Source organism: Rhipicephalus sanguineus, chromosome 4 (assembly GCF_013339695.2).
Source record: "Rhipicephalus sanguineus isolate Rsan-2018 chromosome 4, BIME_Rsan_1.4, whole genome shotgun sequence".
Taxonomy (NCBI): domain Eukaryota; kingdom Metazoa; phylum Arthropoda; class Arachnida; order Ixodida; family Ixodidae; genus Rhipicephalus; species Rhipicephalus sanguineus.
The window spans coordinates 145116643-145188731 of record NC_051179.1 but is presented as its reverse complement, the minus strand read 5'-3'; the positions used below and the strand labels follow the sequence as shown (position 1 = coordinate 145188731).

General features: G+C 48.0%; 2 protein-coding genes across 2 annotated transcripts; one reads left to right on the top strand and one right to left on the bottom strand.

Moving 5' to 3' along the window:
• The first annotated feature begins 17561 nt into the window (after positions 1 to 17561).
• LOC119389043 (uncharacterized) lies at positions 17562 to 31488 on the top strand. The gene is made up of 4 exons (XM_037656331.2): positions 17562 to 17685; positions 21419 to 21523; positions 25129 to 25348; positions 31227 to 31488. Exons 1-4 carry the CDS (start codon positions 17615 to 17617, stop codon positions 31290 to 31292), a joined length of 462 nt encoding a protein of 153 aa, XP_037512259.2. The 5' UTR covers positions 17562 to 17614; the 3' UTR covers positions 31293 to 31488.
• Positions 31489 to 46787: 15299 nt separating this feature from the next.
• LOC119391681 (uncharacterized) lies at positions 46788 to 48236 on the bottom strand. Its single transcript, XM_037659343.2, has one exon. The coding sequence runs from the start codon at positions 48186 to 48188 to the stop codon at positions 46788 to 46790; it is 1401 nt and encodes a 466-aa protein (XP_037515271.2). The 5' UTR covers positions 48189 to 48236.
• Between the last annotated feature and the right edge of the window lie 23853 nt (positions 48237 to 72089).

The following is a 72089-nucleotide window of genomic DNA, read 5'->3' as shown; positions in this document are numbered from 1 at the left end:
TATAACACGAAAGTGAAACGTGTCTTCACAGACGTAGTTGAGCGTTTGTTGCGCATTCTTTCGCCCCAAGGGCGAAGGAATGAATGCTACAGCAACAAATTGTAATGTCACGCGAAGAACGGCAAGCAGCTCGAAACTTGCAACGCGCTGCTCAAGCAGAAAGGACGCACGGAACGAACATACACAGGAAGAGAGCGAACTAACTTTCACATTTGTAACTTATTTCTGCGTGAGCACTGCGCTCCTTTCGCAAAAGCGGCCGCTGCAGAGAGCCAAGTGACCTTCGTGCTCTCAACGCGAGACGTACAAACCACCTCGATCACGAGATAAGCGCACGCACGAGCGACCACGCCCTGTAGACGCGGGCGCTCGTCGCAACGGCGACGACCTTTCAAGCGCGCTCTTCGAGCCCTTCGCGCCATCTCGCTAGTGATAACGAAAACACACTGTAACACAGATCTCTGGAGTACAGCCACCGGCAAATGGTGTATATAAATAGCTCGGCTTAGCATTACGAATACGTGCCGTCCGTGGCTGAATCGCTTCGCGCTGCGCGCTGGGGATCGAGAGGTCGTAAGTTTCGATTCTCGTGTGAGCGGAACTTTTTCTCCTTTTTTCTTTGCCCACTGTTAGTCTTTATATTTTACAACGTCATATCCGTGACGGAATACGTCAGTGGAGCCGTGGTGGACCCCCGGCATAAAACACTTTCGTGTTAAAAAAACGTTCTGTGGGAAACTGGAGGAACGTGATATGTAGTGAAGGCCGCCACGCAGTTTTTACTGTAACGTCGCCTAAATTATTTCCCCTGCACGGCTTATACGATACCGCCACCCGCATAAGCTGGACGAGTATTTCCTCAGGCCATGGATGGAAAGACTGCCTGCCCACAGCGCTGCTTGTGAAAGTGTATGTCGGCACAGGAAAATATAGTATTAAAAGAGAGATAGAGATAGAAGCCCCTGTGAAGATAATGCTACCCGAGCATGGAAACTAGAAACTACCGAACATGAGCTTACTTCTCTAAGGCGAAAGGCCCGCCACGCGCGGTTTTTTTTCTCCGCCTTTATTTTTACCATCTTGGAAAATATATTGGGCGTTCCTTGCGAAAGCTAAGCAGAATCGTCGGTGCAAGTGGAGAAATGGGGGTGCCGGGGTGGGAGAAACGGTTGCAAAGGCTCGGGAGACGCAGTATGTTCTCGAAATCGCGAGCAGCTCGCAGAAGAATCTAGAAATAGAAGAGACGTCGTCGGAAGGCTTGCTTCCTTTGTGATCTTAATGGAGTATTGTAAGAGGCGGCCGGCGTTCAGGTCGTTAGGTGACACCCAGCTTCAGGTTTCCCAGTCCCTGTCTGCTGCAGTCAGGATTGCATTTCTCACAGTTTCCTTGCTGCTGGTGAGTGAACTCGACGCAGAACCTGCCGCGATGGCTCAGTGGCCACGTGGTGTGTCTGCTGCTGAGCACGACGTCGCAGGTTCGATTCCGGGACGCAGTGGCCTCATTTCAGCGAGGCTAAATTCATAAACGCTAGTTTGCTTAGGTTTAAGTGACCATTAACGAATACATGGTGGTAAAAGGTTAATTAGAACGTATGCGTCTCAGCTAGCTACATTCACTATCCCCTTAATTCCGTTTAAATTCAGACATACCACAACTTTTCTATCTTTGGCCGCTCGCTTTTTCTGGCCTGTAAACACTTTCTCTGGACCGTGCGCGAGCGCAATCTTCGTTCACATTTTATTTGATCATCGCGTCTGGTTTTTTTTTTTTTGTCTCAACTGGTTGAAGTGTAATGCGCAGCTTGAATTAATGAAAATTAGTAACGGGAATGACACATGACTTCAACCTCCCCTTCACACACATATCATAAAAACAATAAGGAAGACCGAGCCAATCACGTTTGTTCAATGATTTAACATTTTTTTTTTGCCAGTGACCTGTACCTATAATTAACTAGATTTAACAATATTTCAGCGTGATGCCTGGAGAGCTATGAAGCTCAAATTAAAAGCCGCGAACATGCCAGAATTCTCGCCCAGTTAAGTTTCTATAATTTTTTTACTTGCATATAAACTTACTGCGCTCTTACTAATTCCTGCAAACGTCTCGCTATGATATTAAAAATAAGCTCTCCCACCACGAATATGCGAACACACGTTATTTAAAAACGCAATATGTATGTTTAATTTCACACGCCGCAATTTTTATTCGCTCCTATGTAGGTTCACTGAACGCAACACGTCGCAAATCAATCGTCCTGTTTAACATCGAATTCCCATTTATTTTACTCTTAACTCGAAGCAATAGAGAACCAATAAGCTCGTTTTATTGGCGTTAAACTGTTGCTCCCGCATTAGCCGGTGCCCGCAATAAAAGTTCCTCCGGTCAACGTGATTTGTCAGGAAGAGGAAGATATAGTCCTCCTCTCGCTTTTTCATAGAGTCACCTAACGGCGTAAAAAATCGGCAGATCCTACGCAATGTGGGAATCGATGTAATGCGAAGCAGCCAGCAAAGAGCTGCATACATCATCTTGTTTGTCATTGAGGCTAATGAAGTCATTCATGTCGTGACATCTAGTTCGCTATATATCGCGAGATTGTCATACATGCATGAGTGTACAATCTGGTATATGCCATGCTAATGAAACATATATACCCAGATATATACCCAGTTAACAAAATCGGCGCGAGTGCACCATGAGCGTGGCGTCTAAATCATACCCTGCATGACATGCATGTCATGATTTTCGTGTTACCACCTGTTATTTATGTTCGTCACACAGTCACGTCGCGCAATACCAATTTTGGTGTATATCAAGCTAGCGAAACGGCCGCCAGCGCTCCATGAGCATGGCACTTAAGTCATGCTGTACATGACATACGTATCATGATTTTCATGTCAACTCCTGTTATTTATTTTCGTCAGACAGTCTGTCCGCGCAAGGACCAATGTTTGGTGTATATCAAGCAGCGAAAACGGCCGGCCCAGCGCTTCCATGAGCGTGGCACGTAAGTCATGCTTTACATGGGACACTGCACGTCATGAGTTTTCGTGTTGCCACCGTGTTATTTATGTTCGTCACACAGTCATGTCGCGCAAGACCAGGATTTTTGGTGTATATCAAGCCAGCGAAACGGCCGCCAGACGCGTCCCATGAGCGTGGCACGTAAGTCATGCTTTACATGACATGCGTGTCCATGATTTTTATGTTACCACTGTTATTTGTGGTCGTCCAGCACAGTCACGTACGGCCGAGATACCCAATTTTGGTTAGTATCAAACTAACGAAACGGCCGCAACAGCACAAAACAGTGGCATGTAAATCATGTCGTTCAGGACATGGGTTATCATGGTTTTCATGTTATGACCTGTCATTTATGTTCGTCATAAGTCATGTTACGCCTACTCATTTTGGTGTACATCCTGTTAACGAAACGGCCAGGAGAGCACAAAGTCGTAGGCGGCTAGATAGATAGATAGACAGATAATACGCTCGAAGTCGCAGAAGTTCGCTAAGAAATGCTTCGCATTTAAAACTTCCAGACCACCTTCTCTACATAAGCAATAAATCGTCTGTTCCAGTTCCTCGAGCGAGTAACAGTGTTTTCTTCAAACGCCAGACAGTTCGACATTTATTAACCGGCTCACCAAATTAATCGTCTCGTACACGGTCAGAACAAGTAGGCGCAATAAATTTTACACCACTGGCGTACTCCATGTTTCGTGTACTTTGCTTCTGATTGTCCTGCTGGTAAAAATACCTGGTACATGTCCCGTCACAGTTCGTAGGCTGTTTGATTTCCTGCTTAATATATTGCTTCGTACGGACTGTCAGGCACGGATGATGTGCGAACGACAAAATTAGGTCAAAAGAGCAATACTGGCTACTGTACATACGGTGTACATTATTGTGTGTTTATGCAGTTGGTGACATGGGTAGGCTAATATAAATGCATAAAATAACCTCATTTCATGTCGTGCACGTATTTAAAAGGTCATATTCGTGTTTCATTTCAAGAAAAGCGCATAAGGGGTATGAATATAATACTTCTCGCGTTCCGACCTCCTTCAGCAGTTTATATATATATATATATATATATATATATATATATATATATATATATATATATATATATATATATATATATATATATAATAGGGGATTCTTTGAACTTCAATCACGCTGGACTCATCAGATGCAAGGAAGGGCCGACGAAACCTTTTGGAGAAGCGTATTTACTTAACGTTTACGGCTGGTGGATCAGCCGGAAACGTTCAGCAAATACGCTTTCCCGGAAAGTTTCGTCGGCCCTTCCTTGCATCTGATACGTCGAGTCCAGCGTGATTGAAGTTCAAAGAATCCACTATAATATACAGGGTGTATATAGAGGGTGTTTTTTTTTAGACAATATACAGATTTTTAATGAAAAAGCGATGACAATCAGGTCCCTGTCATCTCCGCAAACCAACTCTACGCCGAGGCGGAAAATCATTGCCGCACCTAAAGTTACATTCGAATGAGTATTAACAAAAACTCCTTAATTGACTGTTTAATTGTTAACTTGAGGGCCTTTGTTTATGTGGAAGAGTGGTAGGACGTGACAATTTATGACATGTCCATACATTTTTTTAAAAATCGCAAGAAGCGCACGTATTTTGAGGTAATAACAAACGAAATTCAAGGCCCCCATCTCGGCGATACCGAAACTGAGCGCACCGGGCGCGCGGGACACCCGTAAGCTGTGTTGCGTCAGACCGGAAGCTCACGTGACGACCTTTGAAAAGAGGCGCGTCGCAGCAGAACATGGTCAAGAAAAACGGCAAGTCGTCCCAAATACCCAAGTGGACCTCTTATTCTTTGCGTTTGGCGTGTAGTGCTTATCTGTTTCTTTCGCGATGCAGTACCCAAGAAACCGCAGTATAAACTTTTCTTTCGCTGTACAGCTTACAACAAGGCCTAAGCCACTGCGGCGCTACTTCTCGCAGACAAGCGAACGAGTTTTTACAGCGAAAGCTGTTATGAGATCATTTCAGCGGCCGTTTTTGGCGCCGTAGTTGTCCGCCGCCGCCGCCTTTGCCGTAACCACTATCGCGCGAAATAAGAAAAAAAAAGCGAAATAAAGAAACAATTTCCAGGATGGAACAGGGTTCGAACCAGGGCCCTCTGCGTGGGAGCCCAGTATTCTGCCTCAGAGCCATGCCGGTGCTTGAAACTGCTTTGCAAAAAGACACTATACAGCCTTCATGTCGGGAAGGAACCATATTACTGCGTGTAACATAGCGTGATAGAAGAGTAAATAACAAGCAGGCTTCACACGACGTGAATTCGGTAACCAGTCGTCACACAATGCGAATTGCGCAACGGGTAGGCTGTTGAATGCTTCCTAACCCATTACAAAGGACACTTCCATAATTCTTCATCGTCATCAGCACAGCATCAACAAAGTGCGCATAATGACTTACATGTGTTTAGCGGTACCACGGCTCTCCGTAGAATGACGAAAAATGGCGTAGTAGCTACTTTCCTTCTTCACAAACATTACGATGATTTAAAGCGTAGCGGGTTCCTATGCAAGTGCACTTGTATTGGTTGCCAAGGGAGCCCATGACCGATTTCTCAGGATCTCAAAGTCTCACCTCCCCCCCCTCTCTCTCTTTCTCACGTCAACGTGTGTTATATAATGTTGGGAGAGTGAAATAGGGACCGGGCGTCACCCAATGCGAATTACGCAGCTGGTGGGCCGTTTGAAGCTTCCAACCAGTCAGTCTGAGGCATGCAGAGTCGGCGTGTTGTTGTGTGGTTCAGTGTACAAACTGCGCAGCGCAGAGAGATTCCCGCGTGTCGGCGCCGCAAAGAGCAGACGCGGAAGGCCCCGCTCTGGGAAAGAAAGGCGACTCTGTGGTGACGCCGTCAAAGCGCAGGGCCGCCAAAGCCGCCTCCTTGCTTGTAACAAAAGGGAGGAGATAGGAGCTGAACGGGAAGACCGTCGCGCCGGTGGGACGACCGCGACACACGGCCGCCTGGTTTCAGTTATTGTTTAGCATCCGCATGCACCCCTTTGAGCGTTTACCTGCGCTGCCGTTCCGAGAACCTGCTGCTAACAAGAAACACGTGTCGGCGCCGCAAAAGGGAACGCGAGGAATTGGTCTTGCGACCGCTTGGCCGGATGCGACCGGGGGATGTCTTTGTGTACAATCGCTGTCTGGTCGTAATTACGGAACTCGGAGCGTTCAGGTGAACCGGCCCCCAGCTGCATGTAATGACCGAGTGTCATTAGACTGGCGAGCAACGCACTATCGCGTACACATTTCACCAGTGGCCAGGGCCTGGGGAATTTCTGGCTGCTTGTGTGGCGGCTTCTTGAAAGAGACGTTGGTACGCGGGCCGGTTGAGCCCGAGCCGAGCTTTCGGCGCTGGCGGACGTCAGGGGCATGCTCAGACTATAACGTAGGGGAGAGTGAGATGACACGTGTTGCGCAGTGAACCTATCCCCTCGCGTGTTGTAGATTGTGTCGTACGTTAGACCAATGCCGTGTCTGTCATGAAAGTGTTTGTGCCATTGGTTGTGGTGATGCCAACCCCCAAGTGTGATTGGTTTGTTGAGGGACTCTTTGTCTAACTGAACGTTGAAAAGAGGCTGTTTTGGATGTGAGAGGAGAGCGGAGGTTCGGGCTTGGACCCGGGCAGACGCCTGAGTGTGGCAATAAAGCGTCTCTTCGCTGGACAACGGCTCTTCCTTCGCGCTGCCATCGTGCACTCGAGTCATCGAGGGGCGCCGATTCGAACCTCAAACACCTTCCCTCCTTAGCTAGTGTTGAAGCTAGCAGAGGATAGTAGGGAAAGGAAATTAACTGGCGCAGTCGACCCTAGGATCGGAGAGCCCGCAGTGAGGAAGGTGCTGAAGCCCGGCGAAGCTGTCAAGACGCTCGCTGCTATTGGGACCTGCTGGTGAGCTGCCTGAAGCAGTACTGACATTCCAAGCCTGCCGGTCAACTTTGGAGCCAGGAGTCGAGCGACACGTGAGCGCTAGGTGTCAGCGAACAAGGGCGAAGCCGAACGACTTCGTTGAGCGACTGACGAGGCGCTGCGGTGTCCTGCATCGGGAGGAGAGCGGCAAGAGACGTCGACGTGAGGGACTGACGCAACGGCGATGGTGGTCCGGTGGAGCACCGCGAGCATCGAGCGACTTCGTAACGACAAGCGTCAGAGACGGGACGGACGCAGCTGCAACTGACAGCGACACCAGGCGACGCATCACGGCAAGGTGAGGCTCGCTTTGTGCTCTCTCGGAGCCCTTTTTACTGAATGCACTTGCGTTCAGGCACACTCTGGGAGATGTCGGATTCAGAGGGAAATGTTATGGAAGGTGACAGTGTAAATGGATCGGATCGCACGCGCGAGTTGATGCTTGAGATAGAAGCATTAAAGCTCAAGCTTGAGCTGGAGAAGATGAGGTCGTCGCGTGCCTCTTCAGAGGAGCCGGAAATCCGTAACCGGCATAGCGGTATTGCATGGTGCGCGAAAGAGTTGAAAGCAGTCCTTGCGCCCATGTCCACTAATGAGCCAATGATTCCCGCCTGGTTCAAGAATGTGGACGCTCTTTTTGCGGCGTTGAGCATACCTGAGGAAGTGCAGGGCACAGTTATATTGCCATTCTTAAGTGACAAGATGCGGACATTCGTTGCCAATCAATCGGAGGCTGGGGTAATGGCGTACCCAGATCTAAAATCTAAAGTTTTAAAGGAACTGCGGATGACTCCAAGTGAGTACCGCCGAATGTTTCTAGAAATTAAAAAAGAGGCAGACGAGTCTTGGAGCCAAGTGACGGCACGCCTGGAGACAATGTTCACATACTACCTCAGAAGTAGAGAGGTGCAGTCATTTGAGAGCCTACAGGAATTGCTGATAGCTGATAGGCTGAAGCAGTTAATGTCAAATGATCTCCGCTCACTGGTCACTCAGCAGGAAGTAAAGGGCTGGTTGAAGCCCAAGGATATAGCGGAGTTAGCCGCAAATTTTGAAGAAAGCCTCGACGGCAGCAGGCAGAGCAATTACCGCGGCACTGCAGTAAGAAATCAGAATTATAGGCCGCACCCCAAACAATCCACTGGTCCAAACTTCAGCCCTAACTCGGGAGTATGTTTTGGATGCGGACAAAGGGGCCACTTTCAAAGGGATTGCGAGTCTTCACGAGACACTGCCGCTAAGAAAGCAGAGGTTGCGTGCGTAGCTCCCCAGAAGGAAAGGTCATTTGAGAGACCAGCCACACCGTCGCGGTACCCTGCCTTTATGAACAATTCACTGATGGGAGATCCGAGGATCGAAATTTTCGTCGGAGACAAGCCCTGTTTCGCGCGCATTGACTCAGGTGCGGATATAACAGTGATACGGGCGAAGGAGGTAACTGCCGAGATTTTGGGTCAGAGTAGTGGCATAATAAAGCTAACTGGTGCTTTCGGTCAGGGCGTTACAGCGCGCCTAATGTATGTGCCCCTCGGCCTTCCACACTCGTCAGGGAGCGCTACTCAGCGTGTGACTTTACTTTGCGCCGTAACTGATCAGTTGAGTACCAGTGCGTCCGTACTACTTACTCCGGAAGATTACGAATGCCTTCGTCCCTGCCGTCAAGAGTTAATGAGTGACCTGAAGGAGTATGATATGGGAATCAGCTGCACTACACAGGAGATGGCACCGGAGCAGCATTTACCATTGAGAGACCAAGAGCAGGTGTCTCAAGGCTCTAACCCTAGTGCTAACGCCGTGCAGCGCACATTAGAGGAACCACCAAGCAGTGAGCAACAGGTACCTAACACCGAGGGTGAGGCAAACACCTCGTTAGAAGATAAAGGAGAGGAGGAGCAGGACGCACAGGCGTTGGAACCGCAGGCGTCTAATTTCACGTCAGGTTTGGAGCAGGGGCAGGTTGAAAGTCAGAATTCTGTAGGAGAAGATATTATTGAGGACAGCGAGCGGCTTGGGCCGGTCACTGAGAGTTCTTTCGCAGAGGAGCAAAAACGAGATGAGTCACTGGCCGATGCGTGGCGCCAGGCAAAACACGGGTCGCACGGCATGGTAATTGACGGTCAGTTGCTCTATCATAGGGAGCAGTTAGACGGGAAACAGTGCCTCCAGTTAGTAGTACCAAAGTCGCGCCGAGCCGAAGTGCTAGAGTTAGCACACGACAGCCCTTGCGGTGGTCACTTCTCAGAAAAGAAAACGAAAAAGCGCATTAAAGCGTCCTTTTATTGGCCATCATTGGGATCGGATGTAAAGCAACATTGTCAGAGCTGTCATGGGTGTCAGGTTCACGCGCGTAGGCTTAAGACCGATCGGGTGCCTATAACGCCTTTGAACAGACCGCAGACACCTTTTGAGGTAATTTATCTTGACTGCATAGGCCCCCTTGAGCCAGCTTCCTCGCGGGGTCATAAGTATGCTTTAAGTGTTGTTGACCTGTGTACACGGTGGGCAGAAGTGATTCCACTGCGGGCATTGACAGCCAAGGCAACATGTCAAGCTCTAATAGATGTGTTTAGTCACTGCGGAACGCCTGAGCTGATATGTAGCGACCAAGGGACAAATTTCACGGCTAAACTAACGGTGGAGCTCATGGATAGGTTAGGTGTAAAAATGAGGTTCGCGACGCCCGATCACCCGCAGAGTAACGGCATCGTGGAACGCTGGAATGGGACGTTCAAAGGTATGCTGCGCCACGTAATCGACACGCACGGGAGAGATTGGGACCGCTACGTGCCTTGCTTGCTGTGGGCGTATCCCGAAGTGGCGCATGACATTACGGGGAAGTCACCGTTCGAACTTATGTATGGTCGCGCACCACATGGGCCCCTCAGCATTCTCCGTAAATCGTGGACTGGTGAGTGGACTCCTCCGATTGGGCTAAGCAAACCAGCGGCAGTCTATTTGAAAGAGCTGAGACAACAAATGAGTGAGGTCGCAAAAGTTGTGGATGAGCGCAGCAGCGAAATCCAGAAGCTTTATACACAGAAGTATAACCTTCGCTCCACCCGGAAGGAGTTTTCAGTGGGGGATCAAGTCCTCGTCATGCAAAGTGAGGGCGGCAGCAAATTGCAACCGAAGTGGCAAGGACCAGTGGCCGTAAAAGAGAGAACGCGGGCCGACAGTTACGTTGTAGTGGACGCAACGGGTGCTGAGAGGCTAGTTCATGCTAATAAGCTCCGACCGTATCATGCGCGGGCTAACAATGTAGGGGTGGTATTCGATACCGACGCAGAGTTCGGGAACATCGAGATGGCACCGCATGCTGTAAAGTCGTGCGGCCAAGTTTCTGTGGCTGCCCAAGCAACTGATTTAAGTTCTAGCCAAAGGGAGGAACTCAGTGCGGTTCTTCATGAGTATAGAGAGGTGATGTCGGACCGGCCTGGCCGAAGTAAGTTTGGTGAGCACAAAATCACATTGTCACCCGGTGCTAAGCAGACACGACCACATATGTATAGAGTACCAATGGCCTCAAGGGCAGAAACTGAACGGCCAGTTGCATTCCTTAGTAAGAAATTGAGCCCGTTGCAACAAAAGTGGTCCACAATTGAACGGGAGGCGTTTGCAATTGTGGGGGCGCTAGAGTCTTTGGGTACGTGGCTATTTGGCACAAAGGTCAAAATAAAGACTGACCCTGACCCGCTGACTTTCCTGACTCGCGCGGCTCCCTCAAGTGCTAGGCTAACGCGGTGGGCAGTGGCGATCCAAAAATATGACATAGAAATTGTTCATATTAAAGGCGCGCTGAACAAGGCTGCTGATGCTCTCTCGCGTCTCGGATGATCATTTGGGTTGTGTTCATACAACCGTTATGTCAGTAGACTGTTATAAATGTTATGTAAGTAGCCTGTTATGTTTGAAGCAGACTGTTTATTACTTTATCGGTAGCCATTGAACTAGTTACTCTGGATCGAATGAATGAGCAAGTTTTCTTTTTGCATTTCGGATATAAGTGTCAAGTGTTTGTAACGTAGCTCAGAAAGACGAACATTTGTGTATATATGAAAATGTCTTGTTATCGTAGGCATTCCTTTTGTTATTGCAGTGTAGACTTACCCTTAAGTCATAGAACTGTGTGTATAGGTGTACAGGTGTATCAGATTTGTTTTGTAGGGCCAGTGTTGCTATGTAACGAAGCGATGTTTTGGGGAATGTGTTGATTCTTTTTCGAACCGGGTGCGATCCTTTGAGCCTAAGATATAGCTGACGCGGAGTCCGTCGCCTCCTTTGAGTGTGTTCTGCGGGGCCTGAAGGGCGCACAAAGTGAGTCTCACGTGTTGGGACAATGATGGTGCGGTGAATGTGAGAGACACTATGCAACAGGACTCCGGAAAGTTTGCGTGCCTTGTGTCAAGCTACCATGAGCTCATTAATACTGTTGATTTCATTCAGAGTGTGTCATAATTGTTGGTCGTCGCACGGATTTTGTTTGTTTCTTCTCCGCAGTATGTCGAGAAAGTTGTTATTTTGAGTGTGAAATGGAAATTGGTCCAGCACTTGCGTGCGTGAAGAGTTTCGTATTTATTTTGTGCGGTGTTTTTTTGTTTTTTTTTATCGTGTTACGTGGACATCGAGTGTCCAGTAACACTCTTGAGGGGGGAGGAGTCAGTCTGAGGCATGCAGAGTCGGCGTGTTGTTGTGTGGTTCAGTGTACAAACTGCGCAGCGCAGAGAGATTCCCGCGTGTCGGCGCCGCAAAGAGCAGACACGGAAGGCCCCGCTCTGGGAAAGAAAGGCGACTCTGTGGTGACGCCGTCAAAGCGCAGGGCCGCCAAAGCCGCCTCCTTGCTTGTAACAAAAGGGAGGAGATAGGAGCTGAACGGGAAGACCGTCACGCCGGTGGGACGACCGCGACACACGGCCGCCTGGTTTCAGTTATTGTTTAGCATCCGCATGCACCCCTTTGAGCGTTTACCTGCGCTGCCGTTCCGAGAACCTGCTGCTAACAAGAAACACGTGTCGGCGCCGCAAAAGGGAACGCGAGGAATTGGTCTTGCGACCGCTTGGCCGGATGCGACCGGGGGATGTCTTTGTGTACAATCGCTGTCTGGTCGTAATTACGGAACTCGGAGCGTTCAGGTGAACCGGCCCCCAGCTGCATGTAATGACCGAGTGTCATTAGACTGGCGAGCAACGCACTATCGCGTACACATTTCACCAGTGGCCAGGGCCTGGGGAATTTCTGGCTGCTTGTGTGGCGGCTTCTTGAAAGAGACGTTGGTACGCGGGCCGGTTGAGCCCGAGCCGAGCTTTCGGCGCTGGCGGACGTCAGGGGCATGCTCAGACTATAACGTAGGGGAGAGTGAGATGACACGTGTTGCGCAGTGAACCTATCCCCTCGCGTGTTGTAGATTGTGTCGTACGTTAGACCAATGCCGTGTCTGTCATGAAAGTGTTTGTGCCATTGGTTGTGGTGATGCCAACCCCCAAGTGTGATTGGTTTGTTGAGGGACTCTTTGTCTAACTGAACGTTGAAAAGAGGCTGTTTTGGATGTGAGAGGAGAGCGGAGGTTCGGGCTTGGACCCGGGCAGACGCCTGAGTGTGGCAATAAAGCGTCTCTTCGCTGGACAACGGCTCTTCCTTCGCGCTGCCATCGTGCACTCGAGTCATCGAGGGGCGCCGATTCGAACCTCAAACACCTTCCCTCCTTAGCTAGTGTTGAAGCTAGCAGAGGATAGTAGGGAAAGGAAATTAACTGCCATCTCACATCTTTTCAAGTTCCTCGGAGGGAAAACGTGGGGTACATCGGTGCACGCTATGTTGCAATTATATCAGACTCTATTTCTCGGGTATATGCGATACAGTCTACCGGTGCTGACGAACACCTGTAAAAGCAACATACGTGCAATCGAAAATGCTCAGGGTCAGGCACTGAGAGTTTTTCTCGGACTGCCACGCTGCGCATCAACAGCGGAGACCATTGCCATCGCAAAGGATCACCCTGCTAGCGTTCACATAACCTTGGAAGTGCTTAGGGCACACATCAGACACATTGCTCGCGCCCCTGCCCACCACCTAGCCTCACTTCCAGAAGACCGGCCCGGTGCCTCCTTTTGCAAGAGGATTTCGACTTTCCGAGAGTGCCTTCCAACAGGCTATACACCTCCTGAAAGAATCATGACACCCCCTTGGTGCCTGGAACAGCGTAAACTTCGTTTGACAGTGCCGGGGATTCGGAAGAAGGCGGATCTCTCGTCGCCAGCTTTAAAGCAACTGTCTCTGCTGATGCTACACGAATAATACGCAGACCACGTTAAACTGTACACGGATGGCTCTACAAATGCTAGGGGATCTGCAGGAGCTGTTATCTTCCCTGCGAAAGCCGAAACCTATAATTTTAGAGCGTCTCATATGACTACGTCAACTGCTGTGGAGCTTGCGGCACTCCGCAGTGCACTTCGAAGGATTCAGTTAGAGTCGCCATTGAAATGGGGCATATTTACAGACTCGAAGTCAGCCCTGCAGTGTCTGTCATCAGCTTTACGTCGTGGTGCACAAGACCAATTAGTATTGGAAATAAGACAAACCTATCAGCAATGACATAACTTTTCAGTGGCTTCCAGGCCACTGTGGCATCGACGGCAACGAACATGCCGATAATTCTGCAAAGAATGCTCATGAAGATGGCGTGCAGGAAGACATTCCATTATCACGAACCGATGCAGCATCAAAGATTCGCTCTCTGGCACGTGATCTAACGCATTCAATGTGGAATACGTCCGGTTTTCTGCATACCCGCCTTCACCGTCTGGATCCATCACTTCAACTTCAAATTCCGTCCGGACTATCCCGATCCGAAACAACAGTCCTCTGCCGCCCGTGGCTTGGAGTATCTTTCACGAACAGCTTTGCTTACCGAATCGGAATGGCAGACAGTGCTGCATGCGCTCACTGTGGCAGCGAGGAAACCATTGCGCACGTCTTGTGTCATTGTCCTCACTACAGCTCCCAAAGACAACAGCTCTCAGCAAGGCTAGCACGCCTCGATGACCAGCCGCTTTCTGAACAATCAATTTTGGAGTGCCAGAACGTTCTATAGCTTCCAACCAGAAAGCGGCGAAGGCGCTGCTGAAGTTTCTCCGCTCAACCGACCTCGCTAAACGACTATGATGCTCCCGTGCTTGAGTGTGTGTCCGTTTTTTCTTTCTTTAATGTTTTTACTCTTTTAGGGGCGAAGCTCCTTAAGGCGGCACCCGTTCGTCCCTCGTAGTCGTCGTCGTCGTAGTAGTAGCAGTAGTAGTAGTCGTAGTCCGTAACAAGTCTTACGCTTTGACCTCCAAGGTGGTGCCGGTGGGAGATTTTTCCTGTGCGTTGTTGAACAATAAAAAATTCGCAGCGTGCGCGTTAACTAAAAGCCGAATTCTTCTGTCTCTCATTCCCCATTAGCAGCCATTGGCATGTTCCAGTAGGAAACGTTAGTAGAAGTAGAAGTGTAAGTGTTAGCTAAAAGCCGACTTCTTCTGTCTCTCATTCCCATTAGCAGCCATTGTTTACCTCCAAGGTAGTGCCTGGTGAGATTTCTCCTGTGCGTGATTAAACAATAAAAATTTCGTTCAAAACGCCGTTGATTGATGAAATAAACCAACGAAAGGCGCCAGATGTTTCTAAAGCAAAACGAAAAGACGCCAGCTGCTTAACGAAAGACGGCAGATTTTTCTAAAGCAATGGTTTTCTAAACAATGAAAATTCACAGCGTACATGTAAAATTAAAGTGAGCTGCAAGTCGTCATAACTCATCGAACCTTTAGTATAAACGCGCCCGATCTCACGTCGGTTGGGCAGAATTCACGGAAGATTCACGGTTTACCGATGAACCTCCGCAGCTTCGCCCACTCATCATCATTCACTCCGTGGATATGCTGTGATTTCTTTTTTCCTTCCTTACCTTTCTATCCCCCCTTACCCCTTCCCCAGTGCAGGGTAGCGAACCGAGAAACTTCTTGTTAACCTCCCTGCCTTTCACTTAACCTTTCTCTCTCTCTCTTGTAAATGCGAATAAATGCCGGCGTCGTACTGAGGTGCCGCACGCTGAACCAACAAGCTCTTCAACGTCGAACCTCTCAGCCTCTTTAGCGTCCTTCGAGGACAATCGCGTCTAGGTTGACAGCGGGTATGCTCTAATGGACATGAATAATATATGTCATGCAATTAGACAGAATTCTGCGTGCAAACTGTGCGGTGGAAGTGTTGGGCTAATCGGAATTGCGCCGCAGAGTCTCTGCTGCGAGGCTCAAAAGTGAAAAAAATGACTTTTGAAGTGGGTACAAAGCTCGTAGCTACTACATAAAATAGCTGAACGACATTCGGTGCTAAAGGTGTTCGCTTTTCAGCTGTTTGCTTACTTAAAACTTGATTGTCTCAAAAACATGTTTTTTATAACTTAGGTACCACTATTTCCTGTGAATTCCAATATAACCGATTCGTCATTTTCCGTTGCATCCTGCATAAGTGGATACAACTACTCTGCCAGAATTGAAATTGGGCACTTCACAGTTTTCGTCTTACAAATTTCGAAAGATACAAATTAACTCAAAACTTAGGTTCTAGTGGTAAAAAATTCACCTAAATAGTAATATTAGTCAGATTTTAATGAAACTGGTTCAGTTAAGACTGTCTGTTCAGAATGTGCGCACAACGCGTGTACTCGTCGAGTTTATTCTGGACCTAATGCGAGCATCAGCGACAACGCTGGAATGTTCGGTCCCTCTGGTGTAAATGACGACGTGTTCCACCATCGATCAGTTTTATCCACGGCCGATGATTGTGCGCGACGCTGTAATGCACTGTGAGTGTTAATTCTTTCTTTTCTGGGCACAGGTTCAACCTGTAAGGTGTGTCGTCTTTACGCGCTTTAGTTCACGTTTTTCACCGTCACACACACGCGCCAGTATTGACAGAGCTACTTTAGAAGCAATTCGCGCTCTTCGAGGGTCGTTCGCGAGTTATCGTTCAATGTCTACAGTAATAATGCATAATAAACGCTGGGATTTTGCGTCCCAAAACCACGATATAGTTATGAGAGATGCCGTAGTGAAGGGCTCCGGAAATTTCGACCACCTGTAATTTTTTTACGTGCACCTAAATGTAAGCACTCGAGCCTGTAGCATTTCGCCTCCATCGAAAGTCGGCCGCCGCTGCCGGGATTCAATCCCGTGACCTTCGCGTCAGCATTCAAGCACCATAACCACTAGCCCACCGGGGTAAGTGTACGTCTGCAGGAAGGCGCTTATCCTCACTCGTAAACCATTGCTCTTTGCGCCCATAAACTGCACGGTATAGAATATGCGCCTCTGAAGACTCCATGGTTGGTTCCCGAGGTTTGACACCGAACTTGAAGCGAGAAAGTGGTGCTCAAGTCGTGAAACACAGATGCCCGCTTATAATGCTAATATGGAGGCGAACCGCCCAATCCCTGACCTTCCGCCCCTTTCGCCTTCGAAAGAGTCCGGCATGCTTCATGATGCTCCCTTTCGTGCCTTTATCTGCATTGTGGTTTCACTGCGCTGGGGGCAAAAAGTACCAAGTTACACGACACTAACTTTGTGTCGGCTACTTATCAACCTACCCCCCCCCCCCCCTAACGGTGCTCTAATGGTTACGGGGCTCGACTGCTGACTCGAAGGTCGCGGGATCGAATCCCGGCCGCGGCGACCGCATTTTCGATGAAGGCAAATATGTTTCAGGCCCGTGTACTTGGGTTTACGTGCACCTTAAATAACCCCAGGCAGTCGAAATTCGCGAAGCCCTCCACTACGACGTCCCTCAGAATTATATCATGGTTTCGGGACGTTAAACCCCAACAATTATTATAAATCTGATATTGGTTAATTTCGCGTTCCACTCAGCTCTTTGCGTATGTAACAGGTCAGCACTTCTTTTTTAGTTTAGTGACGTGTACGGGCACCAAACGTCGGGTAAGTGTGTTCTCTAAGAGCAGCAAAAAGTTGAGTGCGGGAATTGCTTATAGGAACACCCCTGTTAAGTACAGTTTTCAGGTTGTCTCTAAGCGACGAATTTAGGAAGACAGGAATTCTAAGCCTCTGTATTTGAGCCGCTGCAGCTTGCGTCAAAATCGCGTTAACACCACTCTTCGCTATCATGTGCATTAAAAACTTCGCAAAAATTTTCAGCAGAATTACTGTGCATACCAAAATAACTGGAGGAAAGCCCCTTTTACTCATAAAATTTTTCAGTATATAGTTTAGCACATGCTGTTTATAAAGTGCGGCGGGCAATTATCGGATGAACAACGGTATCTTATCGGAAAATGCCATAGAAAAGCATCTCATTTCGTTATATTTTGTTTAGAGGGGCGGGGGGAGGCAAAATACCTTTATTGCAAAATTTCGCTACCGGGATTTCTTGTTTCCAGTTAGCGCAACTGGTGATTTCTGCAGTGCAAGGCTACCACTCAATTCGCTTCATGGTTGACAACTGTGAAAGAAGGCTAGTCACACTTCGTTCATGCGTTCTATTGGTCTATTTATCTCTTGTACTCGGTGTTCACCCAGTGGCCGTTACTGTGGTCTTATGTCCTTATTTTCAAAGGAACCGAGTCAGGAGCCTTGGCCTGCAACTCAGAAACTGTGGTCCGATGGAGCTACTTCCAAGAGAGTTCCAGATCAAGCTCGCTGCTCTAGAAGTCGCCACTACGAGAGAAACAAGGTGCGTTTTCGTTAATGTATTCCTCCGGGGTCGAGCAATGCTTCAATATAGCTGCTGAATCATAGGAATACAAACGTAATGCTTATTAGACAGCTATTAAGCGGAACCAACACTGGAACTACCGACGTTAATCTGATATGACGCCTGTATCGTAGGAGTATACACATCGTATCATGTCGTGTTTATTGCTTTCTTGTAAATTAGATAACCAGCACCACAACCACAATTGACGTTGCACCGATATTACGTGCGTAGGCTGTTTTTTCCAAACCAGTTTATAGCCTGCAGCGTCGTGGCTCAGTGTATTTAAGGTAGCAAAAGAGTCCTGATTGCCACGCAGAATGCTTGGTCGATTCCTGCTGGAAGGTCCTAATTTTGATTCGTACCATTCGTTCAGTCAACGCTACCGATGTTAAAGGTTTGTCCTTAACGCTCTAGGTGTTTTATTTAGGTTCTGTCCAATGTCTATTACGCCCTTGTGCACCGCCGTTCCTGCGGATCTATGTCAAAGCTGAGGCACGCCGCCGCCTCGCCGGACACGGGATATGCCTCGACCCTAAGGTGCTTCGACCCTAAAAAAAAAAAAACCGAAACGGTTAGGCTTCAGTGGACACTAAGCTCGCAACTGTAGCTCTTGTTTTATTTTACCCGCCGTCTGCATGGACGCGTAGTCTCGGTAATCATCTTTAAGCGAAAGTCTTCGTTATGCAGATTATGTTTCTGCAGTGGTACTTAGCTATTATGTCCGCATCCTCCTAGATGTACTGATATTGAGCGTAGGAATGACTAAGCGCTTTGCCAGGCTTTATGTCGTGGTCGCTCCCATAGACTGCAATACAGAGATCCTGCCTCTCTGCCACATTTTCCCTCTTGTTGTTGTGCTATAGGTGATATTTACCGCAGATGAGAGCGTTACACAAATAAAAAAACATGGTTGATCTCTCCGTCAAAGGAATCGGTATAACACGAAAGTGAATCGCGTCTTCACAGGAGTAGTTGATTTTTCATTGTACATTGATGTATGAGAGCTTCCACAACGTCTATTGGTGTTCGGTATCTATAGCACCGTTGGACGCGGATGCACCCACGTTGACGCCTAGTGGCACATCTCCATCCCGACGACGAACGCCCATGACCTTGACCTAATCCATGTGGTAGCTGAAGTAGTTAGCATATACCTGGACGCGAAAGGCGAATTACGCAACTGCGTTGTCACCGAATGGAATCACCGTTGACGCTGCATTTCACCGACCATATAGTTCCCTACAGTATTGCAGCGACGGCCTCCACCGCGCTGAGACTACCGAAACGCCCGCAGTCGGCGCTCGTTAGTGTCGTGAAGCGTTACTCGTGGCCTCCGAGATTCACTAGTTACTCGTGGCCTTCGAGATTCGCGCCGTTGCTAGTGTTACCCAGGCCGTTGCATTCTCACGGGAGAGCGTAATCAGAAAAAGCGGTGAGACAGCCGGAAGAGCGTCATTGAGTGCACGCTGAGCTTTGACTAAAGTTGCCATCCTGCGGAATGTTAAAGAGTTAACAGGAAACCACACACGGCCGGGGCTAGAAATGCGACGGGAAACACAACGCGTGTTGTGTCTGCCCTCTAGTCTGGCTGTGATTTCTCGCGGTTCGAGTGGGGAGCGCATTGTGACAGCCAGGCGAGCGCCACAGAGCTCTTTTTTAAATGCGGAGCATTTCTTAGTCGCACCTGCGGCGTCGGCAGCGCCGTCCACACCCCCACGTTGCATGCTCGGCTCGTCTCGTGCCGGTAGCAGACCTGGGAGAGGTTCTTTGCAGTCCGTTCCACATGGGTTTCCTTTGCGCATGCGTGGTCGTCGCCTAGCAACGGAGACACGCGCCTTGCGAGCGCGGCCAGATGTTCTCTGGCGCGGCCGAGCACAGGCATGTCGGGCGTGTGGTAGTGCGGTAGTACGGTCCCTAGAATATACTGAGCGTAGGGGTAGTGCCGCTTTGCCGCTGCTGCGACTACGCTCAGCACTTGTTGAGAGCAGATTCCGTGCCACTTTTCCTGCGGCGCGGGTCACTGTGGAGCCTGCAGTGGCGACAGCACCTGAAGAAGATGTAAGGCACCTGCGGGACTTTTTAGTAGCGACTGACATTTGCTTGCGGTAGATGTTGCCGTACTTATGGCGTTTACCGTGCGGAGGTGCTAAGATGCCCCAATGAAATGGCCTTTACTGAGGTACGGTAAAAACTCAGGGTCCCTTATGCATTTGCCTGAGACGACTGGAAGGTGTAAGCCATCAAGATGATGTTCTAGATGAATTACCAACCCGTTCGAACGCTCACGTTAATAGGCCTAGTTGCTGCATAATTTCGCAGGTAAGAACTTCAGCACAAACGAGGACAAATTACAAAGAGATGAGACGAGCCCTGGCGTAGTGCGCGTGTTCTGTCCTATTAGCGCTGAAGATTTCACCTTCAATATGTACTGAAGTAACATCTGTATCGGATGCAGGGTCGTAGCCAGAGGGGGGGGGGGAGTTGGAGGGTTTAACCCCCCCCCCCCCCCGAAATTTTTCAGTTTTGCTTGCGTATATATACACGCGCACATACAAACGCACGCATGAACATACATAAAGTATGGTTGACCCCCCCCCCCCCGAAAAAAACTTCTGGCTACGCCCCTGATCGGATGGAATGGAGTAGCACAAGCACAGACCCTTAATATTTTCATGAAGCTAGATGCATGGGTCGCGGGCCGCTGCGGATGCCTGCGTGCTGCGCATATAATCGCCCATTGTAGCAGCTGCACGCCCAATACTTCTTTCAAATGTGCCCGCGTGGGAGCCTTCGGCCCTTTTTTGCTTATTCTTCCAAGCTTGATTTCGGCTGTTGTAAGCGACATTTTTAGTTGGGTCCTCATAACTGTCGGCATGCGGCGTCTGCTAGCGCGCGCTGCGCATATTTTCCAAGGCGTGGCGTTTGCGTGAGGCGGGTGCCAGTAAAGTCGAAAGAACAGGGAAAAATCTAGGGACTTTAGGTGCCAGCGCGCGCTGCCCATGGTTGCCAGGCGTGGCCACGCATGCGCAAAGGAGACCCATGTGGAATGTGCTGCAAAGAACCTCTCCCAGCAGGCCTCTCCTCTCCCTCCCTCTGCTCCTCCCCCCTCTCTAGAAGAAGAAAGTTCCGTTAAGAAAGTTCCGTTTACGGAACTTTCTTCTTCTAGTTCTTTTTATTTGCCGTCCGATCGTGTGCATTTTGCTGACATATTTCCGACATGAAAAACTTGGTGGACCCCAGCATAGAACACTTTCTTGTTAAAAATGCAATGCACCCGGCTTAATTGAACGTCTGGCTCACGCAATCTGCGCCCTTCGTTTTCATGTGTCAGCCACAAGTCAGTGCGTTTGCGGGGAAGTGAGTTTGAAGTGCTTCGCCGCCGTAACATGTAGCATATCTCTGGATGGTTTCGCTTTTTGACGTGTGCGCAGGCGCGCTTGTGACAGAGTGATTGTATGTTTCCCTCATTTTTTTTCATAATAAACCAGTTGGTAGTGAGCGCCGTACCGTCTTCTTGTCTCTCTTGTCTTTTTTGCGCTCTGCTTTTATTTCAAGACAATGCACTAACTCATCCAGCAAAGCATTCTATTTTGCTTACTAACTTACCAGAAAAAACAATGCGCGCTTCGTGCGCAGCTTCCGCGTAGAAAAACGAACCTCTGCTGAGGTGCTCGCACTTTTTTTTTCTTTATTTCCTCTCTCACTGCAGGACGCAAAAGCAAGCGACGTTTTACATCGATGGCAGCAAGAGTCAGATGCTGCGAATGGCACGGGACCTAACTGAGGCTGTCAATGCGGGCGTCCTACATCAAGAGTGAGTTAAGAAATTGGCATAACTGTGTCTATACGCTCTGTTATGTCCAACGCGCACTGTTAAACAAATTTCGTTCACACAGGAAGAAGCCAAAAAGGTCCCGCCTCATCATTAGAGGTAAATGACGGCGTTCAATTAAGACAAAGGTGTGAGGCAAAAACTCTTCAAACCAACGACTGTCGAGGAATATTATGCTGGAATGATAAATTACGCTAACCGAACGGACTAGACCTTGTGAAACCTGTAGTAAAAGCAAAACGGGGCTAATTAATCTAAGGGGAACTGTTATGTTAGCCATGAACCGGAAGCACTGTCCACTGGTAACCGACAATAGCCAACAGTTTGCCAACGTTTTATTTATTGTTTCCCAGGGCCTCAGCAACGTCGCAGACAGCCCTGAACAATTGCCTTAAAGCTTGTAGACGTCAGCGACGATGCTCGCACTCGTATTTATAGGGCGCGTGCACGCGTGTGTAATTACGGGACACAATGTGCTACGTCCGGTAAACGCTCGTAGCCCCGTATGAAAGCACTTTACGCCCCGTGGGCCCCAATACAGCAGCTGTTTGGTAGGCGTTAGGGATGGTAAAATCGATGAACGATTAATCGATTAAAAGAGCACCGTTAATCGATTAATTGCAATCGATTTCCGCCTTTTAATTAATCGAATTATTCGATTAAAGCTCTCCGGATAATCGATTACCGTAACCCGCCCACCCCCACACCGTCCCTCGGCCGGTGCGCATGAGTGTGAGGCGAGCGATGCCGAGACGCAGAAGTCGAGCGCGGCTACTCTTTTTCACTACAGCGCGTATTTGTACACCGGGCCCGTGCCCCCTCCAAAAAAAAAAATTTTTTTTTGCCATGGCATACAGAGATCAAAATGACATTCGATCGCATCTGCCTGCCCGACCCCCAATTCAGAGCAAAGAGGTGCCTCCTCACCCACCCCCCCACCCTCCGAAAAAAATTTCTGGCTACACCCCTGCTAGAGGCCCGCGTACTGTGCATTGTAGTGCACGTTAAAGAACACCAGATTCTCAAAATTTCTGGAGCCCTTCATTTCGGCATCCCTCATAATCACATCGTGGTTTTGGGACGTAAAACCCCACATATTATTATTATGTAACTCTCAGGTTTTATTTCTTGTTCTATTTTTCTTGTTTAACTGCACTATACAGTGGTCCAAGAGGTGTGACATTGTAATATGCGTTGCTTATTTCTTGACTTGTTCTGATTGCCGTTATATTTTACTGCTGAGCAAATAAAATAATATTGTTTACGAATGAATGAAAGAGAGAAAATATACTAGAATTCAGGGAGGGTGGCCTGAGCTAGTACGCCCGGGCCGCCTACACTGCGCAGGGGAGAACGCAACAGGGGAAAAATGGCGATGAAGTATGATGATGGTGCCAGAAAGAAGTGATCCTTATATATATATATATTGTACCGGTGCGCATCGGCGCCAGCTCTGTGCCAGCGAGAGTGAAGACGATGACGTTCGTGTGTTGCGCGCTCGGTCTGTTTTTATGCTGACGCTGTCTCGCATTCGTGACCCTTGTGCCAGGTGCCGTGCCGTACCTCTTGAGAAGAACCCACCTGTTGCATTTGGTGCAGGTGCTGGGTATCGATGCCAGTAGCTCTCGCTTGTACCGGTACAATATGCGTGTATATATATATATATATATATATATATATATATATATATATATATATATATATATATATATATATATATATATATAAACACGCAGAATAGACAAACCCCAGCACGTGCAACTGCGACCTCGTCTCCACTTGAAGCACAAGAGTGTTCGGCGAATATGCAGCGCAAATAAGTGCGCTCGCGGATTATGGAAATAGTCTAACAGACCCTGGAGAAAGGCAGCTTTCAACTAATGCTTGCACTCCCACGTCAGCCATCCTATAGAGGCCCGCGTCCGCTGCTGTTGCGCGAAAGGAGGACAGTCGCGAAATACAATATGATCTAATGAGAACTAACAGACAAAAAAGCCAAGGAAATTATAGCGGATGTTATTTGTAGTAATTATGATGCAAATGTGCAGAAAGTAAAGTGGACGAAAAGGTAACTTGCCGCTGGCAGAGACCGAACCTGCGACCTTCGAATAACACGTTGTTCGATGCTCTACCAACTGAGCTACAGCGGCGGTCATCCCCCGGTCCACTTTATGGGGTATATATGTTTTTCTTTGTGCTAAAAAAAAACGAGCCCTTAAAAATCTGCTTTTTTTTTTTTCGCTTTTACGTTCTAATGTCTGATACATTAGCCACGCTGACAGTTCGGGCTCCTCGGTGGTCTAGTGTTTACGGTGCTCGACTGCTGACCCGAAGGTCGCGAATCGTGGCTGCGGCGGCCGCTTTTTCGGTGGAAGCGAAAATGCTTGAGGGGCGTGTACTTAGATTTAAGTGCACATTGCAGAACCCTAGGTGGTCGAAGTTTCCGGAGCCCTCCAATACGGCGTCTCTCATAATCATATCGTGGTTTTGGACGTAAGACACTAGATAATCATAATAATAATAATAATAATAATAATAATAATAATAATAATAATAATAATAATAATAATAATATAATAATAATTGGTCTGTTTGACGACAATATGTTGCTGCCAGTATGTTGCTGTGCAATCTCGCATGGGTTACCTCAAAAAAGAGATCACGTCAGTCTGCAATTAGAGTATTATCGAGGGCTTCCACAATGTCTAACGTACAAACGGAGGAAAGATGGCGTCCCTACGAGTGCGAGCGTCTTATTTACTTCCTTTTCCTCCTCGTCTCTGCTTTGCCTTTTGCGGGATTTCGCCACGCTGCATGTTCCCGGTCCGTCTTTTCGACCAGTGTGGCAGCCGACAATGCCTCCGATTTCGGTGCGCTCGAGAAGGCAGGCTTCCAGGCAATATGGCCCGCGGACGAATCGTCCATGGATGATGGCCACAGATCCTTCAATCCGTCACATCACCCAAAGACGAAGGGCCCCTGTAACCATTGGGCGAAGGTGCAAATTCTCACGAAGGCGCAAATGCGCACATGTGATTTCTAGCGCGTCTGGTAGAAAGACTACGGTCGAGATCAAACACAAACAGTGTCTCTCAAACAATGACATATCTTTTTTAAAGCCCCCATCAAAAATGTCGATTAATCGATTAAAACATCACATAGAAAGCAATTAATCGATGAAAGGCTAAATCGACGAACGATGAACAATTAATCGATTAAAATTTTAATCGACCATCCCTAGTAGGCGTGTGCTGAAGTACGACGCGTAAAAACATCGTTAGTCTGTTTAGCCACAGCGAGTTCCTCATTAACATTAAAGGTAATGAAGACGCCGAACCGTTACAAACGTGCCACAAAAGGGTGGTTTGTATAACGATGCCATAAGGTTGTCAATTATCCCTTGCCCTTCCGCCACAGAGCGGGATTCCGCAGAACTGATATGCGATCAATTTTCTTCTCAACCTTGCTATTTGTATGTATTTTAATGAAGCAATCAAACACCATTTAGGCGCTTTTATAAAAATTCTTAAACAATGCGCCAACTCCTTTGGAACAATCCTATCGCAAGCTTTGTCGGCTTTACGCAGAGACCTCACGGCTAACCTCATCGACGAATACTTGTCCCTGGTCGAGTGCCCGGACGTTGACATGTTGATGCGGTGCGCTGGTGCTAAGTTCAGTGACTTCGCCGTCCCGCAGTGTAACTATACCTACCTGAACATGGTGCCCACGTTTTGGGAGGAACAAGGCTTTTGGGACTGGATTTGGGCGTTTATTGAGTACCAGCTGTATTGGCCTGCCATCAAGGTAAGAACCTCGTCTACGTTTCGTTTTCTCAATGTCGCCGCAGCGTTGGACAACACGTGGAATATCACGCGATAACTCAACACGCCGAGTAGGCGGCGCACAATTATGTGGGCCACATCAGGTTCAGTGGCAGCGGGTCAGTGGATAGCGTTCTTAGTGCTAGGTGAATTGATAGATAGGCAAAATGACAGGCCGTCAGTAAAATAAAAAAAAATTCTGTGTTTCATTTTGTAGAACATGAAATGATGTCTACTGCTGAACTATTCGGCACACGGTGGTCTCCACTCTTACAGTGGAGATCTGTTTCAACGTACGGTTGAGCGTACAGCTGAGGAAGACATATATTAAAGTCGGGCCAAATCAACCAGAGCTGCGTTCTGAACAACTATAGCACCTTGCTACACGCTGCACCAGTAACACTGTTCCGCCTCGGCAATATCAGAAGCATCAGGGTCCGGCATATAAATATCTAAATTTAAGAGATCGTCAAAACACCTACCTGCATTGTTCCCATGGCCCGCAAACTCGTAGTGAGATTATTCTCGCGTCTCATGGCTTTTCTTGCAAGCACAATTGACAAGTAAACAGCTAAGCAATAAATCACATCACTCAAGTAATCACATATCACGTGTTAAACATGATATAGTTATTCCAGTTGCGATTAACACATCATAAAAAGCTATGTTATATTATCAGCTCACTAATTCAGAATGTAAGGGCATATCCACATGATATCTATGTGGCTCAGAACGACTGCGGAGAATGGGCAGTTTATCTTGCTAAGCCTTCAAAGCTGCATCGAAAAAATGCATACAACCGGCAAAACAAAGCGCTTACTACAAATATAACATTTGCTGAACAAGCTAGGCATGTACGTATATACAAAAAAGTCACAGTTTCGCCGCAAGGCCGAAGCAATGAATGCGATAACAAGAAAAAGCGGCCCGTGATGGACGCGCTGCAACTACCGCGCGTCCATCACTACCCGGCAGCTACTAGACAGTTTTAATTTCACGTACGTAGGGACTTCACGTACGCAAACGCGAAAAGTATACGTACGTTACGGGCGCGACATCTGAAACGCTTTTAGCTACACGTATGCGACGCGCGGTGAGAGCTACCACGTAGCTCCATCTGCTGGGAATCATGAACACTGCGGTAGTTTGTTCACGGCCGGTCTGGAGGCGCTCGCTCGCTCCTCTCTAGACCGGCCGTGGCTTGTTCGATCGCCCGCGCGAGCAGACAGCGGAAGGGCAAGGTTCTCCCTACGAGCGTCTCTTTTCTCACAGAATCCATCCGGGTAACTTGGATCTGGGGACATTTCCCCCGTTTGCTTCTTGAAGATCTCACTATGTCTGGGTACTACCTAGGAACACGTGCAATGCTCTTTTTTATCCCTAGGAGAGCTTGCTGGCAATGCTCTTTTTATCCCTAGGAGAGCTTGCTGCTCGCCGTTTGCGGGTTGGCGCGCGTGGTTTGTGTGCATTTCAGGAAAGGAAGTGTCTAGCGTTACGTCTAGACGTAACCATAGGAGTCGGTGCAGTTACGTCTGGACGTAAGAATAACAAATCTTAAAGTTACGTCCAGCGTCACAATACAAATGTAGCCCGTTATACCTATAGAACCAATTGGCCGTAGTGGCGCAGCGGTTAACGTGTCGTGCTCGGAACTGCGAGGACGTTGGTTTTCGAACCTCACTGCTGTCTTGTTTTGTTTCCCCGGAAGGGTTTTGTTTGGTGTCGCATTATTCTGTTGCCAAAGTGACAAGCGCGAAGCAGCTCGTGGTTTACGTGCGGCCTAGTGACACGGGGGAGGCGCGCGGGCTAAACAGCGCGTGGCCGCGACAGCGGCCAGTAGCGCGTGACGGAGACCGTGCCAACCGGCCATTGAGCGTTAGCGAGCCGCACTCGCGAAGCGACGGCGAAGCCACGATTAGTTTTCCGCGCCCGAAGGGCGCAGAGGGCCTTCACTGAGCAACAGGAAAATTTCTTCGCGCTCCTCAGTCTGGCAACAGACTACTGCGACACCAAACAGAACCCTGCCGTGAGTTACGGACGTAACGATAGCGAGGACTACAGTTACGTCTGGTCGTAAACCTAGCCACAGCCCCATCGGCGGGCGCACAGACTTCGTATTCGTAGACAAGTTTAACACACGCCATCAACAAGCAGCTGGGCCTCTTAGGGATAAACAATCGCCAAGGAGTATCCAGACGTAGAGGGATTTTCAAGGAGCAAGCGGACGAAAAGTCCCCAGATCTCAAGTTACCCGGATGGATTCTGTGAGAAAAGAGACGCTCGTGGTTCTCCCTGCACAAATATTAGAAGAAGCGAGGGAGCTGGCCGACGCCTTTAAGTGCGCCCGTCGCGCTCCTAGCGCCATCTCGCTGGCAATGAAGAAAGGCTTATAAGCGCCTGCCGTCTCGGAGGACTGCAAACGGTAAAGGGTGTGTATATAACGCTTGCCGTTAGGTACCTGAAGGGTCTGCGCTTTGTGGAGTAGTGCTTAGCGCACCGCGCTGCGAAGTGAGAGGTCGCTGGTTCGATTCCGCGCTTCGGAAGCATTTTTCTGGTTTATTTTTCTTTGGGACAGGGCTGGGCAGTATCGCGATACAAGAGTATCGCGATAGTATTTCAGAGATACTTTTGAGTATTTGTATTTCTGTATCGAGATACATGTGAAAAATGTATTTGTATCTCAGTAGTGAAATACATTTACGATGTATCGCCTGTATCGCGATACTATGCAGGACACTGGTATCTCGTTACATTGTTTTTTGTGTCGGAAATGAGTTGAGGCGTGTTTCCAATGGGGAAATGACGTTTTTTTTTTCTTTTTTGTGCCAAGACAAGCAAAGGAGCGCCGCCGGTCGCCGACAGATAGGGCGGCGGTGGTTTCCCCTCAAGCACAGAATGGTCTATGTGGTAAAGCGCGCAACAACGCAGACGGCAGAATCGCGGGGGCAGTGTTGTCGGCCTCTGCCGACGAAAGTCGCTGTCTCTCAAGGTCAGTGCAGCACGCCTAATTTTTTTCGGGTGGCAAGCCATTACTTCGCGACCCCCGGCGCGGATACCGCCGTGGAACAGGCTTTGCAATGCTTCGCGGGCGTTCAGTTCTCAAAGCGGCGACACTTCCAAAAGCAGTTCTTGTAGTCGCGGCCGAAGTGACTAGAAGATGGCTATTTTTGACGCGCTTTCAGCCACCTCTCCAATGTCAGGGTGCGTTCCTAATTGATGACATGCGTGAAACGGTCTTTTGTGGTAGCAGGCTCCCCCACCGCCGGAGCCGACTTCGCCTGTTGCGGCTTTCTGAAATGGGTGCTGGTAGCGTCGGTGGTGGTGACAGCTTCATTGAAGCCGACAGGGTCAGACGGCTGAGGATTCCGAAGATGGGGACCGACTTCGGATTCTGAACAGTCAGAACAACCCAAGTGAGGGCGAAAGTGTTTCGGTATCTAGATGACTCGAGAAGAGATATCGCAACGCTGCAGGGCAATCCGGCTATGAAGGCGGTATTTATTCACTATAACACGAATTTGTGCTCGCCTTCAGCGGTAGACACACTTTTTTTCTTTCGTGAGTCTTGTGCTGAGTCTGAACCGACGCTGTTAGAAGACAGCCTATTTGAGAAGCCTACACAGCCTTCTTAGCAAAGCAGATCTTCAAAATAAATGTGTGCTTTTCTCAATTCACTGAGGTTCATTAGTGCACGAGAAGAAATTCTTCAGTGATTCGAGTGATTTGCTTAAAGTGTGCTATTTCTAGTATAGCTTAGTTTGTTCGCCAAGTATGTCGACTTCAATGTCCAATCCTTGTTACTGTTGCTGTGAAATAGTATATTTTTATTGCAATTGATACTTGTAATTATGTCATTATTACTAATTATGTACTTTGTCCGCCCCCCTCCCCTGCAATGTCTTAATGGCGCTGAGGGTACTGTAATAAATAAATAAATGATCTGAACGTTTCGATGCGCTGTAACTTTAATTACATCATGCTGCACTAATAAGTGTCTTTGCGTAGTATGAGCATCCTTGAAATGAAAAAAGTATTACAGCATCTGTATCGCTGTAACTGTATTCCGGAATACTTTTTTCGTCTTATTACAAAAGTATCTCCGAAATATCCCGTTACGTTAAAGGCAAATGTATCTCAGTATCTGTATTTTAGGCTTCCAGTCCATGCATTTCGATATCTGTATTCCGGAATACTTTTCTGAGTATCCCTGCCCAGCCCTGCTTTGGGATATATATATATATATATATATATATATATATATATATATATATATATATATATATATATATATATATATATATTATATATATATACATACATATACATACACGCAGCACGACGGCGGCGACGGCGACGGCAAAAACCAGCCGTATATATAATTGCTATCGCAATAAAAGGTTGTACGCAAATGCGGAGCTAAGCAGATGATGCAAAGCAAACGCATAATAGATATCTCATCTTAACTTTTTAAGGTGTTCACGCCCTGTGCATGCAAGCGTGCCCACTTTTTATGTATATATATATATATATATATATATATATATATATATATATATATATATATATATATATATATATATATATATATATATATATATATATATATATATATATATATATATATGTGTGTGTCAAAGCTCTTCCATCAATGTTTCAACTTCAAACACGCGTCTTGATTTGTCGGTTCTTTACCATTGTCTGTTTTCTGCTGCGGCTCAGACAGTCCTCTCGCGATAAATGTGAACCAAACGGCACCGTTCCTCAGTCTTCCGTAATGGGGATTCAATTACCAAGTGCATATTAAATGCGAATCATTTCTTAGCGAACCTAAGGCACATTGAGCGTTTCTATCTAGGTATCTATCTATCTAGCCGCCTACGTCTCGGCGCTCTCGCGATCGCCTTCTTAACATGGTGTAGGTCAAAATTAGCACGGTGGAGTAAGAGGGTTTGACGAATGTGACTGCCTGGTCACGACATGAATAAGGTCAAAATCATGTCACGTACGTCGTCAAACCCTTTCCTCCAGACATGGGTGGCACATACTCTTTATACCAGGGGCCGCGATATACGCGTATATATACGCGCCACACGTGATTGACATTTTGTCAGCCGAGCAATGGCGAGAACAGACATTGGTAATTTAAATGTGATGGCGTTAGCAAAAACCTACATCAGCAGCGATGACCCGACGAATACAAAGAATAAAAAACAGGATCCCAGCAGCAGTCAAACCCAAGCATTCTACGTGGCAGTCAGGTATTCTATCACAGAGCCACGCTAGGTCTTCAAACTGCTTTGGAAAAAGACCCTGTGCAGGCGTCATGTCGGTTTAGCGTCAATAGTGGTTCCAGTGTGGGCTCCGCTTTTATAGCAGTCTAATAAACATTACATTTGTATCTCTATGATCCAGCAAGCTGTATTCAAGCGTTGCCCGACCTCGGAGGAATACGCTAAAGAAAGTTACGTGTGATATTCACATCATCGCACCGCAAAGTGCACATGGGTTCCACATACTGACGTCTGTGCGTTGACGTGAGTGCTTACGTTACGTCAGTTACCCTTTAAACGACAGTGTAGTGGACGTGCTTGGTAGGCCCACAATGCGCATACAACTACTACACTGACGAAAACGCGCCTATCCACCTCGTAACGCTTGGCTCAAAGCCAAAAAATGCAGCATAGAACACTGCTCTCTGACTGCTTCGCATGAAACCGATTCCCGCAAGGCGTGGGATCTGCCAGTTTTTTTCTATGAGAGTTGAAATTTAACCCCTTGAGACCACAAGTAAAAACAGCCGCGAGGTTCAAAAATATTCTTGGTCTCTCATGTCTTTTTCAGTTTTTGTTTTTTCAATTCAGGGTGTGAAAAGGAGGCACAACGGATATGTGATTACCAGCTCCTGCAGGCAAAACCTTCTCAAGTGATTCGTCAGCGCAAGTTCCTAATGCACATGCAAGTCTTGAGGATGCAAAGCATAGGCGCATTAACGAGGGGGCTTAGAAATCCAGAGGTGCACAGCCGTAGCTGCACTACGACACTGGGCCCTGAAAAACGTGCATGCAAATGTGTGCTTGGGAAAAGCCTAGACGAACAAGAATCAAGTTTTGTGCTGTAACGAGCTTTTACGAAGAATGTAACATTAAATCCATGTGACACCCTCGGTCAAGTTACACATTTTCTCTTTTTTACACATTGGTTGCTCCTTGAGTGCAATGTAAATTGATGCTGGTCCTCACTAATGGAGGTGACTCATAAATTGGATACTGTCGTCCTTGAGGACATAGTTTCTTACTAATATACTTGAGTGGCATTCAAAATAAATGCAAAAAAAATCTATTTGTAATGGTTGCAACATAGATTATATTCTTGATGGTCTGTTTACAGCTGCGAGCAAAGCTTTGTCAATAAATGTCCTGAAAGCATTTTGCAAATGCGTAGGCTCCGCTAAACGTGTTCAGAACCTACCAAGGAAAAGGCTTTTACACTGGCGGCAGACATCGTACTGTCATTCGGTGTTACACGAACGGATGTAGACCTTATGAACACAACATATTGAGGCCATGAAAGGAATCGATTGAGATTCCACTTAGATGTAGCATCGACGGTCTTCATAAGATGAATGCCTATGAGTAGTAGTAGATCATTAGAGTGTTGGCTCACGCACAATCTGGGGGGATTGACCAAAAATCGGGTGGCAAACATAAGATATATAACGATGGCAAAAAAAAACGATTTTATTCCTCTTATAAAAAATGGAAACTCATTTTTTCTATCGTTACATTGCTTATTTTTATCCCCAGATTCTTGACCAATCAGAATATTTTGATCACAAATAATGTTTAGGCATAAAGTGAATAGGTAGGGGACGAATTGGCTTTTAGAAAATAACAAGTAATTGGGATAATGCAATAAAAGTACAGTAAAACCTCGGTAATACGAATCTCGCGGGATCACCAAGAATACTCGTATCATCCGAAATTCGTATCACCAGAAAGTATGGAAAATTCGCATGCGACAAAAGAAAGCTGGCATACATTTTCAATTATTGCTTTTCAGGGCCGCAGCAAAGTCACGAACAGCTCTGAATAATTGTCACTGAAGTTTTTAGACGTCAACGATCATACCTGCACTCTTAAATATACGGCCCATGGGCGCGTGGATAATTATTGAACCAGGTGTATTGTGACCCGCGACAGCTAGTAGCCCCTTCCAAATTTCAATATGCTCTTTCGCGTGACACCAGAGTAGTGGGGCGAAAGTGACTTAAGGAGCGCTTTGACGCGCTAGATGAAGGCCAGATAATTTCGGAACCGCGGTCCTACGTTTTCATTTCTTATCGCGGTGGTGTTGAGGATGTTTTTCGAGAGATCCTCGAAATGTTTTTCAGATGTGTTTTTTGAGAGATTCTTCTTTCGGCCCTCGTCCGCCTTTCATAGGATGTTTGATGCACGAGGACATCGCTTGCATTAAGGACACGACTTGTAATCTAAACGCGAAAACACACGGAGGCACATTAGGGCCTCCAAGATTCGCGCACACAATCTCGGAGGACGCGGCGCGTCACTGAATGTTTATTGTGACAATTGTGTAAGGAAAGTATTTTTCTTACACCGTGATTCTGACAAATTGGCGGCGCGGCGCGCATGCCCGCGTTTGCGTTTCTGCGCCCGCACGTGCTTGGCGCGTCTTCCGCGACAGCGCAGACAGCACTTCTTCGTACCTGCGCGTTAATTAGCGTACGTTCGTATCAAACGTTGTGGCGTGAAAATCTGTTCGTAACAACCGTACTCCATTACATTGCAGGCCAATGGGCCTTGGCCGGGACCAAAGGAAAATTCGTATCATCCCGAAATTCGTACGAGCCGTTATCGTATCACCGAGGTTGTATATACCGAGCCTACTTTTGTTGAAAAACAAAATTTTAATTCCGTTATTAGAGAGTAAATCTCATTGACTGTGTTAAAACGTTGAGCGGTTGGGCATGCCCTCCTGTCGCAGTGACCAAGGATCAGTGCACCTAGCAAAAATAAATTCGGACGAGTTAGATCTAATCCAATGGTAAATTTCGGGTTCTTTCTTGTTCTTCTGTCAAAGCTGTTGCCGTTCAGACCCAGGCCGAATACCAGGCCGGAGACAAAGATTGGAGACAGTCGTTTAGAGACACGGAGAGGTTAAAACAAAATCAGGTTTGTATACAACAAAATTCACAAGCAGAAACTTATGTACCGCATTATGTTTTCAAAAGTTGGCACCATCTTCCTCGGACGACATCCGACTTCGGGAGACCCACGCACTGTCTCGCAGTTTTAAAGCAAAGCTTTCTATGTCTGACTGATCCGTCCGTGAGCGCCGAAAACACACTGCAGGAAAGCCAACTCACACAATAGAACAATCTACGCATCTGCGCGCACAATATAGAACTATCTGCGTGTTTGCGCACACAATAGAACAATGGCGCACGACATACGTATTGTAGAACACAAAAGTTTATAATAGCAGTTGTACCGATAAGAACAATGGAAACTGCAACGCCACGCTACCCAGACGAACTGTATAGATCTGCATTGCATTACATGTGGCGTTTTCTATCGACTCTGGTTCGACAATCAGGTGTCCCCGCTGTCGGGCATTCGCCCGGGCGATCAGCGCGGCAAGGCGTTCGACGTGATTCATCAGTGCCATGCAGCAGGGGCGTAGCCAGGGGGGGGGGGCTTATGGGGCTTCAGCCCCCCCCCTCCGAAATTTTTCGTGTTCTCATGCACCACCGACCAGGGGCGTCACCCGGGGGGTGGGATTTATTGGGCTTATCTTTTATCTATTTATCTTTTTCAGACCCTCAAATATTAGCAAAAGCAAGTCTGATATCGGGTTCTACACAGATGACTCAAAAGTGGATGATCAGACAAAACGTCAACTCCTAACTTCTCCTTGAATTCCTCCGCCAGGCTACATGCTTAAGTCTATGAACCATTTGAAGCAGAAACGAATGTTTCAGGTGGCTTGGCTGGACAGGCTACATGCTAAGTCTATGAACCATTTGAAGCAGAAACTGTTTCAGGTGTCTTGGTTGGACAGGCGCCGATGGCTTAGCTACTCAGCGCTTCAAGAGGGTGCGTTTTGTCGAGTGTGTGTCCTTTTTAGCAGAAGTGAGGTTGGCAAGGGCCAACATGCGCACACTGGGGCCCTCGTATCCAAGCCATTTCAAAAGTGGAAGCACGCCCTCGAAGTCTTCGGTGCACATGAAGCCACTAAATATCACACTGACGCTCAGCTGGTAGCCGATAATTTTTTCAAACCTTCTCAGGATGTGTGCCCAGTGTTGTTGATCAACTGGACCATGGCAGGTAAATTCAAATAAAAGAGAACTGAAGGAAGTTGAAGCCTATTCTTGAGATAGTTCTCTTTTGCGGGCGGCAAGGTCTGGCTCTCCGTGTCCATAGAGACAGTGGTCCCATGGATTCAATCACAGCCTCTTCTACAAATACAGGCAACTTCAAAGCGCTTCTTCGCATGCGAGCGGATTGTGCCAACACAGATCGAAAAAGCATTTGAAGAGTTGCCCCAATAATGCCTGATATTTACGTCCAGATGTACAAAACCAGATTATAGAAATCTCTGCTGCAATCATGAAGGAAAGCCTAGTCGCAAAAGTAAACGCTGCAGGCGGCTTCTCCGTACTTGCTGATGAAACGTCGGATATTGCTGGTATCGAGCAGCTTACTGTTTGTGCAAGGTAACTCAATACGGATGCGAACGAAATCGAAGAAGTGTTCTTAGGCTTTGTGCCAATTCACGACCAAAGTGGCCGGGCCCTCGCCGACACCATCACAAGGTTCCTTATAGACATGGGAATTAATATGCAGCTTCTCCGTGGTCAAGGCTACGATGGTGCAAGCTCGATGGCCGGCAAGACGAATGGTGTTCAAGCTGCTGTTCGTAAGAAACATCCAGCCGCACTTTACACTCACTGCACCAGTCACTCCCTTAATCTAGTTCTGTGTGCGGCTTGCTCCATCACAGACATCCGGAATTGTTTTGGGACTCTAAAGGCGACGTTAGTCTTTTTCTGTAAATCTTCTACCACTCACACGTTTTGCGAAAAATGATAAGTTTGAGGTGTACTGAGTCTACAAGGCAGCGTCTTTTGGGACTATGCGAAGCGCGCTGGGTCGAGGAGCACGATGCAGTGCTTTCACTTATGAGCCTCTTCGAGCCGTTGATGGCAGCACTAGAGGAGATTAAGGTTAACGGAAATGGCGAAAGTTCAGTGCAGGCAAACAGTCTAATGTTGGCACTCTTGTCACCAGCGTTCCTTGTAAGCCTGCATGTGGCGGAGCACGTGATAGCACTGACTTTGCCTCTGTCAAAGAATCTGCAGACGAGGAGTATCGACATGAGCGCTGCCATTGACGACATAGAAGCGGTACAACAGACATTTTAAAATGACCGCAAGAACGCGAATGCTTTTTTCTCAAAAATATTTGCACAAGTGCAGGCATTGGCAGAAAAACTGAACGTAGACATCACCAGCCGTCGAGCCGGTGTCCGGAAGCAAAACCTTAGGAGCAATGCATTCGACAGCGCGGAAGAATATTTTCGCAGAACCCTGTTCATTCCGTTCATGGACCTCGTACTAGCCCAGTTAAACTAGCGGTTCGAAAAGCACAGGGCGCTTCTAAAGGACTTTTCAGCAATTGTACTATCCACAATACCACCAATGCAAGATGATGGGGAGAAAAGAGAAGAATATCTCCTACCGTTTTTGCGCATGACGTCGAAACGAGGGCTGCTTTAGGAGAACTGCGACTATGGTGGACAAAGTGGGCGAACAAAGCAGCAAACCAGCGCCCCAGTACAGGAACCGATGCCCTCTCTCAATGCGACAGCAGGTTTTATCCCAATGTGTACAAGCTACTCCAGATTCCAGTCACCCTTCCAGTGACCACTGCCAGCGCAGAGAGAACGTTTTCAAGCAAGAGGTTAATTAAAGGGACACTAGGCAAATAACAATTTATGTTAGTGTGAAAGCTGAATGTATGACATCGTCTAAAACGGCAATATTATCAACAGCAGTGCCCTACTTACCGAGAAATTAAGCTAAATGTAGCACACGACGTTCGCCACGAGTGGGACATCTTGGAAGTGATCACGATGACGCGAGAGCGTCCGACTGCAATTAATCACTAGTAATCAAACTAGCTGCAATAAAAAAAGACCCGTGCATCAAGAGACGTAATAAAATGCTACTTGTTCATTTCTGTTTGAATCTATTCATGGAAAAAAGAACCTCTTTGGCGTTACCATGGGGAGCGGCGCGCGCGGTTTAAACGTTCCGTTTTCACCGAACTGCGCTTCTCCCGGCGCCCGGCTTTGCTCACGCGGCCGCGTCTCAGTGGTAGTTTCGGTATCGCGTACTGCAGCGTGTGTTTCGCACGCTCGTAAAAGTCGCTCTGACAGAAAGTTCGACAAAATGCCGCATGCATGTGATGTTGCCGGATGCCCGAATGATGCACGCCGCCAGTGCACGCCACCGCGCAGTAAAGGTGGGCAACGTTGGGCACGGCAACAGTGACGTCTGAAAGACCACTTTCAGGCGGTTGACTTGAAGTGCGATAACGTGATTAGGAACACTAAAATGTGTTTTGATTTCAAAATAAGCACTTCCTTGGCACAAACGTAGCACTACGAGGTTTCTGGACCACTATTTCAACAATCAACGTCGACTTAATATTTGCCTTTAGTGTTTTAAGAACTACTTACGCTCTACGATGTCTGAGGAACGCATGGTTGGCCGGGCACTTCTGTACGCCCACAGAAATGTCGACATCAGCGTGTCGGAAGTCATTGACTGCTTCGCTAAGCTTCCTCGCTGGGTCAACTTCGTCCTTTGATACCGAGCAGGACAAAAATCAGCGCAAACGAAAGGAAAAGACACTGCTGTTCCATAGTTCAGGTCAATGAGCCCGTAATTCTGAAAGCAATGTTATTAAAGACGATAGTCTTTCTTGGGGAACTTTAACGCAGAAGTTTGGTCTGTCTGTCTGTCTGTCTGTCTGTCTGTCTGTCTGTCTGTCTGTCTGTCTGTCTGTCTGTCTGTCTGTCTGTCTGTCTGTCTGTCTGTCTGTCACCCGATTCAGCCACCCGGCCAAAGTTGAATCACATGCTTACCACCCACCCATCTTGAACTGGTACGGCTGTTCATACTTTTTAACGTTGTCGATCAGAAAGTAAATATTACGCATATCTGAGGCGCAACATCACTAGGTAAGTATTAGGCGGTGTGTTCCTTTAATAGAAAGTGTAGTACATAGATACGTAATTCTAAAGAACCTAGTTTCTGAAGCTGCGCTGAAAATGCGGCTGCGCTGAAAATGCCATGCTATGCGCGCCGACGAACGCCCTCTGCCACGGAGGACGGAAACCCTCTGCACAAGCTCATGTTTCCCGACGTATTGGCAGATGGCGTCCATATCTCACGTAGCGCCTCCTCTATCGTCTTTTGACGGCATTTGCAGCGCAGCACGCAGATACGCGGCCAATTTTTTTTTCACCACCTTTTAAAGCCGTGAGGATATTGTACCTTTCAGCAGTTAACACCGTGACCTAATATAAACATACGAATACGGGCATCAGGTAGACATTAACAGCCAATCGACAGCTTCACCTTGTTCACTGAGAGGTCGGCATACGCGGCGTTGCCAAATTCAGCTATTGGGAAGCCGTACAAGCTGCATCGTTTGTTACTTTCATTTGTCGTTTTTGTTCTGCATTGCTTTTTGAACCAGAAACTAGAAGCGACAACCCTCCTATTATATTGAGTGCACAATAGAGGTTCGCACTTTTAAAACAGTTTTGAAATACTTTCTTCGGTTGTTTTTGCGCTCTTCCTTTATAGTTCTGTCCACATGGTGCATAGGAGACAGCCCAAGGACATATCAGTTTCTGTGATTGTGCAACATGTTCTTTTGCCTTATTTTGGGCATTATGTATAGTGATCATTGCTTAGTTCAGTATATTGATTGCATATTTAAATGTACATTTGCGATGTTTTATGTAAGCATACTGCGCACTGTTTCGGGTGACATGTTTTGCCCGTATTCGAGGTGTACTTTCCCATTATTGTTCTTCCCCGGCTGCATGATTTGTGCAAAAAGGTGAGCATTTTGCGTAAAGAATCCGCATTAAAATATTTGATCTCGTCCTGATTAATTTGTGGACTTCATTTTGTTTTTGTTATCAGGCGCTTCTTCAGTTTAAAACTGATGCAGTTCCAAAGCTTGCGTGATATTCGCCACACCTCTTACACACAAAAAAAAAGTTGAATAGATTGAAGACAGTTATTTCTGAAAAGGTTTTGCAGGCATGTCAACATAATATTTTTTATGAAAAAACACATTTCCTGCTCGTTCTTGACAGTGCGCAGCATTCAAGAAGTGATTTGCAGCATGTAGTGCAAATTGTCACTGGTAATTCATGCTATTCATATACTTAGTCGTTCGAAAAATTCAATGAGGAGGTCGCGGTGCAACATGAGCAACCCCCCCCCCTCCCGAACAAAATTCCTGGCTACGCCACTGCCATCCAGGTCTCGGCGATCCAGCTGGGGTTCCTGTGTGCGGCACGTGAAAGGACACCTTGGTGTGCGGCAAGCTACCTACCTTCAGCACCGCAAACGGTAACGTGTACTTTCCGATGCCCGAAGGTCTGTCCAAGCTGAACGCTGCAGTGGAGCGACTGGTTGCGCCTCGTCTGCCCTTCATGTGTGTTCATGTGTGCGTAAACAGTGGGCGATCTCTTGATGTACTGACCGCGACTGTGAGTCGGGCGACGGACGCACATGAACGGCAGTCGAGGCGCAACCAGTCGCTCCTCCACGGCGTTCAGATTGGGTACACCTTCGTGCATCGGAGGGTACACGTAACCGCTCGCGGTGCTGAAGGTAGGTAGGTTGCTGTTGACCTCGTTGGGAGTTGGCCACTTTACGATGGGCGAGCCTATGACCGTTTACCGCAGTGATCACAAGAAAATACTGTGCGAGGGTAGAGTTGTCCATGAAACTGCGTGTGCGTGTAACCAAGGGCTACATGATCTAGAATAAAGGTCATGTACCTTAACAAAATGTGTCTTCATTCAACTTCAACGTTCAAAAAATACGATCCTAAACAAGCAAACAAATCCCATATCCATTTCATCGGGTCGTTCGGTATTTTTTCGATTCGTTTTCGTTGGCCGTTGGTTGGACTTTGATTCAAATTTGCATGGGAGGAAGCTTCGCGTTCAGCCATCTTTCCTCAAGAAAGGGGCTCTGATTTCTTTTTACTTCGTCCTACTCAGTATGAGTTTTTTCCATTTTTTAAAGGGGAAAAAATTGTTTCTTTTTGCCATTGTTATATATTTTATGTAATATGATTCACGATATATACCTTCATTGCATTATCCAATTACTTGTTATTTTTGAAGAGCCAATTCGTCCACTACCCTTTTATGCCTAAATATTTTATTTTTTTTATACCTAACCTAAATCCAAATATGCTGATTGGTCAAGAATCTGGGGACAAAAATAAGCTATGTAACGATAGAAAAATGAGTTTCTTTTCATTTTTCTAAGAGGAAAAAATTGCTTTTTTTTGCCATCGTTATATATTTTATGTTTACCAACCGCTTCTTGGTCAATGCCCCCGGACTGTGCATGAGCCAACACTGCTTACACTACGGCGTAAGCAGTGCCAGGCGAGGACGCAGTTGACAATTTTGGGTAGAAGGGGCATGCATCACCATGCCGTATTATACAACGGCTATTGCAGAAACGCGGCTCTAGACATATGCCTGTAGTTACCTACTCTACGCCATTATGATTTTCCGCTTTGGATGGTTTTGTTTCAGCAGCTTGAGGAACGCCGTCCTGAGAGAAAAGCTTTCGGGTGCTGTCTCGCACGTTCGATATCATTGCCGGATATCGTCGAGAGATACGCGGTAGAGAGAGCGGCGGCAATTCACAGCAGTGACATTGCTCTGGTGAAGTCGTGTCGTATAACGTTTGCTTAATTCAACATCCACGAACCTCATCTACCCGCATGCGTATGGAAGCCAACAGTTACTTTTATTATCGTCCAGCATACTCGAGGATGTTCACGACGAGCGAAATCAGCAAAAGCATCAGTTTGTTCTCGCGCAAAGCTGTTTGTGACAAAGTTCGTGTAAATAATGAAGCAACTAATACTACTTCACCATAGCTACCATCACGTTGGGTGCAATTTATGTTTGAAACGTTCGCTACTCACCAATTAAATGATGATGGTGAACTAACAAAAACAGCCGTCGAGATTCTACCGTAAATTTGCATGCATTTCAATTTCTCAACAGAGCTGCGAAAATACCTTCCAAATATACCGAGGTATTCCTTGCAATACCTCGGTAGTTATGTATGCAAACAGGAGTATGGTATTGGTCTTCCAACAACAGTTTGCAGTAATTGAGACAGAAAAAAAATGAAATATATACTGGACTTTGTTAACCATGATTTGTTGAAGTCACCTCGTGTAAGCTTTTATTATGCAAGCTAGGCTTGAAAGACAAGGTGTTCATGCAAGGTATATAGTCGCATCAACAGACGTAACCATTCTAATGTTTTACAAATACAAATGGCGCCCAGGCGAAAGATAATAGACGCTCGTTTGCTATACCAATGTAGCGGGTGGTGCTGGACGACCAGTTTCAGCACGAAACCCGGCAGGAAGCTCGGAACTAGGAGCCGCACGCCTAGCACTTTTGGGGACCACAAAGCGACGGTTGCGGTTCTGATGGGGTGCGCTGCGACGTCCTTTGCTTGAAGCCGGAGCCCGAACGACGGGATCCGCAGCCAGCTTCCTCGCTTCCTCTTCCGCCGGAATCCAGTCGCTGTCGGGAGTGTCCGTCTCGGTTCCTTGACCCGACTCATCCTCCTCAGTGACCTCGTTTTCGGTGTTGTTCTCCGCGAGTGTTCTGCAGCATAAGAACAGCAAATTACGTCACTACACTTGGGCAGAATTTCCTCGCAGAAGCGAACATTTCCCATTCGCCCGGGACGTAGAGGGTGACCTATACGACGACGTCACCTGTTCGGCGGGGGGGGGGGGGGGAAGAGAAAGGGAAAGGGCTGGCAGCCGAACGAGTTGTGCACTGACGGAGGCACAGGAACTTAATCCATCATTGTTGCAGCCACAATTCGGTTGTGTGTTTAAGTATAGCTCATTCCACCAGTGTGCCGCATGTCTACAAGGGGACGCAGCTTGCTAGCGGCGTATGGCCTGCTGATACGTGGCTGGCCAAATGTAAAAAGAAGACGCCGACCAAATACAAAAAAGCACATTAAAATAAAAGACGTTCCGGGGACCGTATGGGAGCTTTGTTCACATTGTTTGAGATTGTGAACGAGGCCCCCGTACGGGAGCCGAAACGTCTTTTATATCGATGTTCTGTTTGTATTTAGTCGGCGTCTTCCTTTTACATTTGACCATGAGCATTCCCGACCATGCGTGTTTTGGTCAAACTCTTGATTTGATATATGGGCTGCTGAGGTGTGTGCCCCGAGAAGGGAGGGGGGCGGGGCAGGGAATGGGCGAAGCTATACGATCCCCCATGGACAGGGATTTTGGGGAGAAATAGGGGCAAGAACACCCATACCCCCTCCCCCCCTCCACCTGAGTGACAGCTCCACAGGTGCCTCAATATCAGCAAGCAAAACTTGGCAGACAACTCAATGATTCGAGTGAAATTGAATGAAGAGGGTGTTTGTGTTCGAACAGCGGAGGGCCAGCACCGGCCAGCGACAGCCAGTGCCGCGAGCAAACACTACTCAGCAGGGGCGTAGCCAGAAACTTTTTTCGGGGGGGGGGGGGGGGTTCAACCATACTTTATGTATGTTCGTGCGTGTGTTTGTATGTGCGCCTGTATATATACGCAAGCAAAACTGAAAAATTTCGGGGGGGGGGGGGTTCGAACCCCCCCAACCCACCCACCCCTGCTACGCCCCTGCTACTCAGTGCTAACGAGTGCCGGATACACATGTAAACATGGTAGTTGAAGCTGCGTGATTTATTGAAACATGCTGTTAGACTCAACTGATTTCATCATCTTCTTATATTTTCCGTCAAAGATTTTTGGTTCTTCTACAGCTGAATTGAGACCAAGGAAGGGATTGTTTCCAAGAAGGCTGTTGCTAGGGTTACGTCCAGACGTAACTGTAGTCACAGCTATCGTTACGTCCAGTTTAAAGTCCCTAGATTTTTCCCTGTTGAAGAGCAGGGAAACATCTAGGGACTTTAGTTCGGATGCACAGACGTGACTGAGTACATTATTCTCCTGTTGCTCAGTGAAGGCCCTCTGCGCCCTTCGGGCGCGGAAAACTAACCGTGGCTTCGCCCTCGCTTCGCGAGTGCGGCCATTTCGCTATCGCTCAATGGCCGGTTGGCAGGGTCACGGTCACGCGCTACTGGCCGCTGTCGCGGCCACGCGCTGTTTAGCCCGCGCGCGGAGGCGCACGTAACCCACGAGCCGCGTCGCGCTTCTCTGGCAACAGACTTCAGCAACACCTGAGACAAAAAAAAGCAAAAAAATTTCACGTAGCAGCGAGGTTCAAACCAACGCCCCCGCAGTTCCAAGCACGACACGCTAGCCACAGCGCCACTGAGGCCAATCGGTTCGGTAGGTCTAACGTACGTTGTATCGTCACGCTGGACGTAACTTTTAAGACTCGTTATTCTTACGTCCAGACGTAACTGCAACGGCTCCTACCGTTACGTCTAGACGTAACGCTAGACACTTCCTTCCAAGAAAGAACTTGAACATACAAGAAAAAAAAGCTATACGGTTCGTGTGAAGTATACATGCCTTCTTTCACCCCGGCCGCAACTATTGGCCCAGAAGAGATCCTCACCTAACAAGCATTTTTCCTGGGACATCGTGAAAAACGGGGGAAAAGTAACTTTAATCGCTTCTACTACTTTGGCCTTATGTCAACGAAAGAACGAAAGGTTACAGGGACATCACATTTGATGTTCTGGATTCTACTACGGTTTCCTTTGTTTTTTCTACTTGTAATCATCGTCACAAACTTTTCTATATTCACTGTATGACGAACGGCTCTGCTTGTCGTTTCCGACTCGCCCTGTCCTGTGAAAACTGACTCATTTTATGCCTGCAAATTTCGTAATTTCTTCACCCCACTTGGCATGCTGTTGTCCTCAGGTGCGTTTGTTAACTCTCGTTTTCTTTTCTTTTTTGTCCTACTCATTACGTGCCGCACACAGGTCCATTTTATGCTCTTGATGTCAACGAGGATATCGGCTATCCCTCCATGTTGTCTGATCCATTCTGCTGTCTTCTTATCTCTGAGTGTTACGCATGTCATACTTTAGTTCCATAGCACGCTGTGTGGTTTTCAACTTCTAGAATTTCTTTCTTATCCTCCATTTTTCTGCCCCATACGTTAGTACAGGCAAAATTCAATGATTATACACTTTTATAAAGCTCTAGCTTAAATTGCTGGTCCTGACTGGGCAATTTTCGGCCGTATGCGCACCATCCCATCCTCATTCCTCGGCGAATTTTCTTTAAATTTATTTATTTATTTATTAGCAGGTGCCTTACAGACATTCAAGAAGGCGTTGGGTAAAGGGGAAGATGCGTTTATACAAGCGAGCGTCATTTAAAAGCAGAACATTCATCGGCACAATAAAAGTATTACTCACACACTGTTATAACACGCAACATCAATACTGTAATAACACGCGCTGTAAAGATATACATGCAACGGGATATATGCTCAAATTTATCATGATGATGGTGATAACATCACATCTTAGGCGTACAAACACGACAATAGCCACTCCAACTGGTACAAGAAAGTGTTGCAAAGAAGAACAAGAGAAAACCACAATATCGTCTGCAAACCGTAAGTTCCTGAGATATTGCCCGTTAATCTTTATTCCTTTTTATTGTCGATCTAGTCATTTAAAAGCTTGTACTAAGCATGCAGTGATACTGAAAAGATCGCATCTCCTCGCCAAGCCCCTTTCTCTATCGGCATTTGCCTACTTTTATTCTAGAGAAGCACGGTATAGGTGTTCAATTAATCTTTGTAGTGTCGGATAAGGTATTCATGTATACGTCGCGTAGCCCTTTACGGCGCAGTGCCGCCAGCACTGCAGGTATCCCTAATGAGTAGAATACTTTTCGTAGTCTGTGAAAGCCACGTAAAGGTGTTTGTAGGTTTGGCAGCTTTATCAACTATACATGATGGAGAACATGGATCTGATCGATTGTAGGCTACCCATTTCTTGAAGGCAGCCCGCTCTCCACGTTAATTAAAGCCTATTGTGTTTCTTCTAATATATTTTGTATTATACTGAAAGTAAGTTAATCAGTCTAAGTTATTTGTGTCTTTTACGTATGCGTTCTTGTGTACAAGCTCCTATCAATATTCTGGCAGTCTGCCAACTTGTCGGTACATTTGAAATCTTAAGGCATTGTGTGTAGAGGGTCGCAAGCTCCTGAAATATAAAATCTCAAAGAAAAGCTTGTTTCGCAAGACACCTTCAGGCTTTAAGGTCACGTAACTGCCGACTCCTCTCACACGGCAGAAGCACGGAAATCGGTCACTTACGCTCGTCTGCTAGCGGCGGCGTTTCTACCAATCAGGACATCGTCTCGCCGAGAGCCGGGAGGCGCCAGCACCAGGTAGACGACGGCGGCCACTGCAGCCAGGGCGAGGGCAGCGGCCACCACGCGTCTGGTGCCATCGGAGTCGACCGCGGTCGCTCCCGGTGATGATGGCGTCAGCCGTGTTCCTGAAGACACTCTCGACTCGTGGGACGACGGTGGTCCGTCATCCGATCCCTGTTCGCCTTGCTGCTCTTGTTCTTCTTCGACTTGCTGCATTCTTTTGCACTTCTTCTTTCGTATTTGCGCGTGCCACCTTTATCGACTGCATTTGAATTTAAGGTGTGGCTGGTAGCCTCGAGGAGGCTTTGGTCAGAGTAGCAGGGTGTGTCCAGATAAGATCGAACTGCGAAATTGCCGGCAGTGTTTTCGACGCATATTATGACATTTCTTGGCACTTAACAGCCTTTAACTTTCACAGTGGAAGCGGCACTCATGTAATGTGAGCGCCCGTAGCATCGAGCGCCGCTGCTGCGGGTTTGTCAAGCGGCTGATCGCGCAACAAAGCTTGCTGAACCATGACACCTGGCTGAGCATTTGTTGCTGTGGAGCTGCTGATTTGTGATTATGTCCCGTACAAGCATTAAATGCGAAGCATTTCATAGCAAACTTCTGCGACTTTGAGCGTATCTATCTATCTGTCTATCTATCTAGCCGCCTACGACTTTGAGCTCTCCCAAAGCCACCTAGAAAAAATATCAAGGCCTCCGAACGCCGATGTGACGTCACGCTAGCGAGATGGGCCGGACCGTTGGCTTCGACGCGTCTAGGTTCGTCGCGCTTGCAGGTAGTCACTTTGCGAGTCGCTGTTTATGGCGTCGAAAAATTAGCGCTGTCCTCCAAGTTTATCCAGCACTGTATATGCTTCGGCCCCAACGCAAGACACGTATTTTGAACGCAAAAAATAAGTACCTCGCGCCGGTTCACCGCAATCTACACCATCATAACAAGCGTCATTCTCTTACCCTTTACTTAGAATAATGTGCTAGAAACATTGTTTTTGTGTGTATCGTAACATTACACCTCTTATTGTGCTTTTGGGCGTGAATGCTTGACAAAGGCTATAGAAAGCAAACTTTGTCACTTTAGTCGTAGACTGAAGTGACTACGAAAGAGCAGAACAGCACAGTGAAGGCACATAGTATACTTTAATGACAAATTATAAAAAACTCCATTCTTCAAGAAACAGTTTAAAGCATGTATTTTCATTGATCATGTGCATTTTCGCATTTTGCAAAACAGGGCTAGACACAAGAATATCAAGGTTCATTTTATTGGTGTACATTTTATCATAATAGCGTCATGCACAAATGATTCGCACAAAACGAGCTTCAGCCTTCTTCTACAATATCTGATCGTGTTTTTTTTTATTTCCACCCGCCCTATTTGCTGGTCACTTTGGTCTTCATAAAATGTTGAGATAATGGCGAAGACCCAGCCAAAAACAAAATTTCTCCCCTCAGTGCAAAATTAAAGTACGCAATGGTGAAATGCGGTAACACGGAGAGCTCCAATGATAAACAACTATCACAATGCGCTTCAACAATAGTATTTAGAATGGACAAAATGCATCGTTTATATGATGATGTTGAGCGCAAGTCAAGCCTAGCTACGGCACACAATTTTTACAAGGGTTCTGTCAACAAAAGCATACAAATATCTTCCAAAAAACAGAGCATCATGAATAAAACATAAGGAACGAGAAACAGCTCTCAGGTCTTCTAGGTCTTTAGCTTTCGTTCATTCTTGGCATTACGTAATTTGTCGTTTTCGGTGCGGCACAAGTTGTTCAGCAGTGTATTCGCTGCAGCACTTACAACATGCTCCATTACTTCCTGTGCAGAATGACCAGAATCACACACATCTAGGTCCTCATAGTCTGCAAGGGCAGAGAACACAAGGCTGACAAGAGTGTCTTTCTGCATAGGAAGGCTGAGAAATCGCGCAGAGTATTCTGGTGCCCTGAGCTTGTCTAATATAATTTCAGTAAACAGCACAGCGTTAACTACAACTGCTCGTGGAAACTTCAGCCCACCCCTCGACATCTTCGTAATTAATGCATTCTCAGCCTCATCTAGGTCGACGTCTTGCATCACAAGGTTTTCCCTGCAAGATCCGCATGCCAATTTCTTTAAAGCTGCATGGGCACAATAGCCGGCAACGTATGTTACTGCAGGAAGCCTTGATGCTTTTTTCTGAATGTCAGAATCAGTCACAGCGACGTCAAACTGGCCGTGCGCAGACGGCACACCTGTCCTCCATGTATTCGCACTCGAAGCTGGTAGCATGTCTAAATCTGGCAGGTCCAAAACCTTCTGCAAACGCAGTTTGTTTTCAGATTCACATATCTGCCTTATTGACACATGGTAATTCGCACCCGACAGTTGCCGATACTTTCCGAAGCGATCCTCCAAGCAGTCAGTTTGAAATTTGCCCAAAAGAACGTACTCAAAATGAAGCTCTTCCAGGCAGTATATGGCTAGTTCGTGCAAGGCGTGGGTAGTGTGGCTGAAAGCTGCGTGCGTTTCACGTGTAAGGCGGCCATTGTCATGTCTGAGGCTTTCCCAGTGATCAAGCCACTCAACTATTTTTTGCAGGAACTCGAGCTTCGGACACAACGATGATACTATTGGCCCTTGCAAGTGATCTCGCAACCGCTGTCCTTTTCTTGGCGTCTTTACGTTAACAATGTTCCACCAAGTCAATATAGTGTCAATGTACTCAGATGTTTCCTTAGCATGCTGGAACGTTGCGGTACTGAGAGCAGCAACAGTAGATGAGTTAAAAACCTTTAGTGCAAGCTTAACGTCCTGTCGTTCCATGTTGGAGGGGTTCAGCGCTTTCAAAGTGAGAGTTGGCGCTAACTTCAAGAGCTCGTGCTTTTCAGCTTCGTGCAACTCGCACAATACCTTGAAAGATGCTGTAAGTATCTTTGGTTTAGCCTCATTACTTTTTGGTTCAGGAAAGTACATGCATTTTCCAATGTTTCGTTGATTGAGCCAGTTATTTCTTATACACTTTAGTATGTGAACTGGGTCCACCACGAAAAACAGGGGTCGCGATGAGTCAGCAGGATGCTGGTAAACAATGCTGACACTTGCGGGCTTAGCGAAGAAGGACATAGCTTTTCTGTTTATGGAGTTATTGTCTGAGATCACTGCGATTATTCTAAAACCAGATGCCTCGAGATCAAGAATAAGCGTCCGAAGGAAGTCATGTGGTGCCTTAGCATCAATTTGCGCCACGGGAAGAATGTGTACAACATCCTTGTTTGAAGAAAGAAGGCTCTGTATCATAAATACGTGGGCAGTCTTTGCCGCAGTTGATGAATTTGCCGCAGCGCCGGTTACAAAGCCAGCCTTGTAATCGAGAAAAGACTGCAGATGAACCTCATCAAGCATTAATGTCACAGTCTTTTCATGCTCTTTAAGTGTGCTTACAATCCGCTTGGCATAAGAAAGAAAGCTAGCTTCTTGCTGCTCCTTTACAGGGTTAATATCACACGATGAACACAGTCTCCTGATAGTCTCAGGATGCGGCATCTTAAGCTTCATAAAATTTCTCAAGAATCTGTATACGTGAGGGGAAATGGTGAACAAAAGGCTAGAAAAAACCAACAAATCTGGGGGATAACGGCTGGCATTATTCAAAATGAGATCAACTTCACTCCAAGAATTTCAGCACCTCCAAATGCCATTCTCGCAACTCGCATGCAAAATGTTCGCCGCTTACTTGCTCTAGTAACGTCGACACCAATCTCAGTAGATGACGGGCTTTCTCAGAAGGCGCCGCGCTGATATCCTTGCGAGTCTGTTCGATGATCTCTAGCACTCTCTTCAAATCTCTTAAGTCACCTATCTTTTCAGGAACTAGCACATCACCACAATTTCTCATGACCGTTTCACCAAAAAATACTTCAATGCGAAGGTCAGTCGACACAATCACCGAAGTGCGGATGGTTGGAGCAGAAAGGAGAGCCAAGTCCAAAAAGTAAACCTTGGAGTCCTTGTGGATTACAGTCCAGAAGTCTGAATGCTCAAATCCTGGCAAGGCGTTGAGCAAGTCCGCAAAACTACTGAGCTTATTTTTGGTTTCCTCTTCTGCTTGCGTTTGCAGCGAAAGCATTATTGCATTGTGCAAACAAGCGGCTTCCAATCCGCTCTTTTCACATCCGGTGCTTCCCGAACGCGGACGCGATAAGTAGGCAGGGCAGTTGGGAAACAAGCTCGGCACTGCAGTTTGCTTCGGACGACTGTTCTTCAGGGTGACTTCGACAACTTTTCCTGTCTTGACGTCTGTGTAACATGTCGTCTTCAAGTAATCCGATGGCAAGAAATGCTTTTCACAGAGCTGAAACAAAATAAAAAGATGTTAGAAACTTGAGCTCGACCAAAACGCAGAACAAGCGTGCCGACAAGTGCGGAATTCCCATCTAGCGTGCAACCATCAACGGATACTTTGGACACTATGCTAACGAAATCGATATATCTGAAAACCCTGATAAACAACACAGAGAAGGAATGCTTACCACTGTGTACTTCGTTGGCAAGAAATCCTTCCGGGGAACAGCTCTGGTCCACGCTGCCCGCATAATTGGGTCTGAAGGAAATCTGTGCACTCGTACACTTGGCCCTCCGTCATAATTTGACTTGCAGTTTGGTGCACAGCAACAGCCAGGCATCGTTGCGCTTCAGTGGATGACCATAGGAATGATTAACCACGCGCACGCGACAGATAGCAAGCGCGTATGTGATACAGCATGCTCTACCGCGGCCGCTCTGGATAGACGCGCGCGTTCCTTCTACGGAACGCGCGCGTCTTTCCAGTCTGGCCGTGGCTCTACATGCGGCCGCTGTAGTGTTGCAGCCAAGGAGAAAACTTTTTTTTTCACAACGCGGCGCGCGTTTGTTGCGTTCACGACGCGGCGCGCGTCGCTTTGACTGCCTCCCCCCTCCCCCATCTACCGCTGTCATCTCACTGTCGTGACGTATTGACGATTGGAGGAGGTGATTCAGAGGCCTTGATATTTTTTCTAGGTGGCTTTGGCTCTCCTGACCGTTTCGTTAATGGGATGTATACCAATATTGGTATGAGATAACATGACCGCATTACGAACATAAATGGCAGGTCATAACATGAAAACCATGATATGCATATCATGAACAGCATGATTTACATTCCACGGTCTTTGGGCTCTTGCGGCCGTTTCGCTAATTTGATATATACCAAAATTGGTATGGCGTGACAATAATGTATTACGAACACAAGTGACAGGTCCTAATGTGCAAATCATGAGAAGCATGTCATGTACAGCATGATTTACATTATGTGGTCTCGGGGCGCTCGTGGCCGTTTAAATGATTCAATACATACCAAAACTGGTATTATGAGACATTTCTGTATGACGAATATAACTAACACAGATCGTGACAATAACTAACACAAATCGTGACATGCAAGTTAAGTACGACATGATTTACATGCTACGCTCATAGTGCCCTTGCGGCCATTACGCTCGCTTGATATACACCAAAATTGGTACTGGGCGACGAGACTGTATGATGAACGTAAATCAGAAGTGGTAACGTGAAACTCATGACGTGGAAGTCACGTACGACATGATTTACATGCCACCCTCATTGGTGGAAATTTGAAAATCATGACGTGCAAGTCATGTACGACAAGATTTACATGCTACGCTCACGGTGCCCTCGCGGCCATTTCGCTCGCTTGATATTCAACAGAACTGGTATTACATGAAGAGACTGTATGATGATGAACGTAAGTCAGAGGTGGTAACGTGGAAATCATGACATGCATGTCATGTACGACATGATTTACATGACATTGTCGTGGTGCGCTTCCGGCCGTTTTGTTAACGGGATATATACCAAAATTGGTATGGCATGCCACCATTGCATCATGAACATAAATGACAGGTCATGCCAAGGGCGTAGCCAGGGAGGGGTTCAAACCCCCCCCCCCCGAAAAAAATTTCTGGGTACGCCCCTGGGTCATGTATTGTATATTCCAGAATATACGTTTCATTAGCATGGCATATACCCAAAATTTTTCAGTTTTTCTGGCGTATATATACACGCGCACATACAAACGTACGCATGAACATACATAAAGTATGGTTGAACCTCCCCCCCCCCCGAAAAAAATTTCTGGCTACGCCCCTGGGTCATGTATTGTATATTCCGGAATATACGTTTCATTAGCATGGCATATACCGGATTCTACAAGCATGCATGCATGTCAAACATGCGATATATAGTGAACTAGATGCCGTGGCATGAATGACTTCACTTGTCTCCAAGACAAACAAGGCGATGTAGCAGCTCTCTGCCGGCTGCTTCACATTGCATCGACTCCCACAGTGCGTGGGATCTGCCGTATTTTTTTAACAAATTATATCCGAGTTTAAGCACAGAACGAACGACGTGGCCGCTAGGCTGGCTTGGTCACATTTGACACTCTATAACTTGTTAGCAACCAAAATAATGCAGCGTTTTTTTCATGCAGAATGGTAGATGGCGTCCTCGACTTCAATCAGAGGATTTAAAAAAAAACTAAAAATGGCCTTTTTGAGAAAACTATTTTCAAATTTTGGCGTTTTTGGTAAATCATTTATGTTTCAGCCCAATTATCGAGTGAAACGGAGTGTGATAAAACGACGCAAATTATTTAAAAGAGAGTGAAAGTATCAAAAGTATCAAAGTTAATATGTATCGATTTTTATTATCCTCACTTTAACATGCTTACAGCAATAAATTCCTCAAATACAGGTATTTTGTGCGATTTGACAAGTTTGTGATTTTTTTCTTCAAAAGTGCTTCAACAAGCAAGAGAAATAACATACTCATAACGTTTTATTTCCCTTGTTCTTTGAGGGGAATAAGTATTGTGACCATGAAGTGCATAGTTTTTTCTCTAGGTGCGCTCAAAATTCAGAAATCACGAAATTGGCGCAAAAGAGCTTTTCGCGGCCAAAATTTCTATATTTTTTTCAGGCGAACAAAACTTTTTTCGTAAAACTAACTTTCAAACCATTCATGAGGCTGTTTGGCGTAGCGCACAACCACAAAGACAAAGAACGACACACACACACGCACAGCGCTGTGTGTGTGTGTGTGTGTGTGTGTGTGTGTGTGTGTGTGTGTGTGTGTGTGTGTGTGTGTGTGTGTGTGTGTGTGTGTGTGTGTGTGTGTGTGTGTGTGTGTGTGTGTGTGTTGTGTGTGTATCCTTTGTCCTTGTGGGTGTGGGCTACGCCAAACAGTCTCATGGATCATAACCAACTAGCCCAACGACGCGCCTTGAGCGATTTCAAACCATTGTTCTCGGTGTAATGCCCGACCTACAGTAAATTTCATCAAAATCGGTAATGGAGACCGGGACCTCGTGTTCGATCCTATCTGGACATACACAGCAATGCTAAAATATTCCGACCGGGTGCATGATTGGTCATTAGCACCCATGAAAAAGAATTCCTTTGCTTCTGTACTTTAAATATTGTATTTGTATTACCCGATTCCCGGCCAATCCCCCAGGGTTAGTGTGAGCCAACGCTTTGAATGATAAACATCTACATTTACATGAGAGGACCCAGGTCGGCATAGGAAAGATGAACGTGTCCTCGTTAGGGATCAGTAAAAGGCGGATGGAGTATTGGTGTCGGGAAAATAGCAACGAAGGACAAAAACATGGTAGCGCGAAAACCAAGACTACTCGTACGTAAAACGCAGGAACATGTGAATTGACAGGCGTTTCTTTTTCTCATGCAAACAGTATTGAATTAAAGTAGGCGAGGCATTGTGCATAAATAGAAATGGAGCTCGGTCGATCACGGGTCGCTGCCTCCATTTATAGAATGCCATCCATTTATCCAATACACAATAAATTTCTCCGTTTAGAGCTAGCTGGGCATAACTTGCAGCATATATTAGATCATACACAACGTGACCCGACTTTCTTCGGGGCACGAGCTTGCACAATGAGGGCAGGTGTGAGGCAAAGAACTGTAACAAGAATTTTCGACCAATACTTCTACAACCAAGGCTGCGGGGCTCCTACACTAAGAACCCCTGGCGTATGCGGCTGGCATGTTGACCAAAGCTAGCCTACGTTCATATTCCACCAGTGAACTAAGAGTTGTTTTTTCACCCAATTCCAGTATACTGACATCAAGTTGCTAGAGAGAGTGCTAGCCAAAAAGCTGGTTGCATCCCTGTGCCTGGTAGATTATATTCGTCTTGTGAGTGGTTTATCTGTACGAGTAGAATAGAACAGAAAAAAAGCAACAATGCGCGTGTCTGTTATATTTGTTCTATTGAAAATGGCCCAAAGTGCAGGAAGATCATCAAGACTCGAGCACAAGATACTTCTATTGATAGCCCGAAGCATCGCACAATGCGTGAGCCCATGTGCCCGACGTTGTGGCAGTTATTTACATGAAACAGAGCTTCTGCTAGTGGGAAATTGTTTCTGGGGTAATCCCAGCTGAAAGCCATGACAGACTGCATAAAGAGATCAGCAAACAAAGCATTCGATGGAAACCTGTGTACTGGCTGCTGCAAGTAGCAGCTTCTCTTCTGTGACAGGTCATGAAATATGTAGTGGACCAAACAAATGGATGAATGAAATTTCACTGTGACAGCATTTCACTGTGAGATTATCAGACAATTTTCTAGTTTTCCAGTGACCATTTCTTCTTGATTTCGACGAAGATGACCTTAACACGCGTTCGTTCCCTGACCTGCTTCGCCCTCTTCTCGTACCTATCAATGATTTTCCTCTCCGTGGCTCGCTGCATCGTCGTCACTTTATGTTGAACCCTCTTCCCAAGCATCCGGGTTTATGCCCCGTAGCTGGGTAAGTACGGCCAAGATGAAGCTAATATACTTTTCTCTTGAGGGATACTGCTAAACTGTCATTCATTGCGTTTCTACCAAGGAAATTACTCAACTGTTCTCACACACACACACAACGGTAGCACTATCATGCCAGTGTCTGCTGAAACCGCAGAATGAAAACCTGCAGCGTCGAAAGAGAGAGAGAGAGAGAGAGAAATGTTTTAATGAAAAGCTGGAGATGTCGAAAGAGAGAACAATCATCTCCACACACATGTTTTGGCCGTGCAAAACGGGGAACTTATGGTAAAATGCGATTTGTGCACAACTTGTATTTCTTGCCACACACAGACATGAGGGCTGTGAGCTGATCTTGCTTGTGAGCTCATTATATTCTTTCGAAGCTCGAAGCGGACGACACCATTTGCAGCTCTACTGAGCATATCTTCCTCCTGAATGAGCGCAGAAGTGTCCTGGCACTACTAATCTTGACAACGTGGCATTGCAGCCGTTGGTTCATAGATCTAACTTGCCACACGTGTAACATTAGATGTCTTTTGTGGGATATTTCATTCCAGGCCAGCAATCTCACAAAGCAAGCTTTGTCAGCTGATCACTGTCACCTGCTGTTGGCGTGGCGGAGTCCGGAGACGCACCGACAAACTTCTTATGCACCAACGCCTGGGGCTTCTAAAAAGTAGCTGTGTTTCCTGCCGGAGAGGTGCGCATGCGTGGGTCGCCATATACTTCATACACACCACCATTGCTTTCCAAACTTCGGAGTACGTCGAAGTTGTCTGCATGTTGTGTGACAGTTCCTGCAGCTCCTTCAGGCACAATCTTAATGAGAATATGGTACAAAATACGATGTGCAGCAGCACGATTATTTGCGTTTTCAAGGATTCTGGCCTTTAAGTGTATACTTCTCGCACTCCTCAAACTGGTTCAACCAGTGTCACTGCATTGAAAGCTTTCGTGTGTGACAGTACAATGTATTTCAGTATTTTTACAGACGCTTGAGCAAACTTGTTGGAATTATGGGAATGTGAATCTTCTCACTATAGAACAGCAGTAGCCATTTGTTCTTCTGTTTTTTCAAGAACACAACCACACGTAGAACATAAGCTTTAAGAGGTAGTCACTTTCTCAAGGTGCAATCTTTGTCAGCATATATTATCTGAAAAAAAGTGACGTATATTGATTAGTTCAGCCATTCATTCTTTCCACATAAATGAAAACAGGATTAAATTACTTCATAGGTAGCACACGCAAAAAGTATTGCGGCAATTTTGAGCGCTGATAGAAATTACACGGAAGTGAAGAAAAGAACTGGATGATACCCTGCACGGAGTAGGTGAAAGTTCCAGGGGAAAACTACCTTAGCAATCTTCGGCTAACTTCAGTGAAAACTGAATTTTCGAGCTTAATACTATTCATGTAGGTGTAGTCAAGTTAAACAATTATCATCGTTTTCAAATACTTCTGCAATACAATCTCATATGCCCCGCTAGATAGACCACGGCGCTCCGGCGTGGCGCGTTGACAAACGTACAGTTCGCGCAGGCCACGTATATGCGCTATCGATGTGGTGTGGTATGATGAACTTTATTCAGGTCCTGACGAGTGGTCTTATTTTGTACATTGTATTTTGTACGCCTGCCGGCGGCAAGTTATCTTTTCGTCCACATTACATTCCTCACACTTTATCTTGATTACAACGAATAACATCCCCTATGCTTTCTGTGGCATTATTGTCTGTTAGTTCTCATTAATATTCTGTCCAACTAAGAAACGAGCCCTTAAAAGTCATATTCTTTCCTTTATTCATAGCGAGGGTCTCGTCCTAGCAGATTTCATGCCTTCAAGTAGTATGCGAGGGATTATTGGTCAGCTGCCAGCTCGTAAAAAGGTCATGTGCTACGTGACGCCAAGAGGCAGAAAATGAGTGTTCCACACTCGCCGCCATAGCTGCGACTGGCGCTGACTAACACTCCTTTATTTAAATGCGCATATATACCCCATAAAGTGAAGGGGATGATGACCGCCGCTGTAGCTCAGTGGTAGAGCATCGAACGCGTTATTCTAAGGTCGCAGGCTCGGTCCGTGCTGGCGGCAAGTTATCTTTTCGTCCACTTTACTTTCTTCACACTTTATCATAATTACAACTAATATCACCTACACTTTCTTTGGGATTATTGTCTGTTAGTTCTGATTAATATTTTGTACGTTATGCAACTTGTGCCATATGAACAATCGTGTCAGAAGCTAGACGAACGTTTCCAACGGTGGAGTGATTAAAACGCCTGGCTAAAGCTGGCCGGTAGAAGTTCGAGAACGAGTAGTCTCTGCCACCAAAACTCCAACTTTTGCACCACGGTTTAATCTAGCTTTCCTCCCGCGTACTTATTTAGAAAGCGCGTAGACACTTTACATCCGCCGGAGGCTTCTGGTAGTGGCCGTGCGTGGCGTTCCTTTGGGGCTAGGGGTAGAGTCACTGGAAAATTTTTCTAGTGACTCTAGCTAGGGGAACCGAATATTTTATTTAGGAGGCGTAAGTTTTCTGTGTTAGTAGGTTTTAAGGGACGAGTAAGGAGCGAGAAGCGAGTGAGGTCGAGTATGGAGCAATGCTTGAGAAATTATTCGGAGGCGACTGCGTCGTATCGTGCCCGTGTGAATGGTGTTGTTTGTGACGCACCAATGCTCACAATTCGACGTTCGTAAATGAAGTCTCTGCACGTTTCTAATTACGCCCGCTAAACACTAGTCCCCCCTTCGCGCCTTCTGACAGCTTTCTAATACAATTAAAACATCATAATGAAACATACTTGTGATTTACATTCTTCAAATCACACCATCCGGCAGAGGTTCGTTCGGCAACTTAAGTTGTGTACCTTGGAGGTACTGCAGTAGGCGAAGGTTTCTTGTATTCACAAATCGCCGACTGCGTGGGCTTGTTCCCAGCTTTTTTACTGTGAAAAATAAATAGTTATTCCGTTCACAGTGCGCGTTCCGTCTGTTTTACGGATTAGCACGGTGTACAGGGGTCAGTTTCTGTGGTGTCTTGTAAATCGCTGTTGCAATCTTCGGTAATTCGGTCTAAGATACCTTCCGCACCTAAACCATAGGTAAATAATTGCGAATAAATTTAGCAAAAAATAAACGAAAAGAAGAAAAAGAGACAGGGCGTGCAAACACGGACACAAGAAAGAGATCAGGACACTACAAACGCCGGCGTTTGTGGTGTCCTGATCTCTTTCTTGCGTCCATGTTTGCACGCCCTGTCTCTTTTTAGAATGAATACGTACCAACTAGCTCAACTCTCTGTTATTCTAAGAAGAAACAACACGACCCTGCGTATTAAACCAAAAGATTCAAACCGCGCTGGCCTAAAATCGTAACCGGAAGTTGCACGATTCCTTTTCCAATCGCTTAATGTGCAACAGCACATAGTGAAATGGAAAGAATCATTCGGCTGCATGACTCAATGGCAGTGCAAGTAAGTCAGAGGCGGAGCGGTTGGGGTGAGGAAATGACGCTGCAGAAATAGCCGCCTTTGCTCACCTCGCCCTCCCTTATTCCCTTTCTCTATGGCGCAGCCGTCGTCATGCATGCATGAAAGGACGCATGACTTGGCTGTTGCTGGAGTTAGCCGCATGTTAAGATAAGCGAGCCGACAGCTTCGCTTCGAAGTTCATTCGAAATGTAGGCTTTCAGCTGGTCGCATTGGTCGGTGTGTGCGACTTCGGTGTTTTTTTGTTTTTTTTCACTGGCGTTTAGCCATTCGGTTGCTCCTTCATTAATTAAGGGTTCTGTGACTTCTGGTCAGTGGACATTATCCCAGCTTCCGGCTAACCGGTGCGATGCTTTGTCGGAAAGTGACGGCTGACTTGTCGTCCGGCAGTGACGATTGTGTGTGCTTTGGGAACAACTCGACTGACGGAGGTGTCACTTACCAAGATGCCGACGTGGGAACCGCGCCGTCCTCATCGCGTGATCTTTGGTAAGTTGGAAAATGGAGGAGCGTTTTCGAAGGTTACCATCATTTTTTTCAGCCACCGCGGTAACGGGCCTTTGCGGGCAAAGACCGCTAGCTTGGATTGTAGTTTGCCAGTGCGTGGACGTGCCACATTTTCGGACGGATATTGTTCAGGCTTTGAGAAGAAAGCTGCTGCAGCAGCGTCATCATCACCTGGGTCGCAAGTACTCCGTACGCACTACCTGCAATCTTTTTGAGGCGACGCCAACTGTGCGGGAGCTCAGTGCACCGATGCGTACAGACGAACAAGTTAGGCTTCCTGCTGTAATGAAAACGCCCTTCTATTCCTCTGAGCAAGCGCCTAGGTGGGATATAGTTTACATCAATGCATGTGTCCATTATATCACTGATTTATTTAGACATACAGCGTATCCGCCGCCACTCGTGCACTGCGGTTTTACACCTCCTGCATTTAGCAAGTGATTTTTTTTTCTGATAGCAGAGGTGGGCACATTGAACGAGTGAATAAATAACTTCGTGAATAACTTTGACAGGGTGGAAGGGTGCAAGGGGACTGCGCATCTAGGCATGGAAGAGCTACTACGTCAACGGCCGTGCGCGGGTCGTCGTCCTTCAAACAAGGCTCGGAGTTGCCTAACGAGACCTGGTTGCAATAAGACTGAAGGTTTTCCGCATCCAACCACTAAAACTGTCTTTCATCGATTTCCAGGCACTACACCGTGCCGCTTCGCGGTTGTCACTATTTTGCCAGTACCTTTACTGCCAGAGCCATGGTCAACAGCGACGTGCTACTCGACCAGCGACGTCGTACGTGGCTTTTCTGCTCTGGCTATGTGATCCCGAGCTATTGAGGTGAAAATACTCCCCCATGTTCAACAGCCTCCACCTGCCCAGCCTCTACGGCCCTTCTCGGTATACTGCTTGATGCCACGCCCCCTCCCATTGAAAAAAAGAACAAAAAAATATTTACTACGCTGGTGCATGGCAACGTAACCATAACGTACACCCGGCTGCAAAATCAGTCGAGACGTGCGCGCGGCGACCGCAATCACAAAAAAGTGCATCGCCGCGCCGTCTGCCTTCGAGCGTCTGGTGTCGAGACATCGCAGTGCGCGTGCGCGTCCTTTCACGCTCGCAGCCATGTCTTCTTACTCGCTTGCAGCGGACCAGCTGATCACATGTAGCGTTTTACGGTAGGGGTAACTTTCTTTGTTCAAGTCGTCACGCACTCAGTTCGACGGGGGTACGGTGGGCGTCAAGCGTACGCTGCTCACCTTGCCCTGATTAAAGAGATAACATATGTGGTCTTAGTGACAAACCGGTGCCTCATACAGTATGAGTTCCCTTGTTTGCATGTTCCTTTAGGTTGAAACGTACCGTGTGATAACGAAATATGAAGGACAGCACCGCAAACGAAAAGGCGAACGAAAAAACTTGCACTAAGCCGTGCAAGGCCTGGCACAGCGAAACTGGACGATTCTGAAGAATAATCTGACTGCTTCTAGGCTTTTTCTAGGCCTTAGCTAGGTGATGAGGGTTGTTTCTAGGTTGCTTCTAGGTCGTTGCTAGGCTTTAGCTAGGTGATGCTAGGTTGTTTCTACGTTTATTCTTAGCGCATAGAGGTTCGTGTTAAACCACAGACGGTCGCAGACTCGACACCGATGTCCAAACTCCAGAGACAGAAGCTCGCGCTGAACCCAAGCGTTCGCACCTCTCATAGATCTACGGGCTGGTCCTCGTTGGCGTAGGCCTTCCATCGCCTCGGCGTCTTCTCGCAGCCGCCTTTGCCTTTCCCTTTCCCTAATGTTAGGCTAACTGTCGCCTTCTTTTTTTAGTGGACCAGTGGTGAGTAATGGGATTTACCCAATTTCTGTGGCACGCATCCCTTATGATTATGATAGTTTCGTCATACGAGATGCAGGCACAATTTGCTAAACAGCTTCGCTGTTAAATAATGCTTCAGTTTACTAACATAAGATGAGAAGATACAGCCAGGTCACCTCGCACATACAACAAAATAGGCAAGTGGACCACTCGAATATAACGCCAGCAGATAACGGTGAGGTTGTGGGTTTTCCGTGAAAGAACAAAAATGAAAGCAACTTAGGCTGAGGGCCAGCAGAAAATGGCATCGGCGAAATGTATCATCCGTGCCCCCCCCCCCCCACCTTTCTTATTTCTCAAGTTTAGTAGTGAGTGAGTGAGGTGACCGTTCACGGAAATGATTTTCGACATCGTCTTTCGCATAGAGCTGTAAAGTGAGGCGTTATGACTGCCACTGGCAGCACGTCGTCTCTGAGAGTTTGCTGGTGGTGACTTCCCACGCGACTCGAGACACCCTGATCCTTCCCGGAGACGGGCTCTCCGGGGCGGGGAGCACCCCACAAAGGGAAGAGAGGGTTGCGAGCTCAGAGGAACAGCGGAGCGACGCACAATGGGCCGCTGCGTGTTTTTTATGCTATGGCACTGACCGGGCTCGTGTGGTTTGACGAAAGCAATTAGGCCGCCGTAAACCCGTTCCTACCCTACTATGGAGAGGAGGATGAACTTGCCCCGCCTCCCGTTCACACGAGCTGACCCGACGTGAGTGCCTGTAGTAAGAGACTATATGTGTGGTAAGAGACTATAACCAACAAGAGGGTACGCCGAACCAGAGACGACGACGACGGTGTGCGCGAGTGAGACGCTCGCGTAGCTCGAGAGCGGGAGAACGTCGCCGCGCTGGAAGGAACGCGGCCAGGCAGCCAGAGCGCCGGTCGTTGGGCCGAGAGAAAAAGGGACCGAGCTGGTGCGACCAGGCCAGCCGGTACGAGCTTGGTGTGTCCCGGGAACAAGCAAGCGTGCGGGCCAGGAGCCGAGATCGTGGCCTCGGGGCCACGTACAGGCGGTTCCGGCACAACCTGAGCTGACCCCGTTCAGGAGGCGAGATCGTGGCATCGGCGCCACGTCCAAGTGGACCCTTTTCCGGAGCTGAGATCGTGGCCGTGGTGCCACGTCCGAGTCGGCCGTCGTCAGCGTGGGCCTGTGCGTTCCGCGACGAGCAGGTCGTCGTCTGCTCGTGCACCTTCGCACGACTGCATCACTCACCTGTCCGCCTCGTGCTGCCATCATCGATACCTGACTGCGGTACTGTGAGTGACGCTCCACGGGCCTAGACGTCAGGACGCGCCGATCCTCTCGCGTGTAGGTTAATAACTCTGAGATTTAGGACTTAAAGGATATTTGTATTGTTCAGTGAGACAAAGCGTGTGTAATTGTGTGAGTGTCAAGTCGATAAATGTGTTTCTTGTTCGTGCCTTGGTTTTCCTGCATCTGAGCGCCCAAGAACCACCACAGTGCCACTGACCACTGGAACATTGCTGCGTCAACGGGTGCAACATCCAATCTGCGACAAAGTTGTGTTATTGGCTGCCGGCCTGGTGGGTGGTGTCTTGTGCGTGATTGGCTACCATCAGCACGGAGGAGCCGGCCTGAGGTGTTATAACGACGGCGCTGACTGAGACAAGACGCTCTGGGTCCTGGGTTGATGGCCACGGTGTAAGAATATTCAGGTGTTAACACTGCGCGCGACTAAGCGGCCAGAAAATGTTCGGTCGTCGGTCCGTTGAGCGGTGCGCCATCTAATGACTTGAGTAGCCCGCGAGTAGCCGAATCACGGTGGTGCTGCGTCATCGCCGCCGCTCTCGCCGTGCCCTCTCCTGTTGCTCTCTCGATTTCGCCCCTCGACGCCGCTTGGCGGATGCATATTATCCAGCAAAATGGCACAGAAAAATGCACGTTATCAGCAGCATGCGCGTTGCTATGGAGACGACCGCCCCGCTTTTCCTAGTGCCCTCTAAGACGGCGCCGATGAAACTGCAAGTCATCTGATATGAACCCGAACATTATCTGGACGCGCGTGGATTGCGGTTTCCCATGCGTTGGGGGAAGAGTGTCATCACCTGAGTGTATTCTTACACCGTGGTTGATGGCTTATCCAGTCGCTCGTCGCTGAACTCGTACCTAGTCACTATGTAAATGAGTTTGTAAAAAGTGTCATTAAACTTGCTTGTTTTTTGTTTTCCCAACTTCCGAGCATTAGTTGCTCAACCTGAAGACTCAGTCACGCTGCCAAATGGAGTCTGGCTCGAACGCCGCAACAGAGGCGACGTATTCGCCGTCAGATCGAAGGGCATTCTACTCGTGACTTATGGATTTCAACAGTGCGTCCGCCTTTGCCATGGACAAGTTACGTCTGCACAGGCCCCACATCATGCGCGCCTGCACACTTTCGGTGGGGATTGCGTCCGCGCCAAGGCCTTCAAGCCCTGCGGTCATATGACTAGCCACGTGCACGAGGCCTCTGTCCTGCTGGAACAGGAAACAGCCGTCTGGGAAGGGTCCATCCAGCCCATATCGGAGCGTGGTGTTTTGTATCGGATAACTGTAATACGACGCAGTGCACTTCTCATCAATGCGGAATTTACATCGTTCCATCTGAGTGAGCAGACGCCGGATTAAATAACAAGGTTGGGTCCACCCCCTTTTTCTCCTCTCCACGCGGTGGCCAGGATTCCGCCAATCCTGCAGTACTGGCAGGAGCGTAGTGAAGAGCACGCCTACGCCTCCAAAGGTCAATGTCCAGTTGATGACGTAGGGCTTAGAGGTTCATTATTGACACCCAGGATGACCCTTATTGGAGAATAGTGGTCATCCCTTATTCCCCATTTGCCAAAACTTGCTCAAAACTGATCGGCAACTTTTAGGACAGGAAGCCTAGTGGTGCATATCTTCGGAGCTATGTAGTGTGACCACGCTCCTCCAGAGGAAACGAGAAACAGCGCGAAACACAGAACAGTGAAAGAGACAGACTAAGCGCTGACTCACAACCAAGGTGTCGTGTACGCGCACATCAACCGACACACGGCCACTTCAGAGGTTGTGCCTCGCTTGCCGGTGCTGCCCGACGCGCTCACGCGCATGGCGCCTTCCTCAGACTCTCGTCCCCAGCTCCTGCATATCGTGTTACGTCTTCTGCCCGCGCTGTAACTTCCTCTGCCTCCTCTCGTCCGCTTCTAAAAGAAAGCAATAAAACAGTCTCCTGCCAGCCGCTGTCTTGTGTGGTTCCTGTGCTGCGGGGCTCTGAGCCCCCAACATAACACTGGCGACGAGAAGTGGAATTTTTTAAGTGCGCAGCTCTCTAGGTTACGCCCATGGCTACTGGAGGAATGCAGGCCGCCATCGAGCCTTTTAGCGGCAAGAACTGGTCATCCTGGATCCAGCGCCTGACCTTCTACTTCGTGGCGAATGACGTCTGCGACGAACAAAAGAAGCGCGCGCTCCTCCTGACGCTATGCGGAGCCGACACCTTTGAAACTGCCTGCGCTCTGGTCGCGCCGAAGACTCCTGGAGAGGTGGGCTAAACCGACATAGTTGCCCTTCTGCAGAAGCACTTCGATCCACGACCGTCTGAGTTGTACAGCCGGTACGTGTTCCAGCGACGCGATCAGCGGCCAGAAGAGTCGATCAGCAACTACGTTGCAGCTCTCAGAAGCTTGTCAGCTGACTGTAACTTCGGAGTGCCAGCAACAACGTCTGCTACATCGACGCCACCGGCAGAAGGCCACGCAGCCGTTCTGGCGAACCCCACCATGCTGCCCCAAGATGTGATGCTTCGCGACAGGTTCGTGTGCGGCATCCGCGACGAGCATCTCCAGCAGCGACTGTTCGCGGAGAAAGACTTGACTTTTCAACGCGCGTTGGACTTGGCACTGTCGTCCGAAAGTGCGTCGAAGCAGCAACGAGGACTTAAGGGAGCGACGAGCTCCGCGGAGGTGCACAAGACTTCGCAGTCTAAAAAGGAAAGCAAACATTCGGCTCAGCAACGGCGCTGCTATCGATGCGACGGCTGGCACGAGGCTGACACCTGCAAGTTCAGGACAGCGCAATGCCGTTTTTGTTCCAAAAAGGGTCACATCGAGAACGCCTGCATCTCCAAAAAGAAGAAAAACAAAGAAGGCAACCTCAACGCCCGGCAAGGAACTGACATGGTTAACGCCCAACCTTTGTGCTACGACCTCGAAGACACCGATAGGTGCTACGACCTACATCCCGTGAGTGGGCGACAACCCTGCCCTAAATTCCTCGTTGACGTGAAAGTCGAGGGAAGGCCCCTGAAATTCGAAGTGGACACGGGCGCCGCATGTTCTCTCATCAGTGAGGCTACCTACCACCAAACGTGGCCATCGAACGCCCCAAAGCTTTCGAGAGAACCCCTAGACTTACGCACCTGGTCAGGGGAAGAACTGGACACCGTTGGTTCGGCACAAGTTCGTGTGCGTTTCAAATCAAAGGACTACGTGCTGCCCCTGCTGGTAATGAAAGGGACTGGGTGCAACCTGCTCGGACGTGACTGGTTTTCAGCACTGAACATCCGTGTTCACGGAATAAACCAGGTCGCCGAACCAAGTCAAGAGATCCAGGAGGTCCTCGCACGCCATCCTGATGTATTTAAGGAAGGTATCGACGGCTACGTGGGTCCATTGGTTCTTGGAAGAAGGCGCTACACCCAAGTTTTGCAAAGCACGTCCAGTGCCCCTAGCTTACCAAGAGCCTATGGAGGAAGAGCTCGACCGCCTGCAAAAACAAGGCATCCTGGAGCCGACGCAACACGCCGAAATGGCCACACCTTTGGTGTGGGTGCGCAAAAAGGATGGAACATTTCGCGTTTGTGGAGATTACAGGAGCACAGTTAACGCGGTGGTCAAGAAGACGGCGTACCCACTGCCGACAACTGCGGAGGTGTTCGCAAAGTTGCGCGGTGGGACGACATTTTCGACGCTAGACCTGTACCAGGCCTATCAGCAGCTAAGAGTGGACGACGAGACAGCCGCATTGCTCACCGTCAACACCACCAAAGGACTGTTCAAGGTGAATCGCCTCCCTTTTGGAGTGTCCGCTGCACCAGCCATCTTCCAGCGGATGATGGAGACGACACTGGCCGGAATTCAGGGGGTGAGTGTCTACCGTGACGACATTATTGTCAGCGGGAAGGACGTTAAAGAGCATGCGCAACGTCTAGAGGAAGTCCTGTCGAGGCTAAGCGACAAAGGTCTGCGACTCAAGCAAGAGAAGTGCCGCTTCGGCATCAGCTCAGTCCAATTTCTCGGGCATAAAATCGATGCTCAGGGTGTCCATACGACCGAAGAAAAGGTAAAGGCGATCCTCGAGGCGCCAAAACCGACTGACAAGACCTCTCTGCAGGCTTTCTTAGGGCTTCTCGCCTTTTACGATCGTTTTTTGGAGAACAGAGCGACAGTAGCTGCAGAGTTGTATGGGCTTCTCGAGAAGAACACGCCCTGGAAGTGGGAGAAAAAACATCAGGATGCGTTCGAGATGCTTAAGAAGATGATTCGGTCTTCGACAGTCCTTGCGCATTATGACGAAAAAAGGCCTCTCATTCTGTCTATGGATGCGTCGCCATACGGCATCGGCGCAATTCTCGCTCAAAAGGATGCGTTCGGCCGAGAGGCTCCCATTGCATTCGCGTCACGAACTTTGGGAACCGCTGAGAAAAACTACTCGCAGCTCGATAAAGAGGGCCTTGCGGTAGTTTATGGCGTCAGCCACTTTCACCAATATGTCGCTGGCCGGCACGTGACCGTATTAACGGATCACCAACCGCTCCTAGGCATCATGGGGGAAAAGAAGCAAATCCCTCAGATATTGTCACCGAGGATGACTCGATGGTGTCTGAAATTGGCCACATACGACTACGACTTGGTGTACAGGCCTGGACGCCTGCACCAAAATGCTGACGCACTCAGCAGGCTGCCACTGCCCGCGCAGGTAGATGAGCCATGCTCCCCGGGAGGTGTGCTTATGCTTGCGTCCGCGCCACGTTTCGAGCTGTCACCGCGTCAACTGGCTGAACTGACACGGAGTGACCCACTGTTATTTCGCGTGATGACAACCATCTCAAAAGGAGAATTACGCCGGTTGCCCAAGCAGGAATTTTCGGCGTTCGCAAAGCTTGGACACGAGCTTTCGCTACAGGAAGGCTGCGTCATCCGGGGTGCCAGACTGGTCGTTCCATAGAAAGCAAGGAAAGACGTGCTCGACTTAGCTCATGCAGGTCACAGGGGCGTGGTAGCTATGAAGGCTTGCGCTCGAGGCTATTTTTGGTGGCCCGGTGTCGACAACGACATAGAGCGGGTGGTCAAGAGTTGTGCAACTTGCTGCCAGCACCAGAAAACGCCAACTAAAGCACCAGCTCCCGAGTGGAAACGTGCGACAACACCATGGCACCCCCGCCACGGTGGTCTAGTGGTTATGGCGCTCGACTGCTGACCCGAAGGTCGCGGGATCAAATCCCGGCCGCGGCGGCTGCATTTTCTATGGAGGCGAAAGTGTTTGAGGCCCGTGTACTTAGATTTAGGTGCACGTTAAAGAACCCCAGGTGGTCGAAATTTCCGGAGCCCTCCACTACGGCGTCTCTCATAATCATATCGTGGTTTTGGGACGTTAAACCCCAGATATTATTATTATTATTAACACCATGGCACACAATTCACGCTGACTTCGCTGGGCCTGTAGAGGGAAGGATGCTCCTAATTGTAGTCGACGCATACAGCAAGTGGCTCGAAGTGCGCACCATGCGGAACATACAGTCGCCGACACTGATCGAGGAACTGCGAAACCTGTTCGCAACTTTCGGCATTCCCGAAAGGGTGGTCACGGATAACGGCCCGTCCTTTGTTTCTGCGGAAATGGAAGAATTTCTGAAGAAGAATGGGGTGACGCACATCACAAGTGCACCCCATCATCCGGCCACGAATGGGCAAGCCGAAAGAATGGTGTATGAAACGAAACAGGCACTTGCAAAGGATCAGTGAGGTACATTTGCGTGCAGGCTGGCTCGTTTTCAGCTGAAAGAGCACACCACCGTTTCAGTAACGACGGGCAAAACACCAGCTGCACTCATGTTCGGCCGCGAGCTCTCAACGGCACTGACACGCATTCAGCCGCGACCAGCTGAGAGGGTGACCACTGACCACAGCGTTACTCAATCGCCAAGAAAGGTAGCCATCGGGCAACCAGTCTTTTTCCGCAACTTTGCAGGAAGTCCTGCTGCTTGGGTTGGCGGAACCGTGTTAAAGAGACTCGGACATCGATCTTGGCTAATCAAGTCAGGAAGCGGAACGGTTCGTCGGCACCTTGATCACATAAAGCCAGGTGCAGAGGCCTACCCGACAGAAGATTCGCCGCGGAACGATCAAACGAACGGACCAGTAGCAAGTGATCAACAAGACACAGTGCCGGCTCCGTACGTGATCTCGCTCCCAGCGGAAGCGCCGCCGCCGCATGATCTGCCCACAACGCCCGACTCCGAGCATAGCGAAGCTGAGGCCAGGCTGGACACTTGTGCGACGCAAGCTCGCGATGACCACCCCAGCGGGTCCGCGCAGCACCAAAGTGCGCCTAGGCCCCAACGTGATCGGCGTCCACCTGACCGATACGGTGATCGCGTCTAAGGGGTAAGGGATGTCGTGTACGCGCACATCAACCGACGCACGGCCACTTCAGAGGTTGTGCCTCGCTTGCCGGTGCTGCCCGACGCGCTCACGCGCATGGCGCCTTCCTCAGACTCTCGTCCCCAGCTCCTGCATATCGTGTTACGTCTTCTGCCCGCGCTGTAACTTCCTCTGCCTCCTCTCGTCCGCTTCTAAAAGAAAGCAATAAAACAGTCTCCTGCCAGCCGCTGTCTTGTGTGGTTCCTGTGCTGCGGCGCTCTGAGCCTCCAACATAACACAAGGTTACGAAATCTCTCTCTCATGCGGTTGCTGCTACATCGGCCAAACTGGCCGGTGTGTAAATGACCGCCTCAGAGAACACCACAGTCTAATGCAGGGTTCTGTTGGCAGCCACCTAGCTGCGCACAGCTCCGTATGCGGCTGCCATGCTATGATCAACGAGCACGTGAGATCTATGAGGCGTTTTGCATTGACAGTAAAGGTTATATGTCCGTGAATGTGCATTCGTTAGCGCTCCTCACCAGGGAAATTGCATATCTGTCAAGTGGATGCTGGTTTTTTTTAATTTTTTCAGAAGCTTACATAGAATTCGCGAACAAAGTTCCACGTCACTGTTCTCCTCTCCTTCCTTTCATGTTGTGCATGCTATATATACCCCCATGTACGGAATAAAGCCTTGGTTGTAAGTCAGCGCTTGGTCCGTCTCTTTCACTGTCCTGTTTCGCGCTGTTTCTCGTTTTTTGTCGAACATGCCGGCCAAATAAGCACTCTATAGTCCTTCAAGAGGGTTGTGCCAGCCTCTAGAGAGCATGGAAATCATAACGCTTTCCGCGTGGTAACAAAGTAATAAGATCACGTGCCAGCAGTGACGAACTCAAAAAAGCTGATTGACGGCTCAAAAAAAGAAAGGTCCGGCTACTATGCGCGATTTTTCTGATAAGGGCGAAGCAAGCCGTGCAGAACACTTCACCGCCACCATGCCCCCGTCGAACTGACCCCGTGACGGATTGAACGAAGTAAGCGCCCCTTATCGCAAAACGCTGCATGTAATCAGCTACAAATATATTGCCGCAAAACGGCAAGTTGGGCCAGTGGGTTGGGATTCATTTTTTCACTCGGTTACAGCGCAACACAGACGAGGACAATAGTGTTGTCCGTTTTCCTTCCATTGTCCTCGTGTGTGTTGCACTGTAACCGAGTGAAAAAATGTAATCAGCTAGTCCGCTGCCAGCGTGTAAAAAGACATGGCTGCGAGCATGAAATTACGCGCACGCGCAATGCGGTGTCTCGACACCAGACGCTCAACGTCAGACGGCGCCGCGATGCAGTTTTATCTGTTTGCGGGCGCAGCTCGCGCGTCCCGGGTTATTTTGCTGCCGGGTGTACTTCAGCGCCACATAAGAACTAGCACTTGACGACGAGACGCGTAGTGCACACTCGCTCTCATTTTAACCGTTTCTCACGATCTGCAACAGCCGAGCTGACCAGCCTCATGACAATGCGCGCAGCGCCGAAACGAGCGAGAGCAGGCGATTTACTGCAAGTGTTTTGCGTTATCATTCGATCATCGAACGTAGATTCGACACGCGTCATTTTGATAGACACTGCTTTTGCTGAAGGCCGCGAGCAAAGCTGGAAATAACCACGTGACACAGTATAAGATATATGCATTTTAAATGAGAACAGTCGTCACGCGCAATCTACCAGATAAGCTACTTCAAGACCCGTGAACACGCCGTCGTTACATGATCTGATCTATAACGCCTCGTAAGCAAGCCGAGTACTGAGGTACGCCCACTACATAAAAAGAAAGGTGCGGCCAGCTACGCCGTCACCCTCAGTCGGCAAGAGTGTCCTGGCTTTTACAGAGGCGACCGGTGTTTTTGCTGGGGCCGCCGCTGCTCGGGGACTCAAGGCGGACTCCGGTACGTGCCAGAACGTTTCTGCGTCATGATTTGTGCATTTGCCGCGTGATTTTTCGTATGCGTGTCTGTGTGAGCGAGTTTGCCTCGTGTTTCCTGTGCTTGACTGGGGCACTCCGGTATGCGCGTGTGTGGCAGACGGCCTCTTACATGCGGTGCGATACTCCGAAACCTATGTGTACCGCTCCGAGACACGATCGAATGCCATAAATGACGCGACTATGGGATATCATGAGTTCAAATGCGACGTACAGCTTCGAGAAACGTGGCTGAGGAACGTCTCTCGTCGACGACTTTCGCGGGAGGGAAACAAGTGTCAGCCAAGCAGCAAGTCCCTGGTAGGTCATGAAGGCAGACGAGATCCGAAAATGCAGCGAGCTTTGCCGTCCCTTCATGTGAACATTTTTACACTTCATGCAGTGGCGACATGGGCGTAGCCAGGGGAAGCGGGGGGGGGGGGTCTTCAAACCCCCCGAAAATTTTCAATTTTGCTTGCATATATATAGATGCACACATACAAATGCATGCACGAACATACCTAAATTATGATTGAAACGCCCCTTCCCCCCCCCCGCCCCCCACCCGAAACAAAATTCTGGCTAAGCCCCCCTGATTGTCGACAACTGATGCGTGGAAAAAACAATTAGGCTCACACTGAGAAGCCTTGCAGGAAAACTTTCACAAAAGTTGCTGCGACTCTCTTATCTAACTGGGCTAGAAACGTAAATTCAACCAAGGGGTGGCTTTCGAGGTTGTCCCTTAAACCTCTCTCAAAGGTTTTTTTTTTGTAACTAAATCGTAGCTTGTTTTTCACCACATTGCAATAAATATGTAAAGCTGCTGGTGGAACCATTGCGCACTTTTGTCGCCTGCACTTGCACGTATAAACATTCCACAACTTCACGTATATTGCCTTTCCTTTTTTTTCCCCAATGCACAACCTCAGAATGTACAGGGATGGTCAAAAGATTCCAGGCCGCTATTCCACCTAATCGTATGGCAGCGTGGCCAAGACCATCGATGTTTCGGGGTAGTTGCACCCGGAAAATCTATGACGCCGAGTTTTCCTTGCTGCAAAATGAAAGGAATGCTAGCAAGCAGACCTATTTCCGCGTTCTTCTGAATCAGTGTATTAGCAAAGCAAAGGCTTCCATTGCCTTTCCACCGTCCTCATCAGTGTAACGGATGCTCGCAAGCTAATTTCTGTTGGGTCATCGGCTATAGAAATTCAAATGATGGTATTACGCTGTGATCACGCTCGCTGTTGATGAGCTCAATGTGAAAAATATTGCGCGCCCTTTCTCGTGTTACTAGAACGTAAAGCAGTACCGTGCTACCGCGATGTCATTTGAAATTAATGGATAAAAAACAAGATTTTTATACAGTAGGTTGTTCCCATGCCCTAGCGGTGATAAAAACGCAATTACAGTTGAAGGGTATAGTTCTTTTCCCTGCGAACTTTTTGTTCGTGTGTGTGTGTGATCAGGCGATGTCACGCGCTCCGGAAGAAGAGAGGATGCGTATTGTTCAATTAAGCCTTAAAAAATATTTTCATGGGGCAATTTCGAGTGTCACTGATAGGCTACTGACGACAGTTAACAGATTTATTCAAGCTTACAGGGCCGAGCGTAGGATCAGAGATGCTCCCCGGAGGGCTTGTCTGAAGGTGACTAGCGAAGATAAGGACGTCTCGATAATATCGGCAGCAAATGACTTTCCTGCATCGACCGTGACAGAAATCAAACAAAGTGCGGGGGTACCGGCCGCATCGGGCACAACACTCAGACGTCGTCTACATTCAGCGGTCCTGAAAAACAGGAGAGCCGCCCAAAAGCCGACTTTTAGCTCGGCATACAAAGGGAGCTGTCTCGTGTTTGCTCAGGAACACGAGTGCTGCAATGAATAGTGGAGAAATGTCTTCACCGATGAGTCGACATCTACCGCAAGACCGCACCAAGTGCAGCGTGTATGGCGCCCAGACAACTCTCGCTGATACCGTTATGTACAACTCTGGATGTCATCATGACATCACATATCGCCGAAATTTGTGCCGGTAACATGGCGTCACAATCATGTCACTGTAACATGACGTCGCATGACGTCATCTCGTGGCATCGTCGCTTGGTCAAAGGTGGGCCCATCAAGCAGGCAGTGCAAAAGCAGGTGAGATGCACAAAGTGCAAGACCTAGTTAGATGCAGAAAGCTTTCGTGGAGGACGGGGAAGGATCAAAGCATCGACTGAAAAGAGACAGTAGGAGACGGCTTTCGCCTTGGTGTCGTCTCAGGCGAATGCATAAGGGACTCTGTGAGTTTGAAAGGGACCCTGCAACACTTTTTCAACATGGTCAGAGAGCACTGCCGATCGGTAGTCGAGGCTCGTGAGAACGCGCGAGCCAAACATTATAGCGCAGCACGCGGCCTGGAATGTACAATTATTCCTCAAAGTCAGGTAGAAATCGTTCCCTATTCTCTCGCCAAATGATTCCGCAAACCCAAATGACCGCGCCATAAAACCATAGTTCACGGCCACCGGCTGATTTGAGGAAAGTGAGCTTCATAGTTCCCGCAGCCGCCGCGGAATGCCGCCGCGTGCCCGCGCTCGCTCGCAATCACACTGAAAGTAAGCCTGGCGTTCGAAGGAAAAAAGCGCTCAATACGAGAACGCAGCCTCTCGTGACAGCCTTCGCGCACGTTGGGAAGCCGCGCTGCTCAGCCCCGCCCTCGAGGATCAACTCTGGG

Coding starts and splice junctions, on each gene's coding strand:
- LOC119389043 (XM_037656331.2), top strand. CDS start 17,615: ATGGAGCTACTTCCAAGAGAGTTCCAGATCAAGCTCGCTGCTCTAGAA. Junction 17,686..21,418: donor GCCACTACGAGAGAAACAAG/GTGCGTTTTCGT, acceptor CTCTCACTGCAG/GACGCAAAAGCAAGCGACGT. Junction 25,349..31,226: donor TGTATTGGCCTGCCATCAAG/GTAAGAACCTCG, acceptor TTTTCAATTCAG/GGTGTGAAAAGGAGGCACAA.
- LOC119391681 (XM_037659343.2), bottom strand. CDS start 48,188: ATGTCCTTCTTCGCTAAGCCCGCAAGTGTCAGCATTGTTTACCAGCAT.